General features: G+C 42.3%; 3 protein-coding genes across 3 annotated transcripts in view; 1 reads left to right on the forward strand and 2 right to left on the reverse strand.

Moving 5' to 3' along the window:
• Positions 1–15436: 15436 nt before the first annotated feature.
• Positions 15437–44850, reverse strand: EPDR1 (ependymin related 1). The gene is made up of 3 exons (XM_059819025.1): positions 44558–44850; positions 18589–18797; positions 15437–15698 (listed from the first exon to the last, which is right to left on the reverse strand). Exons 1-3 carry the CDS (start codon positions 44848–44850, stop codon positions 15508–15510), a joined length of 693 nt encoding a protein of 230 aa, XP_059675008.1. The 3' UTR covers positions 15437–15507.
• A 1798-nt stretch (positions 44851–46648) lies between these two features.
• SFRP4 (secreted frizzled related protein 4) lies at positions 46649–56078 on the forward strand. Its single transcript, XM_059818949.1, has 6 exons — positions 46649–47090; positions 47259–47339; positions 47430–47495; positions 50191–50389; positions 53628–53691; positions 55890–56078. Exons 1-6 carry the CDS (start codon positions 46649–46651, stop codon positions 56076–56078), a joined length of 1041 nt encoding a protein of 346 aa, XP_059674932.1.
• Positions 56079–63928: 7850 nt separating this feature from the next.
• NME8 (NME/NM23 family member 8) overlaps positions 63929–71893 on the reverse strand; it is a 17122-nt gene continuing 9157 nt past the window's right edge. The window contains exons 9-15 of the mRNA XM_009816693.2: positions 70597–70754; positions 69076–69254; positions 67828–67972; positions 67007–67114; positions 65910–66061; positions 64737–64881; positions 63929–64151 (exon numbers count right to left, since the gene is read on the reverse strand). Coding sequence (XP_009814995.2) covers positions 63929–64151; positions 64737–64881; positions 65910–66061; positions 67007–67114; positions 67828–67972; positions 69076–69254; positions 70597–70754 — 1110 coding nt within the window. The remainder of the gene's footprint in view (positions 64152–64736; positions 64882–65909; positions 66062–67006; positions 67115–67827; positions 67973–69075; positions 69255–70596; positions 70755–71893) is intronic.

Raw genomic sequence — 71893 nt, forward strand, 5'->3', positions numbered from 1 at the left:
GAGATGCCGTGTTTAACTTAGGAAGACCCCTACCAGGGCAGTGGGAGTTCAAATGAAAAGCTTTCTGTAATAAATATATTTTAAGGGTGTATACAGTGATACAGAGCATCACATTCACTGATGTCTCTGCCAGGATTTGCTACAAAAGAACATCAAAATAGAAACTAGTTTCATGAGCAGATGTCATCCTTTTTTAGTGTTAGACTGAAACAAAGCTTTATAGGAAAAGGAAAGTAGAGGAATAAGATTGGAAAAACTTAATATAATGATCATAGCAGTGGTGGAAACTTCCAAACATGGTATTAAAACCATTGCATGTAAGATGAATGGTCTTCCTAACAATAGTTCCAATGTAAATAACTACAGTAATAATGATTAGTGCTTTCATAGTTGTCAATTATGTATGTTATCCTTGTATTGTACATACATGTTTAACATGCACCTGTAATATAATAATACCCTGTTAGGAGTGAGGGGTGAGGTGTTCTCAACTGCCATCTGAAAAGGGGTCAAGCATTTTAGTACCATAAAAGGAATGTTTACAGTACGCTTGTGTTTTACAATAGCCAAAAAAATGGAAGCAGTGGGATGGAGTAACTGGAAAAACAAAGTGGTATGACAGAGCTTGGAGCAAAGGCCAGCCATAGGCTGGGTAGAGAAGTAAGGACTTTTGACAGGAAAGTATAAGCTTAAACTTCAATGGGTGGCAGCTGAGCTCTGCAGCTACTGCCGATAACTTGAAATAAAATACTTGGAACTGTAGAGCCAACACGGCTGTGCTCTTCTGGGAACTGCATAAATTTAGGACACCAGTTTTTCTTCTTAGAGTTTTCCAGTCTTCCAGAAAGATATTTCACAAGGGAAAATCAAAAACTGCAATGAACTATGAACAAATAAGGAGTACAGATCATTGCCATATTGGACCTGGAACCAAAGATATTTGATAGACTCTTTCATGATGTTCCTTCATGACCATCTGCAGATTACAGAGCACTTGAGGCTCCTGCTACTGAGCATTGAATTTTCAAGCTTGAATTGTCTGCTGGGATGTCTGCTTTCCTGTCATACTTGCCAGGAAAACACGTGGCTGAAAGTCTGATCTGAAGCTGAATACTTTATTTCTGTTATCTGATGCTACATAATGGGTGAGACTAACTTCTCACTGTCTGTCAATGAAATAAAAAAATGGACTCCCTGGATTAATCTTCCAAGATATGTCTGGTACGAGGAACATTTGAAAGTCCAACTAAATTGTCCTTGGCTCCATACTTGGATAAACTCACAGAATGTTTAGGCTTTTATTTTTCTAAAAAAATTAGATAATAAAGCAGTCCAGGTGCTCTTCACAGAAGGCTGTATTACAAGTATATTACCATTACAACCAATGAACAAGAGCTATATTCTTGAAGGTGTCCTCAAACTCCCTTTTTGTAGCCTGGTTAGCCAATTATGCTACTGCAGCAAGCACAGTGATGGAACCAGGTGTTTTTATGCAATAGAGGTCCCTGCTGACTGGAAGATAGCCAACGTTATTCCAATTTACAAGGCGGCCATGAGAGAAGACCCAGGAGACTACAGACCTGTTAGTCCAACCTCAGTACTTGGAAAAATTATGGAGAACATCACACTGCGTGCTATTGAAAGGCATGTAAAGGACAACGCAATCATCAGGCACTGTCAACATGGGTTCACACAGGGAAGGTTCTATTTAACTAATTTGATATCCTTCTATGGTAAGGTCACCTGCCCAGTGGGTGAAGGGAAGGCAGTGGATGTAGTTTTTCTGGATTTTAGTAAGGCTTTCGATACTGTCCTTCACAGGGTCCTTCTGGACAAGTAGTCCAACTGTGAGATGAACAGGTACATGGCATGCTGGGTGAAGAACTGGCTGGATGACAAAGCTCAAAGGGTTGTAGCGAATGGGGCTACATCTGACTGGTGACCAGTCACCAGCGGTGTTCCTCAGGGCTCAATTCTACGGCCAGTTCCGTTCAATGACTTTATCAATTATCTGGATGCAGGAGTTGAATTCACCCTTATTAAGTTTGCTGATGATACTGGCATGACATCTTTCAAGTGCTGAATTCTGCATCTGGGATGGATTAACGCCAGGCACAAGTCTAAATGGAGAGAAGAGTGGCTGGAGAGCAGCCCTGCAGAAAGGGCTCTGGGGGTGCTGTTGGCAGGAGGCTCAAGAGGAGTCAGCAGTGTGCCCTGGCAGCCGAGAGGGCAAACCGCATCCTGGGTGCATCAAACACAGCATGACCAGTCAGTCAAAAGAGGTAATTATCCTCCTGTATTTAAAGTTGGTGTGCCCTCACCTTGAGTATCATATGCAGTTCTGGGCCCCACAATTTAAAAAGGATGTTATATTAAAGTCCTTGATTGTGTCCAGAGGAGGGCACCAAAGCTGGTGAAGGGGCTTGAAGATGTGGCCTCTGAGGAGTAGCTTCAGGATACAGGGTTTGCCTAGTTTGTAAAGGAGGCTGAGGGGCGACCTCACTGCTCTCTGCAGCTTCCTGAGGAGGGGACGTGGAGAGGGAGGTGCTGAGCTCTTCTCCCTGGGACCCAGTGCCAGGACTTGGGGAATGGCTCAAAGCTGTGTTCGTCAGGGGAGGTTCGGACTTGACATGAGGAAACATTTCTTTACCAAGAGGTTGGTCAAACCCTGGAACAGGCTTCCTGGAGAGGTGCCCCATGCCTGTCAGTGTTTAAGAGGCATTTATTTGGACAGTGCTCTTAACACCATGCTTTAGCTTTTGGTCAGCCCTGAACTGGTCAGGCAGTTGGACTAGATGATCATTGTGGGTCCCTTCCAGCTGAGCTATTCTATTCTATTCTATTCTATTCTATTCTATTCTATTCTATTCTATTCTATTCTATTCTATTCTATTCTATTCTCCTGCACTCATGCTGAATCGAATAACGATGAGACTGTTATTTCCCTGAAATGCCAGGGTTTTTCAGCTCCAAAAACACTTTCAAGGACACATACCACAAAGGTTTCAAGTGGTAACAGGATTTTATTTTATTTTTCTGACTCTGTTTCAGGGCAGATGTTCACAAGCATTAAGTATAGCCAGGAGCAGGCTGATGCAATCCTCAGTTTAGCTTGAAAAAACATCACTTGAAGTCTGGCAAAGGAAAGTCAGGGAGGTACAGAAAGTCGCAAATCCCCTACATCTTGTGGAGAGCCGTGTGCTATTGAGACTGCATGGGGAACACCGATTTCTGGCTCACTCGCATGTCTCTTGTGACAAGGAGATAATGGCACAGTTAGCATCCAGCACGGTTGCTAAGAACTCCACCTCTCCAGGCAAGTTTGCCCATGGAGTTTCTTGCAATACCATGAATTGTGGGCTGCTTCCCTTCCTGGTGAACATCCTTCAGCCAGGCACTGCAGACAATGAATGTGCCGGTCTGTAAACATCATTCCTTCATAGGACACATGACCACACATCCTTCCTGAAGCCTGCCATATAGAATAACCCAAGCAACGAGACTGCCTGGAGCTGAAAGAAGGGGTGCCAGCTGAACCCAGCCTCCTTCAAATCAGAGGCAGACACTGGGTCAACCCACAGGTGATACAACAATCCTGGAAATATGTAACTGATACTGAAAAAACAAAAATGAACTAGAAAATAGTAACTTTTGCCAGAAGTAGGAAAGCAGATAACTGACTGATGCACAATGAGGGCTCTTTCTAGGGCAAACACAAAAGATTTAAGAATGTGATTTTCCCTCTTTTTTTGGTAATGAATTTTTTTCACATGAATTTATATTTTGGCAATGAAAAAAAAAGCAAATCCGAAATAGTCTCACACCTAGTTTAGAATTATTTTTTCTCTTTTATTACTTTTTTTTTTTCTTTGAGGCGAAAGGACTATAACCAATGTCCTATATCACTTAGGATGGAAAAACTCAAATAATATGGCAGCATGAATACAAGCCAAGCAGTCAGAGTTTCCTGGAGAGTGAGAATGAGGATCAGTACCAATCACACATAAAAGAGGAGGTGGTGTGTGGTATTGTCAGAAGTATGACGCGTATCAATGAGAAGCATACTTTTTGCCTTCCAAAACTTGCTCTGCTGTTCTTCTTGGCCAGCGATGCATGAAAAGCGCGCTCGTGCCTGCGTGGTGCTTGTGTTGCACACAGGGAGGGCTGAGAAGTAGCAGCTCCTGATGGTGCAGTGAGCCTGGAGCCCTTCCAAGCACAGGCTGGTTTGCACAGGCAAGAACCCCTGGGGCAATGGAGTGGAGCCAGAAGGGCCCAGAGGAGCCCTGACAAGGGGCTGTGCTCAATGCCACAGAGGACAAGAAGCAACCCCCGGGGTCACCCTGGGGGGCCCTCCCTGGGAGTCGAGAAAGCTTCTTCCCCCCGGCTGCGGGGCACCAGGGCCACCTTTGTGGAGCATGAGCAAAATGGCTAGGGGCTGTGCTTGATGCAGCAGAGGAAGGCAAAAAACCCTCGGGGACACTTGTTAGCCCACTGTGGGGGAAAAAAAGCCTTCCTCCCCGCAGCTGCAGGGCATGAGAGGCCGTCTTCATGGTGCATGAGCAGCAGGCAGTGACCTTGCCAAAATGGACCAGAGGAGCCCTGACAAGTGATTGATCGTGCTCAGTGCTGCAGAGGAAGGCAAAAAACCCCCGGGGACCAGTGCCAATCTGCCCCCGGGGAAAATTCCTTCCTGACCCCAGCACTGGCAATCGGCTATTCCCTGAGCATGTGAGCAAGACCTGCCTCCTCGTCCCACGGGCTGGTCAGCCTCCCAGGAGATGCCCGAGCCCTATTCTCCTCCCTCAACATGGACCCACCTCAGGGGCTTATGAGAATGGCCGAATGCCCCTGGCCTGATCAACCTTGGGGGCAAGAATCCTTTCTGCTACTGGGAGGACACCAGTGGGTGCTCCAAAGCACTGGGACCCCTTGCAACATCTCTGCATCCCACTTCTTACGGCTGCTGCCCCTGGCTCTGCAGGGGATGAGGATGGCGAGCTCTGCAGTGCTCCTCAAGAAGGCATTCCCTTGGTCTTGCCACTGCTATCCAGCTGGAAAGGATTTCCATCCATCAGATGGGCTTTGAAGGTGGCCCTGCATGGGCCCCCCTGTGCTGCAGCCCCTCCTGATGGAGCCCTGTCCACCGCAGCCCTGCCTGCTGCCCCACCACCCAGCATCCTTCATAGGAAGGCCTTTGGGGTGCTGGCCCTGAGGCAGTCCCTGTGCCCAGGGGGCTGTCCCTGCCCTTGGTGGCCATGCACTGGGCACAGCTGCTGAGCATCCCCGACGCCTCCTCTGCCACTCGGCTCCCAAGGACAAACCTCGTGCTGTCACTGTTCTCTCAGGCCATGGCAGAAACCAACCCTGCAGCCCAGGGACCACCCCCGTTAGCCGTCCCCTCTCTGTGCCAGAGCTAACCTCCATGAGGCCACGCAGCGAGGAGGACCAGGGACACAAAGCCTTTTCCGGGGGGAATAACAGGGGATGGTTTTGTCAGCTGCAGCCTGGAGGAAAGCTGAAGTGTAACCAGAGCCATAGGTTGGGAGGGATGGTGCCAACAGACTGCCATGGAAAGAACACAGGCTTTGAAAAACCAGTGAGCGGAGGTGACACTGGTGTGCTGGAAAGGCTGGTCATTGTCAGAGCTAGAACATCTGGATCCGTGCCCAAAGGACAGCCGACCCTTCCAAAAGGCAAAAATAGCCCACTGCTGCTATCGCCGTCACATCCCCTTTTCCCCCTGAAACCAAGCTGCCCAATTGGCCGTGTTTATACGGGATATAAAACGTGTTTCAGCCATGGGGTAAAACTTCCACAGCTCATCTGAGACTTTCACCTTTGTGAGAGTTATTTCTCTGTCTCGGTTTGTGGGAAGGTGTTCAGATCTTACCTAAAACCCTGGCAAATGTCTTTTTCCTTTAGGATTTAGTATTTTGAGTACTGAAAGAATAAGGAAGGTACTGTTCTTGTCACTTTGAATGTTTGCGCGTGAACTCACATGTACATTCAGGTAACAAAGGGTATTTATACCCTATACATTTATTTGGTGGTGGTGATGCCAGAGGTGGAAGAAAGGGGTTTGGTTCCCTCTGCGTGAACTTTGCAGCGACGTAGGGAGCATGCATGATATCCTCACCATTCCTTACCCATGCACCAAGCGACATGTGCTGCTACACTGTTGTTTATGGTGAGGTTGTCTGCTTGGAAAGAAGTCCTGAATTCCCTTTTGTTCTTTACCATATTTTTCCCTTGCACTTCAGTAGCTCATTTTCTCCTTTGGCCTTCATCCATGCTATCTTTCTTGAAAGCGATGGCAGCACTCTCAGCCTTTGTCTTGCTCCTTGTAGTCAATAGTCTTCTGTAGGTCCTCTGTGCTCCTAATCAACTGCTTAGTCTTTGCCTGCCTTCATCCCAGACAGGATTTATCTTTCTTGAACCTGAGCGATAAGAAACGTCCGTGGTGAGCGCTCACCAGGGCTTTGGACAATGCTTGCCTTTCCAATGGAAATACATTGCCCGACACACAAGAATGCATTTGCCTGTGTCACATTCGTGGCTCATGGTCACCCTGTGACCTACTCCTGCCTCCAGGAACATTTGCCTACTGTGATGTTTCTGGACTGCAGTAGAAACTCATGGCGCTCCACCTGACATTGTGTTACCTATTTCTACCCTGCAGTTCTTCACGCAGGGTTCGTTGATGTAGGGGATATCTCTTCTGTCAGAGCTTCAGCTGGTAGGGACTGTGGGGTCCATAGAACTATACTGTGAGATACAGCTTTTTCTGGCTCATGGATACCATGAAATCCCAAATATGATGTGGACAAGAAAACCTACACTTCTTGAACGATGGCTTTCTGCAATCTAAATTCAAAAGACCTGATCATGACCTTCACTGTTTCATATGTTTGCCTCTGAGAGCAGAAGATAACCACGTCTGGCATTAACTGAGCTTCCAGTTTGGAAGTTTCATTGCAGAAGGTGCCAAATCAGCCCAGACTCTGGAAAAGCTACAAGAGGTGAAACGCTGGTGGGCCAACATGATGCAGTTCGTGGCACTGCTGTCTGTGGGGACAAGCTTTACCCTCCAGGAGTGTGACTAAAGGTTGCTGATGACTTTTTAAATGATATCTGCAGGCATTTAGTGAAGAGGAAGGTTGTTGCTGGTAATGCTGAGATGGGTAAGGAGGTGGCTGGCCAGGTGGCATCTGACAGTAACAGGCAACTGCCTCTCTTAAAGGAGTCCCTACATGCCTGTAAGGTAGCTGTAAAGAAGGACTGAAGGTTTTGCTTTTTGTACACCCACCTGAAACCACCTGAGAATGTCAGTGTGATGAAATTACTGATGAGGTTATTCAGATAGAAAGGAACTTCTTTTTTTTTTTTCTAATTAATGAAAGAAACTATGGAAAACAATCTTCGAGCACACACACTTTGTGATTCATCAGTTTGCAGAACTGGTGCCGTGAGTGCAGAAATCTGCCAGGCTATGTCTATTCAGTTAAAGAATCTCCACATTTTGGTGCAAGCTCAGTGTGACGAGACCGGCCCTCGCATGTGTCCAAACGTGGATCTGATGGACCAGCAGGCAGCGCGAGGCCAGAGACGAGTTCCCGTGCCAGGGAGTGTCCCCCGTCCAGAGGACTTTGCAGCAGAAGACAGTCTGTCAGTAGCAAAGATTTTGGACTACATGGAATTTTTAAGCTAAACCCGATGTTTTGAGTTATGCTTGAAAACGAGCTGGTAGCCAGTGCCTTTCAAGACCATGCTTTCCTCTTTGCAAAGGGCCCCACAAGGCAAACGAATGCTGCGCTGGCACATCCTGAAACAATGAGCTCTAGCTGTACTAATTGCATTCCTGTACTGTGCTTTATCTAGCAACAATCCAGACTGGAAGTAACAAATTCCTAGATAATTGCACTGACTGCGACATCAAAAAAAAAAAAAAAAAAAAAATCATGTCTTTTAGCTAACGTAGATGGAAATTTTTTTTGGAAGGGCGGGTGTTATTTGGCTTTTTGCTTTCTTTAACAATTTCTTGGCTTTTCTTTTTTAACTCTGACCATTGATGGCCTGATCCTGGGTTTATATCTCATCCCAAATGTTTTCCTATGAACGCCTGTTTCACAGCGGGGCACTTCACCGTGAGGGTTTTCAGTACAGAGCGAGTGCTGTTTACAGCACTCGAGTGCAACGGTTCTGCTCACACCCTCGGGTTCAGGTGGCCCAAAGTTCATTGTAGCGCTTGAGACACCTGACCAAACACATGCCACATATGTCTTCCTCCTCCAAAGCCCTTTGACAGCCATGTTTCAGGCAGCTGCTGTAGAAATAAAGGAAGAAGCTTTAAAGATGTGTTGTGCTTGGCCACCCTTGCCTGGTGCTTTTGGCTGGCTGGGGCACGACTCGCCGTGGAGGCAATACCCAACATTTCCTTCTGCTCTTAAAAAAGATCCTCCAGAGAGGGAGATTTCATTAGCGAGCAACGCGTCTGACCTCATGCGAGTGTTGCTTTAACATGGACAATATTAGCCCCAACCTTTGAAGTGCAATAGCACTTTGCTTCCTCTGGCTTAGTTATTGCGGTTGCCCGTTTCGCAGGTCCAGCTCGGGTGGCTCATGCGATGGGAAGGGCAGCAGGTGCACGGGAATATGTCCTGCCTTCCTTTGTTCTGGACTTCTCCCGCTGATCAGTTCTCCTAATGTTTCCCACAGGGACCATCTGTCCTTTTCATCCACATCTGTAGGAGTGAGACTGTTGGACCAAAGAATCCTAAGGGCAATATCATTCTGGCAGCATGAGCTAGCACAGGGTGGAAATTAAATGGAAGGGAGCTAGGCGTTTTCAATGTCCAAATTCAGCAGCTCAGTTAAGAAAACTTTTCTTGGAGAGGAAAGAACAGGGTCATAAGCGCTGACTGTTGATTTCCACTGGCTAGAGATGGTTTCACGCTCAGTCTGTCCACTTCAGCGGGAGGTGCAAATGTTTGGTACTTCCTTGAAGCGAGCCTGAAAGGTCCAACTCACCCAAAGCCTCCTTCCCAAGGAGGAGATGGGTGCCCACCCAAAGCCCCTTTCCCTCTGTGGGGCACCCAAAAGCCTTGAGCTGGTCTTCGGGGGACCTTTGGGTGCTTAGTGAGCAGTGTGGGTGCAAGCAAACCCCACGGGTACTCTGTCAGGCTGGTCAGGTCTTTCAGGGGTTTGTATTGCCTGAAAAAAAATGCTGATGTTCAGGATTTGAATTTGGTCCCCCACGTCTTTTCCCATAACACAGACTGAAGAAGGGCAGACAAAGATGGTTCTGTGTCATCTTCCTTTTTTTTTTTGCCTTTTTTTTTTTTTGCCTTTTTTTTTTTTAGGCAAGAGCCCCTCTTCAAACCCACAACAGAAGCAGCATCTTTCAAAGCTGAATGCCAGTTGAGAGTATTTATTCAGAGTTCAGTCCTTCTGACAAGTTGCATTATTTATTTACTTTAAAGTAGAAGTTATAAGGCTGAAAAACTTCAGCTTAAAGCTATAGGTTGCTTTATAGATATAGCTTTTGTTTCACTACAAGTCTTTGGAACTTTCTACATACCATTTCTTTAATTCAGAAGTCAACATTTTGTGCTGATAACTCAGTTTTACATCATTTCTGTAGAAGCGTGCTGGGAGAAAACATCTCTTTTTCTGTCCCTTTATGAAGCAACTGCTCAAGAGTGAGCTATGGTCACACATACAGGTGTTAGTACAAGATATTACTTTAATAAAGTAAACGCAATGCGGGCTGCCCAGCACAGCTCCTGATTTTCCTTTGGAGAGGTGTGGGGAATTTCTCAGAGTGAAGCTTCTACGGCCTTTCCAGCACCCCCTCCCCAGAGGTTTAACACTGTTGTGGTACGTGGCAGTCGCTTGGGCCACCAGTGACAGGACCTCTGCTGTCACTCCTCATTACTTTCAGAATTTCCACCACCTGTGCTCTTACTAGTGCCAGCTGCTGCCAGCACCAAGAATGTCTATCGCTATACAAGTCGCAGAGCATGAGATACTGCAGCAATAAACAAGGGCTGCTACCTGGCACCAGGAGAGTGGTAAAAAACCCCAAGCTCAGCATCCCTGTAACAAATCACCCCATCAAATTATCAGAAGCAGCTCTCGTATAAAGAAGAAAGGAACCAGCTGAAGCAACCGCATTGAAAACGAATATTGAAACAGCACAGCAGTGGGAAGAGAGGAAGGGATTTTCCCACACCTTTGTGAGCCCCTCAGGAAAAGTGAAGACCCGCCGCCAGCCCTGTGCTTGGGGACAGTGAGGTACCTGCTAGACCCTTGCTTGTCCCGGGGAGCGGAGGATGGAGGGGGGACAGTGGGGACAGGCTGAGCACTGTCCGGCCGCCTTGGGGGCTGTCACAGACCGCTGGGTGGGGGCAGATGGCACCGGCAGCAGCAGGGGCGATGGGAGCAGGCACGCTTTCTCCACCGAAAACAAAACTGAGCCCCTGGCCTGGCCTGAAGGATAATTTTAGTGCAGAGGGTGAAACCCAACCCTCTCCTTCAGTGTGACAGGGGCTGGCAACTCAGCTGCTGCTGTGTCAGGAATGTCAAAGCTGTTTGTCAGTGCTGGGCAAGTGCGGGAAAAACCCAGGTGAGGAGCGGGGCGAGCCCAGCAGGCTTTCCTTTCCTCTCCTCTCCTCTCCTTTTGCTCATGAGCCCCTTTACCTGGCATCGCCGAAGCCTGAGCCGAGCCCAATTAATGGTGACGGCCGAGTGCTGAGCGCATGAGCAAGAACCCATGCACTGAGTGAGCATGCAGGGGTGCAAAGGGTAAGCCCACACGTATAACACACACGCACAACACACACGCACAATTTTATTACACGTTGTAAGGCAGAGGCTGGGGACGCTGTGACATTTGTGCTACTGAAGCAATGCCTCCAGGCCTCTGCGGGCCCCGCTGGCTGAGAGGATGGTGTTGGCCCAGAGCTGTCACAGCCGGGAAGACAAGAGCAGGTGAAAAGCAGAATTATTGTTCCCACTTTGCAGAGTGGGAAAGGAAGGAGCCTGAAGCGGGTTCCTATGGACGGAGTGGTGAGAAGAGTGATTCTTCTGTCCTGCGACGTGCTCAGTGTCTGCTGAGAGGCAGCAGGCAGCACCCCCCTGAGAGGCACCCACAGCCCTACAGCGAATCGGGCAGGTCACCGGCCACTCACTCATGCCTGCAAAATGTGCACTGCTGGGTTATCTGTCCCTACTTCAAACAAAATATCATACTGTAACTCTGTGTATCATTTCATTCAGTATGCGGTTTCAGACTCTGTGCTGAAACAGCCACATCAAACCTCATGGATCTTTACCATTGAGCATGTTAAGCCAGTATGCACTCAAAGTAATGTTTGGAAATTTACCCTAGCAGCTTCATAGGAGCATCTCATCGTTCTTATCCTACATATCTGTTGCTGTTTTCTGGGACTACTCATTGGACATAAGCTTTTCTCCCTCTCCCCTTACAAAGCAGTAAATGCTCAGAAGTGTTTAAAGAGCCTTCCAAGCTCACCTCATTTGTGCCTATGCCTAAGTGCAGATGTGAAGATTCAATCTACATGTGCCCAAGTCCATGCCGTACACGCATCCCCCTGGAAAGGTACCTGAGGGAGCCCTCGGGATCATTACAGTCAGGGACCTCTATCTTTTTGTATAGATACTCTCTTGAAACCTGTATTCCCCACGCCTAGGGAGCAGGCAACCAGCTGATGGTTTCATGACATGCCTTTCTGTCACGTGGGAACATCCTGCAGCTTGCCTCCAGCGCCAGTTTGCGGCCGAGGATGCAGCGGATGCAGCATCCGCACCAAGACCTCTCATCGATTGGGATTTCGGGGCACTGGCAATTGCACCTGAGCCAATGCTGCTCTCACCGTTGGTCACCTACATGTAGTTTAGCATATGTTATTCACATTTGGTTATGGCTGGCACTGCTCTTGCACTTGTGGTAAAGACTGCCAGCAAAATTAAAAAGGTCAGGTCCAGATCAGATCCATCAGGTATTTAGGTACTGAACTCCTACTGAAATAAATGGAAGTGAGGGTTGTAACCGCCGTTTTGGGAGTGGACTCCACTGACATTGGGAAGTAAAGCGTGGTGGGAAAAGAGATGGAAGGTTGCAAGGAGTGTGAGCACTAGAATGAAATTAACTTCAAGCTGGAAAACACACTAATTTCATTAGAGTGTCCCAAAATAAGAATATCTTATTGATTCTTGATTCAGAGATTTCTTGACTAAAATTCACTTTGACTATGGTTTATTGTATTTCTTCCTACATTCTTCGTGAAAGTTGGCACGCCCTGGTAAATGGCAGCACTTCCATGGTGTGCAGCACGGCTTCAGGCAGCGAAATCTGGCCCTAATACTAGAGTTAAGCAAACTGTTAAAATAGGAACTGAACCAAATGCCCAGATCTCCTCCCCAAACTCAAACTAAACCTCTTTTGAGGTTCAGGAATGTTTGGTTAACTTTAAAGAAAACAATGTTGTGTTTCTACACATCCTGCTTTCAGCGAAGCCTCCGAGCAGAAATACAAAAATATGGCAGGCAGATCTATGTTTGCACTGTTTCTGGCCCAGCTGAAACCAGGAAGCACTGGAAATCTCACAAAAACAGCTTTGTCTCGCAGGATATCCAGCTCCCAGGTTCTGTCACTGTTACCCAGTAGAATACAATATGTAGCTCATGTACATACTGATTTATTATTAATTTTCCACCCAGATAATTGTGATAAATTCCCCAGACTATCAGACATCTGAAAGCCCTATTTTTACTTTACTGTGGCAGCACACTATACGGCTACTTTAAAGTCCTTTTATGCTCATTCTTATTGAATCATTGACATAGTCACATAAAGACAAAACGTCTCTTGTGGTACATAACAAACCGCAGCAAATGATAACAAAGATAACAAACCAGGCATATGCATTTTGTGCTTCGTATTTGCTTTGTGGCTAATTTAAAATACGTAATGCAAAAATTTGTTGTTTGATATCTCTTTGACAACTCTCTTTATTGAATTTGCAGAGCATAAGTACGAAGACAACAACGTTATTTTAGACGTACATATTTAGCCACATAAAATTGCCCCGTATGTCACAGCAACATTTTTAAAGCACTTCTGTGTACCAGACTTTTGCAAATTCATCTTTAAAGGAACATTCAATGTTATTGCTAGAAATGATATCACTGTCAGCAAAACATAATACAAACGCCCTGATTACTCAGCTATCTGCTCTACCACAACAAAGTCATCCCAAACGATACAGTACCACAGCTTCATGTCTGCTAGCCAGATTTATTATATTTTCCAGATTCTAACAAGACACAGATATTAAGAAATGCATGTTAATCATTGCCCTAATGAGAACAATACGCAGTTAGCATTTAGGTTGTCACAAAAAATACAGAAGGCGAGTACAGACTAAATGCACTCTAAATTCAAGGAAACCCAATCCTTCTTTCCACTAGCATGTTTCAGTGAAATGGTCACGTCCGAGAGAAAATTTTTAATGAACTACCTAAATTTTAGCAGGTCTGTGTATATGCTTTCATTAGGCACGAGACAAAGTAAAATGCCATTCTGACCACAACTGTGAAAGCAAAATAACCACTGTACCACTTGCTTACGTACAAAAAGCTATGAGCATACAAAGCACTAAAAGCCTGCCCAGCATCTCTCCTCCAGAAATGGTGCAAGCTTTCAGTTTTCTGTCAGATATGGCACTACTGGCCAGTAAAGTATGTATCTTACTTATGCAGGACTTCCTATCATTGTCAAATTGGATCATTTATCTTCACTGAAAGTTGTCCTGAAAAAGAAATCTGTTTGTGGGGGAAGAGTCCAGCAGCCACTGAGGACACGACAGAACTTGATAACTCTGCCCAAAACCACACCAAACTTCCCTGTGTTGCACTGTTTTCAGGCAGACAACTTCTGGAGCAAACTACTACCCAAGACGTGTAAAAGGACAAGAATCTCGCTTTTAACATATTTGCAAATAATAAATAAACATATTTGCAAATAATAAATAAAATGCATGCCTAGACTTACAGAATAAACCAATTCATTTCATTTGGTAAAAGTGCAAAACCCATCACCATTCCACACTTCTGAGGGCCTGAAGGTCCATGAAGATTTGGTTTGAATTTTCTAAAGCAAAATATGTGCACTTCTCATGCTTGTTTTGGTTAGTTGCTTATTTTCCTTAAGGAAACTTTCACTCTGCCCACCAGAAAAGGATGTGGAGATGATAAGGTTTGAAATGCTGGCTGAACAGCAAATATGGCAGGCATCAGTGGAGTGGGGGCAAAAGAAAGCAAGATTGTCATTTCTGCTTAGATTGCAGTGCCTTGCAGTCACACCAGTCAGAAGACATCTAAAACCTCTCCCTCTCCCTCCCATTCCTCCTCCCACCTCCCCGCACCGGTCACACAGCTCTGTCTTTCACTCTGTCCAGATCGCCAGGCGCTGCATAAACGCTGATTTAGCCTTTACTAATTATGCACTAAGAACAGCTTTTTTTCACTTCTACCTGGAATTATAAAGGTGTTTTCATATTCTTTGAGTAAGGAAAGACTTTTGAAAATAGTTGCAAAATATTAAAGCCATTTAGAGTGCAGTACCTCTTAATCTCTTTGCATAGGTTAAAACTAGTATTGCCTTGAGAAGTGGGTGCTAAAGTAAAACATGATTGAAAAATATCTCATCGCACCCTATTGGAACACTTAAAAGTGTAGTAAATGCAAGAAAACTTCAGCTTATTGTTTTGGGGATGTCCCTCTCCCTCCTTCCCTTCCTTTCACATCATTCTCTCAAGAAACAGAAAAGTGTTGTTTGCATGTCAGCTAGCACTACATGAATAGAGCTACTCCAGTTTCTTTTCAGAAGGAAAAAAGTCAGCTTAAACATTAAACTACCAGCTTCCTGTAGGGCAGAAAAAAAACCCCAACAAACAAGACCAAGAGAGTGAGTTTCTATACTTTTGATGTACATTGATGTACATTTTGATGTACACTGATGTGAAATGAGGTATTTTTCAGTTACGGATGAGGTCTTAACCAGGACATATCTCCCCTTCCCTCAAGCCCCCAGAAGTAACAACAACAACAAAATCGAGCTTTTCCTTCTTGATGTTGCTATTATTGCAGTCTGCTTATGCTTTGTCTTTTTGAAAAAATAAATAATGAAACCTTTGCAAAAGGAAAATCAGCCACAGCTTAAATAAATCGTATCTATAAATATTATCTTAGTGGTAACTATGTAATACTGCAAGCGCATCACTGCACAGATTAATGTGATGAAAGAGATCTTTTGTGTTACATATTTTACTCAGTTAAATGTTTATGTTCTCTTTCAAGTGAAAACTTACAATTCCCAAAAGAGCAACAATAAGCTTGAAAAATCAGGTTAGACGTCAGCAGCTGACTATTAATAACCATCCTCTTGGCTAATATTTGTTTGCCCGGGGCAGTCAGTGTCCATAATCAGCATTCATCTTTCATCTTCCTCGGCTGGGCTGTCTGGCAGGTGCTGGGTGGGGTAAACACCGAGGGGTCAGCAATGCCCAGCTGTAGATCAAAAAAGCGAGTGGAGGTTGTCACGCTGTAGTTCTTCGTATAGGTTTCCTGTACTGGGTAACAGTCTTTGACTGTGTAAACGCCGACCCAGGATTCCACTGTAACCAAGCAGAAATGTGAATACTTTAAATGACAAGAATGAATGAATGTGTCACGATGATGTCAGTCAAAAAAATGGACATTCCTCAAGCAAAGCCTATAGGATGGAACTGCCCGTAGTTCTGTCCGTATGCATGGCAACACCAAGAAAGGCAACAAAACTGGTGTAATTTGGACACCACAATGATCTTAAACCTGAACATGTTGGCGTCAAGTACATTTCAAATCACGATACCGTCACGGCATCGGTATATCACCTTTCAGGTATACCTCTACTGAAGGACCGTCACTTCTGCTTAGTCCCAGATTTAGCTGTGTTCTGCACAAGTCTGATTTCTCTCATCTCTCATGCCACTTCCATGTCAGCACTTACTCACTTCACCAATAAAGCAATGAAATGCTCTGTTTTCCCAGAAGGCAAATTTTGGTGCCATCACCTTGGGTAGCACGGGGACATTTCACCTTACCCTCTGTTCTTGACAAGTTGAAAGGTGTGATTACTGAAAACCTGTGGTCCACTTCACAGTGTTGGCCCTCAACACAGCCTCCGACACTCTAAAACACTTAGTCCCCCTAACGATGTGGGACATCTGATTCCTTCCCATGCACACCAAGTTCTGCACTCACCTACCCAAGGAAGCACTTGTCCTCTGCTGTGGTGGGGACTCCTCTGCACCAGAACTGAGAGCCATAGCATCTGGCTTTCACAGCTTTTGGTCGTCTATAATCTTAACCCGTCATTCTTATGCTAATGATACTCACCACATCTTTAATCCAAGTAAACTCGACCTTGCTTCCTCTTTTTCCATCTTACTGTCTCAAGCACAGCGGGTTCGTCTCATTAGGAGAGGAACATTCCCAAATACAACTCCAGTGCTTCCATCTCTTCTTTTAACTCATTCCTTCTGTTTACCATCATGTATTCATATCATGTTAATTTTTTAAATTCCTATTCCTCTCAGACATTTCTACCGGTTCATTAATTATTTCAAGACTACACTCGGTGCTGATCTCCTCCACGTATGTGATATAGCAAATCTGTCCCTTTTTTAACTTCATTTTAATTCCATGACGTCCTTATCTCAGAGGTGTTCCCTCACTCTCTTTCCCCCTTGTCCTCTGCCATCACCTCTACTTTCACCACTATGCTATTTCTGTGGTGGTTTCCTTTGAATATCCTTAACTTTTAAATCTCTTTCATTAACCCCATGCACCTCTTCTCTGAACTTTCTTTACCCCTTCCATCGTACACCACTTCATCCAGTTGTTTTATGTATTTCAGATCTCTTGATAGCAGAAACTCGTGAAGTTAAAATACAAAATTACCTACTGCAATCAAAAATCAGTGCCTCTGAGGGATGCCTGTAACAAATTTTTCAAGTCCTAAGGAGGCTTACTCTCTCTCACTCAGCGGCAATCAAACATACTTATTTTCTGTCCTTACAGTATTGTGTCATATGCTGTACCACAACCACATTATCAGAAATAGATAAGCTGTGACACAAAACATACATATAGTATCTAAAGAAAGGTTGGCAAGCTGAGCAATATTTGAACATACCTCTCCAGGGCATCCTAATACACCAAAAACATTCTGACCTCAATGAGTTTGGTTCTGAGTATCCAGAAATGGAGGTTTCTTTTCCTCAACAAGTCTTCTATCAGAATTTTGAATAGAAAATTAAGGTAAAATATGGTGCTACCAAGGTAGCCTATATCTCCACTGAAACCTTTATAATTTTAACAGAAATACAATGTCTAGAATCCAACCCAATATTATCCGAAAGGTGGATGGGTAAACAACTTTTAAGACATTATTTTTATGAATGATCATACAGAAAAGCACTGCAGATACAAAAAACTACAGGATAAAAATCACACATCGTTAACTGAATGTATCTGGATATTAAGTTCCATAAAAGTTACAAAAATACCGGATCTGAAAAACAAAATTCTTGGACTAAGTGATAATTTGCCTCTTGTGGAATACCAGAGGGTATATCGACCTAGTTACAGAGGTCTAATGATCTTATCCTTCATTTTCTACTTCATTCTTTCTACTTTATTCAAGAAAGAAATATTTTCCCCTGGCTAAATCTTCAGGTTCATAACCAGCCTATATATTAGGTGTATTGTACTGTAAGTATTGCACTAGCGGAATAGTGCCATAAATTTCACTGGGGTTTTAAAATTATTTTTATAGTTGTCTGGGTCATCAGTAAACCAAAGATGAAATTGAAGCCGATGTGCTAATAAATTGCTATGCATCCAAAGCCTAACATACTGTACCTTGGAAAATTCATCCTACTTTCTTTTATGATGCAGGTGTTCAGCTGCCAAGTGCAGAACTAAGCCTTGTCAGCAGGCGTTTCTTACTAGTGTACTGGATAACAAAACTTAGGTGCATGTTAATGATGTCCATTGCTGCAGAACCATGTATCGGATGTATTCTATTATAACATTCGATAGTAGTGTATAGACACACGCTGACACCTGCTTTGTTTCTTTTATGCCTTTTAGCAGAAATATGATACACGCAAGTTTGAATATGCCCCTAATTATATTGCCATTCCTCTCTAGATAAATTTTGGATACAGGCTGCTGGATTCAGATGCAAAATGATGCTGTTCCATGCCAAAATCTGCATGATACAGACTAAAATGCAATCAAGTCCCTTGGACATATTTGATCCTGCTGAGATATGAAACATTTTCTTAATAAAATGCATTGATAATAAAATGATATGCTGTGCATGGGGTATACTTATAATTTCTTCCAGCAAACTTCATAGAAATATGGAAGGCTGGGGTGAAACATGAACAATTTTATTTTTCCCTGGGTAGCAGAGACAATGATTATTATGAAGATGAAACAAAAGCATGCACATACATTTCCTGGCTGGTTTTCTGTCAGACCATTCCTGTACCATAATTTCATCTCCAGGTCCCCCGATGTAGTACTGATCTTCATAAGTTGAATTGGCAGGAATATCATATGGATCCCATGGCTCTGTCAGAGCAATCTTCGAGCAAAGCTTTGTAACTTGTTCGATCTGAAACATCACTGCATCTTTATAGAGCAATATATACTCAAAGAATCTGAAACATTAAAAAAAAACCCAGTTAATATATGTAGTCTTCTTCTACACTAAACAAGGAGCATTGCTGATATGTAAGCTTGCCTTCGACTTCTCATTATAAGACCATTTTCACTTGCATTAAACTTTGCCAAACTTTGAGAAAGGCTAACCAGTTGGGCCGAAATTTCCCATGCTGAAAGTTTGTCTCAGCTGACTCTTTCCAAAATAAATAAATCAGGCTGAACTGGTTCAGCCATTTCTGAGAACAACAGAACAACTTTTCTGAGAACAACTGAGAGAAAAACATGTTATTATTCCTAGTTTTGTTTTGTTTTTTTTTAATAACTGTTTCATTAAAAAGCTCTAGTGCCTCCACGTTTTGGAGAAAGGACTTGAAATTTGGCAGGGGGAAAGTTTTTATTAAAAGTTGCCCAGATTTGGCTAAGTTATAAGCCTTTGAAAAAAATCTGCTTGCATAGGCTGGATAGATTCAATTCCCCATGAATGTGGTAGAGCCTTTCTCTGTGCTGGTTAGATGTGGTATCTGCTATCCTCACAGATGCTCCTCCACGGCAACCCAGGTAGCTTCGTGGGACGCGTCAGTGAACGGGGAAGTATATGGTCCCAAGTGCAGAACTGAGAGGCTCTTCCTCCTAATGGCAAAGTTTCTCCCTGGAAGCCACCAAACTCAAGGAAGTAGTGAAAGGAGAAAGCAGAGGAGCAAAATAGTAAGGCAGAGATAAGGAGAGGTGTGGAGATCAATCAGCTTGAGAGGCCAGAAGGTGAGGTCAACAAAATGGAGAGTTAATAAGGATTTAAAAACAACCTTCTACAGAGTATGAAGTGACCAAGCCCTGCTCTGAGGAGAGATGATAAACCTCTTCATGGACATTTTCATCTAGTTACTAGTTATAGTAGTTGGCTCTACCATAAACACTGTGACTTTGCTTCCATACCTATAAAAAGTAGGCGGTATGTTCCTTACCTTATAACTGGGGACAGAAACAGAGAGAAACTGAAATCAAAATTATCAGCAGTAGCAGCTGATTTTGAATACGCAACCAGAAGCACCAGAGGCCTAACTTCTCCAGGGTACTTAGCATTATCAATCAGATGATGAGTATAAAGCACAACTCAAAGCAACCTCATGCGTGCTCTGCACCTTTTGCAATGGAGAGCCAGGAGTCACTCTCTAAACCCCCCAAAACTGTGCACTCATTATTAGAGGCTTCCTGTGAATACCTCAGATCAAGTATTTAGCTAAAGTCTACTGGTATGCAGTGACTCTAAAGAAAAGGAAGGGATGGTATTAATTCCCTCAAACAGCTTCATCTTGCTCATGTGTAATAGTGTCTCTTTCCATCTGTCCTTCCTTGCTTCATTCATGATGCTGCCTCCATTTCCTGAAAAAAAAAAAAAAAAGGCTTGGGTGTCCTTTGCACAGTGGCATCTTCCACTTCACAACCCTGACGCTAGCACCTAACAGTATTCATCCTGTGCCGTCAACAAGATGGGAAGCTGGTGGAAAACAGTGCGCAATCCATGTAATTGAAGAGATGATGCAGAAAAGCAAGAGGGGATCGTCACTGCGATATTTCCCAACTCCTGCATTTTTCTCTTTGCAGTCTTCACATTCTTTTGGGGAGGATGTAAAGTTTACATAAAATAGAGCTGACAACAAAACAATTTACAGTTTTAATTGTTGCACTATACAATTACATCAGACAGGAATTGCTTCACCCACCACTGACACAGAGACATCTAAAGGTTGCACTATGAGAAGTGTCTAACCGTGGTTAAAAGCATCTGAGCAACATTCCCATCGTTTCTTGAGAGGATCATTTATCCAGCACATGTGGAAATGTAGGCAGGCTAAATGGCATTAGCCAAACTGAACGGTGACGAAGAATGTAAAAGGGGACAAGGAGGCTGACACGAGGTAAGCTGGGTCATACCTCTCACGCACAACCTTGCACAACGTGGGGGGCAGTGCACCCCACTTGCCATGAGGAAGTCAGTCACCAGGAACTTCTCACACATTAACAAGACTCACAAGGAAAGGCTGACAAGCTGAAAGATTATATACTAGCTTCCCCGTGATAAATCATTCTCCTGCCCGTATCTTAAAATATTCCTGATTCTGTGATGACTCGTAGCAACGTAAACTCGCCTGCCTTTTTCTTAGTCAAAGGCAATGTCTCCACAGTCACGATATGCTACTGAAGAATTCAGTATATATAAACTGGTTCCTTATGTAAACCCAAGCCTGTGACCACATAAGGACATACGTAACTTTTATATCACGCTCTGTCCGGAGAACATACTCACAAGAACACTAAAATACACTTATTTATGTGTTTGCAGTCAGGCTCTAATGATGCAACTACTGTTCAGCTGGCTGCCCAGCAGCTCCCAATGCAAGTGGGATGGGGAACGCCTTACAAATAATTCTATCAATGTGTTTGAGATATGTGAGTGATGATATGGCCATTTTGTGAAAGAACAAAAAAGCAATATATTAGCAAAGCACTACAGATACTGGGAATAAAATTTAAACAATTACATTTCTTTTTTATTTTAAATCCTTACTTAAAACTTACTTCACACAGAAATTTTATTCCCGTTTTTAACAATAATTTTCTCATGTTTTCTTTTTCCTTATATGTTTCTTTAGAAATGATTTCATGGAATAAATATCTTTTGTTCTAAATTTTGTAACCTGTGAATTGATATAATTGCATGAGGGACATGTGCCACCCTTAGTCAAGTGAAACAGTAGTTCAAACTTCCGTCTGACAAATGCATGTATTTAACTTTCAGCACATGGATAGCCACTGTGACTTCAACAGATGGGCTGAATACTTGCAGAAGGAGGGCCACAACCCAAAAAAGCCTACTTTCTTGACTTTGCCATCTTCCATGCAGGCAGCGAGATGTGCATTATGAAATAACAATGAAAAGAAGAATTAGAAAAATCCAAACAAATCAAACTCACCACCAAGCATCTCTCTAGCACCCATTCTGCAGAGCAAGAGGCTCCACCACCTACATTTTTGGTTCTGGGAGAGGCAGAGCGAACATATGTGGAACAGACACCACTCGTACGATTTGATGTGCTGCTGGGTTGAACTCAGCAGCTACGGTGGCACGCACACAAGATGAGAACTGCAGAGACCGTGGCTCTACTCACTGTGCATGGCAGCGCTGAGTAAGCAGCGAACATGATTTACGCTGTCATTATTCAACCCGGATGTACCTCACATCCAAGTTTTAAAGAGAATTGCTCCTGTGTGTGTCCTGGAAATAGCAAGCACAGAAACCTAAGTTTACACAGGATCTGAGTTGAACTGCTCATGAAAGGTGAATGGTTAAGTTGTTGTTTTATAAAAAGAACTATTTACCAGCCAAAATTAATATCAAAATGTGCGTGAATATAAAAATTACAATCTAGCATATTTTAAAGCAAAATATTTAAAAATAATTTCCTCTTTTTTTTTTTTTTTTTTTTTTTTTTTACTGGCCAAGTCTCAAGTATACTGCCTTTATTTGTTTTAGGTGCCTGAGATTTCATTGGCTGCTTGAGGGGTCCTGAAAATAGGTCTTGGCAAAGAAACAGAAGAGGAAATTATTTTTAATTAGTTTGTTTTTTCAGAAAAAGTAACATATTTGCAGCCTGTGCCCACCTCTAATATTATTTTTATAATAATTTCATTCCTTAAACTGTAACTTCAAGAAAGCCCCAACCTGTTCACTGGGCACCTTCAAACAGATTTAGAGAAGTTACTTGGCCAAGTTACCTTATTTGCCTGACTGAGATAATTTCCCTTCCTTTCCTATCCTATGCCACCCTACCCTGTCCTATGTCTCACACCCTTTGCTCACTATGGCCTTAATGGGACTCTCTCATGGTCCTTAATACTCCCTTTGCCTGTGCCTGAAAATGGATAAATTCCAGCACATAAAGACACACACATGTTTTTTGCTCCTATGCTTTAAAGAATTTCTTAACACTGGACCATATCCTGCGCAAAAAATTCCATTGATTTTGCTGCAAGTAATCATGTCAGACAGGCGGGATACACGTTGTGTTCAGTTCTCTCTTCTCCCAACCTAAGGGAAGTATTTTTCCAAACAAGAGACTGTCTGAATTCAATGCAAGGGCAGAATACTGTGCCCACACAATCACAAGGCGAAGCACTTGCGTTGAGGACGTGATGTGAGGAGCGGGTGTGCATTCAAATATCGTCCTACCTTAGAGATTCCTCCTGAAATCTGGGGAGATAGTTAGAGGTGCCTGCCAGGAGACAGCCCAGGTAACACAGAGACACACTCTTGGACCCTCATAAATGACTGAAACCAATGAACTTACCTAATGACTTGTCTTTAGAATGGATTATTGTTCTGCATGTTATGAATGCAATTCAAAACAATGAATGATTTTTTAGTATTTGTCAGAAAAAAAGTCATTAGGCTTGAGACCATGCTACCAGCTCTGTTTCAGGTACTCAGTCTGCACCGTGTCCTGCTGAAAAGTGCCCTGTGCTGGGGTCCTTCCCAGCTGTCAGTCCTGAAGCGTGCTAGCCTGCCCGTCACCTAACACATCTGCGTGACTCCCAGGGTTTACTTCTGCACTTCCGAAGGCTTCCTCGCAAGTGTCAAACCTAGAGGGAAGGAGCTGCTTGCTGTCCAGTTGCCTTTGTAGTGACTCAGAGGAGCAGAGGTGCCGGCAGTGGCATGCCAAGACCTGCGTGATGTATCGAAGCACATCAGACAAGGTCATTTGCTAGAGAGAAGCAAAATAACGGTCTGAGGCTGACACTGGGTAAAAGGAATTCCTTGTGTGCAAAATCTGGCTCTGCATGATTTTGTTCTGTGGCTTTGGATAAGTAACTTACAGCACCAGAGCCTTAAAATGCCTTTCTTGTTATTTATTTTTTGATTGCCGTAGCACTGAAGAGACACTAATCAGGGATCAAGAACCAGTTGTGTGAGGCATTGTATTAACAGAAAACAAAACCACAATTCCTGCCCCAAAAAACAACGAAAAGATGGTTCTTGTAAAACAGACTTTCCTTTCCTGCAAAGACATATGGGGTTTCATGCATCCAGGGCTTTAACCTGTTGATTCAGTTTTCCCAGCTGCAGCTATCGCATCCTTAAAACCCCCATTCACGTTAGCCAGGCCTTATATTACCTATTATAAAGCAATTGAAAAATGAAAGCAAAATTTTATGTATGATTTGTATCAGAGATATTGTATTACTCAGCAGGGAACAGTATTTGATAATTAAGATATCAAGTTGAGGCCGCTGCAATTATTCCAAAGCTAACTTTGCTTTCTCTTTTGAGATTAACTGAAAGCTCGAAGCATCTGTCTGCCTTTGTGGTATTACTTAGGTCTTTGCTGGTTCTGTTTGCAAAAAGCCATTTTTAAACGCTGTGAAAGAAGTCAGAAACACTTCTAACTAGGAGAAATTTCACTAAAAATATTCAAAACAAATTCTCTGTTCTGGTGTGCACGGACAGGTACATCCAAATATGCAATTCTTGAGTTATCTTGTATCCTCTTGATAGCACACCACACAAAATTTTCATAAAAATACCACTATTTTTTACACAATTCTTACTGAAGAAAGATGTACTGGGAGAATGGGAACCTTTACTAGAAGGATGACTGCAAAACCTCATCTTCTCAGCTTTTCAGATTAAGAACATTTTCAAGGGAGCAAAGCTGCCGAGCAGACACACAGACAGTTGATAAACACTCATCAGGTCAAGAACATTCATCTGCTTTTGGAAAGCTCTGGCGAGCTCATTTCAAAACTGAGAAGCATTCGTTTTTCAGTATATTTCTGGGAAGCCCTTTCCTCTTTCCCATGAAGTTTTCGGTAATTTCAGACTTATGTTTTTCTTCTGGTGTATCAGACCTCAACAACAACAGTCATTTACCATATTTGATCTCACATGTTTGGCAGTGGTGCTGGGCTATGGTATATTGTACAAATACAGTATTGTGCAAATACATGTGACAGCAAATGTAATCTGATATTGTGTAAAAGCAGTATTTTTTAGTCTGACTTAAATCACTCACAGATCGTAAAGGCCTTTTCTTATTTTCAAGGCAACCAAGCCCCCTTGTATCAGGTATCTAATTAGCAAAGTATACAAGGAACTTTGACAGCACTACCGGTTTCTGAAGCAGCAAGAATTAGACAGTTTAAGTCCTGTTAATTATGAAGTTTGTGTAGAAAGAAAACCTTAAATAAAGGAATCGAAAGCTGGAAAGTCAAAGCTACACCAGCTAAAGGATGACATATTTTTGTGACTTTAATTATGAAACTCAATAAAAAAATTATGCAATGTCTTATTCTTTTAATTGTTTACCCATTAATTAGATTATCTACTTTGGCAAATACGAAGGGAAATTAAGTTCTTCAGCAAGAACACTGTTTCCCTTGCTGTCCCTTTTTGGCTATTTGACACTCCATAATAAGCAGTCTGATCCACCAAGTTGCACCCCTGAGAACAACGCATCCTAATTGAAATTGGGATTCAGGAAAACAATAAAGCATTGTGTTTAAGGGAGTTGTGTTTTGCAAGGGGCTAAAAGATGCACTGCCCTTAATTGAGAGCATCTGTGTGTTTCCCTAAGTAATGGTATATTTGTGAATTGGAGTCCTTGGTAGACAAGGGCGTAGCTCAAAAGGAAGGGAATGGAAGATGTAGCCAGAATACCATAACGCTTCCTATGCATCAATGGAACCACCTCCCAGGGAATATGGTATATACTGGTTGTATTGGGTTTGCGTGGCAAGGTTTTGGTAGTGGGGGGGCTACAGGGGTGGTTTCTCTGAGATGGTGCTAGAAGCTTCCCCTATGTCCAATAGAGCCAATGCCAGTCGGCTCCAAGACAGACCCGCCGCTGGCCAAGGTCGAGCCCATCAGTGATGGTGGCAGTGCCTCTGGGATAACAGATTTAAGAAAGGGGAAAAACAACTGTGCAACAGCAGCTGGAGAAGAGAGGAGTAAGAATATGTGAGAGAAACAGCTCTGGTGGGCACCTGGCATCCAGCCAGGGTCAACCCACCACACCAGTAGAGCCACATGATATCAAAATATACCTGAGGTCAGAGATCATTTTCCTGTTCTGGGTTTTTAAAAAAGTCTAGTACCATGAGGTCTTGCTGCCCTAAGTAGGTTAATAATAATAAAGGTCACTGGAAAATGCCAGCAGGGCTCAGAAGAGACCAAAAAGAATGAGGAAGGCCAGGATTTGCCTCTCAATATATACTAAAGACTTTAGGAAGGACAGAACAATAAGGAGGGAAATGACAGAGGTACATTATCATTTATTTATTACATTTCTCCTCCTCCTTCTGTTATATACAGAAGGGTAGTAAATAACTCAATTGAAAGAGTGGATGCTCAACACTGAGATGTGGAAATGTTCTTCTATGCATGCAATTACATTAAGGCACTCTATGAGCTTGGAAAAATGTAAGAAAAAGGAAGCAGAAATTTCAGATGTAGACAGCACCAGAAAAATCATGGTTACAATGATGGAGAGTATCTCCAGAAAGAAAAAAACAAACCAAACCAAAACAAAAAAGAAGACATACCTGTGTTCCTGTTTTTCATTTTACTTCTAATTGTCAGATTTATCTGGAGTTTTCACCCCTTTCTCTGAATCAGGCTCAGAGACAGGATATTAAATTGGATCTTAGCTCTGCCTCAATACGATAATATCTGTTTCACACATCAGAAAGACATAGCAGAATGAGGTCCCTAATCACAAATGACTAAACTTAAACAATCTCCCTTTTCCAGGCACTTACTTTGGAATAAAAGAATAATAAAAAATAAACACCAATTTTTCAGTTAGGATTGGGCACTGCAGCTGCTTACACATCTTAACTTCTGTGTATTAACAGAGAAGGATCTTCAGATAGCATGAACAGGGACTACATGAAATTCAGGAGAGCTATATTGCTCTTTATTGAGATTGTAAATCCCATCACGCATATACTTGGCCAGTTAGTTGCTTTTCAGTATGCATTCCTGTACAAAAAATAATCACAAAGAAGTCTGAGGAAGAGATTGCCCTTTGGAACAGATGGGGAGTAGGTCCCTATTCTGATAGCGCAAACTTTTCTGTCACGGTGGAATATTCCCTGGAAAAATTTGTGAGGTTATGCGCTTGTACCAGATTACTGCCCCAAGACGTAATGATTTCCACCTTCCATCTGCAATGATTTCCTTAAGAGGGATGATTCAGGTCTTTCAGATATCTGTCCAATGTAAAAAATAAAAAACATGAGGTCTATTTTCAAGGGAGTTTGGAAATCAGGCCAGCTAGGGTAATCAGACAACGCAGTTTGAAAGCTAAGTACACTTTAACTTTCTAACATCTTTATCCAAAGATCTGAGTATAGCTTATTTTTAAATAAACTTTGTGAAAGATGGAGATTCACTTCACTGGAAATAAATGCAACCTGAAGTCCTGGCACTGCACTTCATTGTCCCTCCCCACCTCCCATGTAAAAATAACTTCTTCATTTCACCCAGGCGTCTTTGTGCAGGTCTTTTTCTTCTTCCTTCAGCAGCTATCAATCAACAGTAATATTGTTTGCTGAGTGCGTAAATTGGTGACTGGATTCAAATACAAAGAGCTGGTGAGTTAAAAGTGCAGGTGGACCTGACTGAAAGTGTGCAAAATAAAAGAATTATGGGAAAGAAGGGAAAGTATGTGTGAGAGAGAAAACGTATCGTTAGAGACAAGTGTTAATTGCTCCGTGGTTATAAAGCAAATGGCATTTTGAACACATATCCATTGAGAAGTGGTACAGTACACAGTAATGATTTAGAAAGACAAGTTTACAGCTCTGGGTCAATTAGGGAGGTCATTCATTCTGTTCTGCTTAGCCCTCATAGGTCAGAGTGGTAATGCTGCTCCTGGTTTTGGATGCCACCCTTAAGGGAACAGATAAACAGACTGGATATAGTTTAGAGAACAGCAAGAATGGTGTGATGTTTAAGAAACAGGACCTATGAAGAAACTGGGCATGTTTATTCTACAAAAGGACGACTGCGGTAGGACACATGATAAGCTATCCAGTATATAAAAAGCTAAAAAAAGAATACCAGTTGTTCTTCATGTTACCTGAAGGTAGCATTGGAAGAAAACAGCATCACTTTCAGCAAGGAGAGTTTAAGTGAGATCCTCTGAGAACATCTGTATGTGTAAGTGCTACAGGTTTCCATGGAATCTTCTTAAGCTCCAGCTTTTACAAGAACTGGTAAGAAAACCAAGGGTCAGAGACATCCCAAATACAGCTTTGCTTCTCCGGGATGGAGGAACAGGTTATATGGCAGCTCAGAGACCTTCCCAGCGTTACACGTAGGTGATTAGAGCATATCAATGGCTGTTCATCTCTTCTGGTAATAGACAAGCTTAATCAATTAGTCCTGACATGATCAGTTCCATGACTTGGATCCTTGACACTGCTACCTGCCCAAAGGTGCTGAACAACCTTTGGGGATCGCTCTCTGAGACCTCTCAAAAGCAATGGTGGCAACCGTGCATCCTCTCCGAGGAGTCTCGGCAGTGGGCTGAGCCTCCACCTTATTTCACAGGGGGAGCCTGGGGATTTGAGGGATGGTGCCATCTCCTGCACACTGATGATCCTCAGCTCTGTTCGCTGTTACAGTTAACCCTAATTGCACCATCACATTGTTTTCAGTGCCTGAATGAGTTAAAGACAAATACTGTCTAAAATAAGGACTGGGGGGAGAGGATTCAAATGATACATGCTCAGTATTCCAAGAGAATAATTAAAAGGTCGAATTATCTGTTAAAATTGCTCTTCACAAAACTGGCTTGATTGAGTTATTGTGCTTTTTCTTATTACAACTGTCCAGTAACCCACAACTTCTCTGCCTTTTGTAGGGGACTCTCAGCAGTCACCACATATATACTGCTTGTAGGAATCCTCCGTATGCAATATCCACGATGCATCACAAGAAACTGGCAGACCTCAGTATGTTTTTTAAAATCAGATGGACTGCAAATAGATAAATAATTAATAGATGAATATGAATTTCAAAACCTTTCTCTTCAAATTGAGTACTTGCTGTAGGGTACACATCAGTGTATTTGCTGCAGAACCACTTCACAGATTATCTGTTAGTCCATCACAGAAACAACAGTTGCTGAAGACATTGCAATCAGCTAAAGTAAGCATGGCTAAGAATACATTTCTATTTTTAACAACGTTTATAGCCATTTTAATTGTATTAAAAACCTGACACATTTATTTTTCATTCAAGGACAGTTCTAAGAAGCAGTAGCAAGGAGGGCAAGACCTGTAAATAATATTGGTATAAATATACTGCACTGGCACAGCTGAAAGTTTTCCATTACTCAGGAAAAGGTCACTAGACCTATTGAACATGTTTAGACTACCCATGCTGCTTAAAACATGACAGAAATAGCTTTACCATTTAGCATCTGACACAAATACAAACTGAAGTCTTTAGCAAACAGGTATGCCTACCTAATTTTGGGGTGTTTTCCTGACACAGAGCCCAGTGTCATACATACACTGCCAGGGAGCCACAGTTTTCTTTGAGCTTTTCTTAATTAATATGAATTCAGAACTTTGGTACATGCCAAAATTATTTTACTTTACTATTCCTATAACCTTAACAAATATGAAAATAACTCTTGTTTTTAAAGTACAAATTACTTTATAATTATTTAAAATTTACACAGTGTCTCATATCTGTATATTGTAGTTTTTTGCTGTTTCTACTGGCATTATTTTATACATTTAATGGGCAAGATTTTCCAAACTGACCAGTGATTTTGAACAGCTTCCTATTTTGGATGTTCAACATGAAGATACTTGAAAAGGGCAAATTTTCAGAGGGACAGTATTCGGTATTTTCTACAATTCAGTGTGTCAGAGTAACCACTGCAAAATTGAGGTGCCCAACATTACTAGACACCTTTTTTTCTATTCAAAGACTGCATAAGAAACGCCTGAATTCTCTCCCCAGAGAAGTACATCAGCAGAAATCACTTTTCTGCCCATCAGATTTTCCCTCCCATCTCTCATGTTTCCCCTGGCTGTCAAGAGACAACTGTGCTTTCCACATCGTAACTGCAGATCCTCATGTAACTGCTGCTGTTTACAATTTCCATCTCAGCTATGTAATTAGAGATAAATCTGGCTGTATAACTCCTTCTCCAAAATTATACATTAACCTGACCCAAAGCCCTGTGAAAGCAGCCAGAAAAGTTTCATTGATTTTTACAGATGTTAGATCAGGTGTTTATTAGCCGTTCCATTTAGAAGAAAAAAGAAGCTGAAAAATGTTTAAAACTTAACACAACTATCAACTTATCTCAAATGGGCAATCTGAGGAGATGCTGGAAGGCAAAAATAACATGTTTTATGCACTCTCAACTCCCCAAAATGTATTTCCGTAAGTTTAAGCTGACTTTTAATATTCTGGCTTTCATGATATTTCTTGTTCTCTTCTTTATAGTGTTCTAGACTTTGGTTTTAGGCAAAGTAAGTAATATCTTTATATGCTTAACTACAAACACTTAAATTATTTGAAACATCTTTTTGTCATAAGAACCCCTCTTTGGGGCCTTCTTGCTGTAGTCATTTGCTACAGTTAACTTCACAAAAATCCTATGACTCTGAGAGTATGGAAACTCAGAAAAATGAATTCGCTATGGGGAATCTTTGCAGCATTTTCATTTATCCATTTGTTCCCTGCTCTGCTGTATTTCTTGGAGTTCTTGCTCTCCCAGGTTATCTGCATTGCGTTAACCCTGTAGTTGGAGTCATTCAGGGAATAGGAAACTGGTTTCTGAGGGAGCTGGTAGGGAGCAAAAATCACTCTGGCAAAGATGGTGATTTGGTTGCTGCTCACCTCTTCTCACAAAAAGTCTCTGTGTGGAGGTATCCTAAAGCCTTGAGCAAGTCCTAAGAGAAGACCTGTGTGATACATCACTTTTCTCCCCCTGGAAATCCTCCCTATCCTTAAAGCTTTATAGGGCAGCAAGCAAAGGCTATTTTCTATCACCCCTGTTACAACAGCACGGTCCACCTCCACCAGCAAACTGCTTATTAACACGGCCATGCTTTGGGCAGGAGGCTCTCTGGTCAGAGACACGCTGCTGTGCTCCTGCAGGTCCCCTTCCCAGCCCTCTACACAGCAAGTGTATCTCAGAGACATAGTAGCTGGAGGCTGCTGTGATCAGTTCTCACAAAGCTTAACTTCTACATATGCTCCTTCAGTATAAACAGTTTGGGCTAATGCTTTAAGCAGATTTTCGTCTTTATACTTGATGCTTGTTCACACACTATACTAATTTCCTAGCAAACGTCATGCGCATATTGTGATGATGAGGTGTTTGCCCTCTTTGCAATATTTTAAGTGCCATTTTCAAAAATACAAAAATGACCTGTGGGTTTTTACTGCCTGAAACTGCATTCAAATATTTGGGGGCAATGAGTTATGAAGATGAGACTGATTATAAATGGGTGTATAGCAACTGCAATCAGCAGACAATTAATTAGGCCAACCTGGAAGAAAATACTGGACATCTAAAGAACAATTCCATGGTTAAAAAAAAATAATCCAAAGGACATTGAACACATTGAACAATGTTTATAGTTACTATTGCTACAGTCTATAAGCATCTCAGTTACAATACATATCCTGCAGAGACATAACACAAGCTTTGCAAGTGAATTTTTCCATTCTTTCAGAAGAAGGAAATCCAGACCAAACTGTGTTTCAGACATATGACAGAATTCCAAAGCTCAGTAAGAGACGTCACACTTGACCCACCATGGATCCCTTTACCGGGCAGCAACTAAGCAGTTGTGGTACCTACATTTGGCAGTCCCTCAAACAGCAGCTCGTGCCTCCACGCCAGCCTGTACGTCACTTTGACCTGGTTTGACTATATTAGCATAACCAACGTGACGGCGATGAGTACACTGAACGTATCTGAATTACACCAAATTCTGCCTCCATCTCTGATGGCCAACTGTTTTCTACTTCAGAAGACTAGATTACTTACATTAAGGATTTAGGAACTTAAAATAACCTGCCTATGAGGTATATATGTTGTGACATCACCTATTCTTAAAGATGATGTAACTAACCAACAATTAAGATAAATATCAGTAAACAAAGAATACATAGAAATGTATTGAGAATCAATATCTACATGCTTAGATTTGGTTTTGGAGACAGGCAGCCCAGAAGATCAGTTAAAAAAATAGCAAGTCTTTCATCTTCTGCTATGTTGAGGCAGTTAGATGGTCACTTACATTTTCACTCTTCAGTAACAAGGGGATAAACAAAATGCAAGGGGTGTCTCCACTCTCACATCCTTATCCCCTTTTACTCTCCCTAATTCTTTTTCCCCTCTATAAAAAAGTACAGGAGACGTCACACCTTCACACTTTATCAAGCACATGAACCAAATTTGTCCCTTTCATTCTCTTCTGGGACAGGGAGGGTAACAAACTAGTCTGACTTTGCAAATAAATGTGTGTTTTTGTGCACAGGTATTTAAAATGACACAAGGAGGTGTCCCAGTCCCCAGATGCCACCACAGATAAGGAAAAAGAAATGTGTTTCTTCTACAGAAGACGTAGGCCAACAAATCTGGATCTAATTAAATAGTGATACATTAATTTGGGAACTAATTGTAGTAAGAATTCCTCATCCTGTATGGAACTCTGCTTTCCAAATAATAAACATCCTCTGAGAATTACCATAACTACATAGCATGAGTAAACTTTCCAGTGCTGGCTGCCTAAAAGTATGGCAGAATCATAAGTTTCCTGGCAAGAAAAGTATCTGAATATGATAAAACCACAGTTGCAAATGGTATTAGGAGATACTGAAAGAATGAAAAATGAGATCTTTGCTGCATTCACCGCAACTCTGTGCCCCCTATGAGTGTTTAAAAGCCTTTAGCACTGTCATGCACAAAAATGCCCTTGGAAAACTTTGGGGAAAATCTGGCCATTCCCCCTCAGAACCATTAATTTCTGAAACAACAGGTATCCATACAAACAGCAGGTTTCCATGCAGACAGACTACTTAAGGAGAAATTCCCAGCTGTTCGGGAGCTAAACACTATACAGGTCTCACACCAGCTTTCCTGTGTAGGGTTTCACCAAAATAAATGGTAAATGCCAAGCACACCACATTTTTAGAAACCCTCTTATCTACTGAGCCATCTGGTTTTCGGATGAAGCAGCAACCTCACCGTGAATTCCCACAAAGAACTGACAGCAGGACAGCAGATAAGCCTTGCTAAGTATGAAAGTACCAGAACTGACAGAGAAACAGATGGGCAACATCAGAGACTGAAACCTCAGTGGAAAGTCTTGTAAGCAGTTGTCTTCATTGCTATCTTACACCATTTTTTCTCTGCAGCTGGTCCCAAGCCTCTGGGACTGGAGCAGAAGAAAGGCAGAGGGTTTTCTTCTTTATCCTGCTGATAAGTGGTACCATTCTGTGGAGGTGTTTTGCAGGGCTTTTTTTTAACTCACCCCATTAAAGTCTTAAGAAAAAGTAAGTTAGTTCTTTAAAAAAAAAAAAAAATCTACTAGAAAACAGTTTGTTCCCAATAGACAACCTGGGATATTAGTTACAGATGTTATAAAACTTTTCCTGCTTTACTGCTAACTCTAGTAAAGCAGTTGACAGTGTGTTTTGAACATACACTCAAAAATATGAAATAATATTTGGCAATAGCTATAAAGGAGCAGATTCTGAAGAGCACGTTTCTGCGCAAGAAGTCAATCAACAAGGGTCAGTGAAGCAGTTTTTGGAATGAATTACTTGTGAACGATTCAACTGACCAAAAGGTAAATATGCAGAGCATTATTACAATGTTATTTTTTAAATGGAATAAGGAAACAAGGTTCATCATAAGTAACCTTAATATGGGATGTTGCAATACATGTGGTAATTTTGGTCTTCTGCATTGTTTTTCTATCATCAGTCACAATATCACATTTCATTATGAACTGTCCTCAGGATAAATAATACATGTAGAAAAAAAATAAGATATCCAATAAGTATGCAATATTACTTTCCATTTGAGAAGGGCAAATGAGTTTAATGAGGTTAAGGATAAGCAACTTCTTGGATATTTCATATTAAAAGACAATTTCAACTGCAATGAAGAGATAGCTATTGTTTATAATTTAGGGAGGAGCTAGAGCAAAACAGTTGCAGCCTTGTAAAATCCAAAAGAAGGCAGCAATCGAGATTTTTACTATTCTTCCAGAATTCTAGAAACCTTAGGTGCTTTTGTACCTGTAGCTTTTAGATGGCTCTTTGGGGACATGTGGGTTGAATCAGACAGTTATGCAGTTCTACATGTACTTCTATTAAGTTTTGAAACATGTTCTTTTTTTATTTATAAAAATTGCAGACAGAGCTCCAGATTTAGAATTATTTGGTATCTATCAATGATATCTGATAACCCAAATCTTCTTAACTGCCAAAATCTTACAGGATTCTTTTTTTTCAGACAGGAAATTAATAATGTCCCAAGATCACTCAACCCTGCGTTGTTTTATATGCAAAAGAAATAAGCTATAGACATGCAGTGTGACATCCGCACATATTACTGGTGACTTTTCCATTACTCTTCTGATATAGCAATGCATACTACTGACCCTGATCCACAGGGGTGATTGACTGGGGTCATTTCCAATCTATGCATCCAGTTGCTTCTGCCTCTTCCACATGGACACAGGGGGAGCAACACAGGGGGGATCCAAGTGCCAGACAATTATTAAAGCAACAAGGAGCTATTCAGAGGGGAAAGGCAGAAGGCTGGATGGAAGTTCCCTCTAGGCTGGATTTGGCCCACAAAATACAGTCCGGATGATGCCAGAATGAAAGGGTAAATTTCATAAGGAATGAAAGTGATAAAATAGGCTTTCATGGAATGAATAGCTAAGTAGCTCCTGAGACATATGAAATCTTAGTAGCCAAAGACTGAAAAATTGTAATAATGACAGTGTGAGCACTGTACAAGAAGAAAGTGCCTGCCAAATTCATGTTCTGATGCCATAAATTCTGAAAATCATGAAAATACAAAAACAAAATCTGAAAAAGTAAAAATATGGTCATTGCTAAGTTATGGGAACAGCCCTGCTGACTATAGGAATGTTGCTAATGAAATTCTGAGAGCAAAAGCAAGAACTGTGAAAATTACTCCTACCTTATTCACTTTTTGCAGTACAAGGGAAGCGTGTTTTAATAATCAAGTGGGACATAAAGCCAAATGTGTGCGCATAACCTTCAAAAGAATGGTTAAACTGATTCTCAAATAAATCTTTGTCAAGGATCTATATTTATAAATGATTTCAGATGAAAACAAGTGATTCTTTCTTACTACCACCTGTCATAAATCAGGTTTTGGACAAGGACAGTTATGCTGCTGTTGGAAACCCCTGATTTACTTCTGGGTATGGAAGTATAAAAGGTACCAACTCTGGAAATTAATACACTACTGAAAACAAGGACTGTCTTGCATGTTGAGCCTTCTGTGCTTTCATGCATGGGAACAAACTCTTGGCAGAAAATCCTGTCCTTGACCTGTGACTCTCAGGCATCAGAGAGTGACCATGATACAGGCAAAAAGACGTCCTGCGGAGCCTCGGGAGGACACACAGTTTCCCTGTGGAATCTAAGATTTCTTGTCAACGTACATGCATCTCCCCCAGGGCCATAAAAGTGAGGCAGTAAACAAAAACAGCTGAAAGAAACAGGTCTGCTTGGCAGAGATGAGGAAAAGTTTCACTGGCCAGTGCTACCTTCAGGTTATGCAACGCAATGCCGGGCATAATGCTCCTTATTCTAGGAGAGCCAAAATATTGCACAAGGTGGCCCTGTTCCACCCAGACATCACCCCCTCCCCAGCACGCTAGACACTATACCATGCCTTAAAAACACTTTGGAGGAAAATAATTTCCCCTTTGAGTTAAGAAGAGCAACAGGTAAAAATACTTTGAGAGAGAGAACTCGACAACTTGCAGAGCATGCAATTCCATGCAAATCTACAAGGAAGGCCAAGCTGAAGGTCATCTGAAGATAGCGAAGAAGTTGACCAACATGAGGGTCAGGAGTTGGATTGCTGCTGCTGCAGCTACACAGATCCACAGCCTAAACATCAGCGGCCAGACGGCCACAAGTCCATTTCTCCAGAAAGCAGTCCTAGCGCGACAGGCATGGGAAAAGACTCCCTCCTCCAGTTCTTGCACAGATCTGATGCCTAAAAACCCGGCTTGAGAAGAAAACCTTGTCCTATTTTCTACTATGTTCATCCCTGAATTGTCAACAGACCATCTCTAAAACTGCATCAGTTTCTAATCTCACACATTTATTTACACGCCTCTTATTCCTACTCTTACCTCTTCCCGACACCTGGTCACTGTGGCAAGCATTCTTCTTTCCCAAAGCTCCTTTGAATTTAACCTTCTCCCATGGTAGGTGACTGATAAGTGTATTTATGCTTTTTCTGAATAACTCAGTATTATTTGCTATGCTGCTGTCCTTTCCTGGATTGAAGCATCTAATCATGTCAAGTTTAGCCATCAGCTTGTAGCAAAATGGAGAGGGTGGAAGTGTATTTGAGCCCTGCCTTCCAATCTTGCATCAGCTAATGAGCTGGCATGCAGATAAAGGCATAAATTAGTACCATTTCACTGACTTCACTTGCCTATGAAAATTTAATCCAGTTGAAAACTTGTCCCATGCAGTTAATAAATAGACAAGCTTGTTGATATGCAAAACAAATCAGTTCTCTAGCTGGAGAAGAAAAATTTCAGAGCAGAATGACCTCTGACAGGAAAAAGCACAAGAACAGCATCCTCTGAACTACAAAATAATAAACTTATACTTAAATCCCCTTGTCACATGAACAAATCAATAGCGATACTAAACAACCAACAGCGATAGCACGAAAATTAAGTACACTAGTGAAAAAATGGACTGCAAAATGAAACGCAGGGAAGGTTAAAAAAAAAAAACAACTTCTGTTCTTATAATTGAAACATCCTGCCTCCTTCCCTGAGCACTTCCTCTCCTCTAACTGGCAATTGCCTACCAAAATTCATCCTTGGAAGTGCTGGCAGAGACAGGGTGTGGACTGGATTCAGAGACACAGGTTTTATCGCCACATCTTCCAATTCCACTCAGATGACACAATATTGAAAGCTGTCCACCACACTTATACCATTGCTGTCATCAATAAGGCTAGAGGCTGAATGACAGCTTCATTTTTGGCAGTGTGGACCAACCTCAGGAACTGAGGCCGAGTTTGAATTGGAAATGGAAAAATGTATTTCTTGTATGTACCTCCCACATATGTTACAAATGTGCATCTAACGTAAAGTCCTGGGATGAGATTCTTGTGCCATAGGCAAAATTCTCATCCACTTTACTAAGTTTACAGCCCTGAGTTACAAAAGTAAGCAAAAAACAAGGGAAAAATAATTTTGCCCGCTAACTCAAACTCTTCAGCTTTTCAGTGTGCTCTCAACTGCAATATATGCAGCTGTCACATTCAAAACCTTTCTCTTCCTGGCATATCAAGGAAAGTACAGTTCAACTGCATATGGAAGATAAACAGTGGGACTGAAAAATTCAGTGTGTCCCCTGATCTTATAGCTCTCTCTAAATTCCAGGATGCAGTAGTACCTCCTAAATCCTGCTCCTAGGAACGTGCCGCAGCTGCTCCCCAGCTGTTGGGACAATACCAGAGCGTATTCCATCACCTGGTAATGAGGGGAGCCCCGGCACACACCCACCACTCAGCCCAGGGACAGCTACAGCCACAACAGGGAACTGATGGATACATGTCATTGGGAAGAGACCATGCCCTAAACCACCCTATCATGTCATGCACTGTAATTGTGATGAACCAAACCGGGATGGGAAGACATTGAGAGTCTACAGATAGGAAAGATTATAGAGAGTTATAGTGCATATACTAACTGCACGAACGGACAAATTTCTGGAGGCATTTCTGAAGGCAGTCCAGTAAATGCTCTCTTGAACACCTAAAACCGTTTTAAATTACTGCCCTTTTACGTTAAGGAGACCTGTATCCTTAACTTAAACAGATTACAATTGAAGGACTAACACATCAACTGGTAAAGTGTCCTTTGGATGCTTTTATCCCTTGGATTTCTCTGAAAGCAATGTACAGCAGTGCAAGATCAGCCCTAAATTAGAAGATTACGGTTTATCCTTTCAGAGGAGATACTTTTTCAGACAAATGGCATTTGGTCCTGTGAGAATAGGTGTGATGTTGCCATTTGTGCCATATGAATTACATCAGGCCTCAAATTGAATGGAGCCCAAATTAAGATCATGAATATAAAGATTTCTTTCATCGTGTTTGTTTAGCTGTGCAGTCACGTCACCATTGACTGTCTGCGTGCTGTCTGTGAGCACAGAACAAATTATGAACTTGAATCTCTCTCTCTATTCATCTCTACTCTAAGTCTCTACCGAAGAAAAAAATAATTTTAAAAGTCCCTGAACAAAAATGACAGTGATTTATCTTGTGAAAACACTGGTCCTCTGGTCTGAGTTACAGAAATGTAGACATACTATATCTTCAATGCAAACCTGGTTTTGCTTGTAAGTTTTTACTATAATGTCCAATAGTACAAAATGAGCCATTAAGTTTCCATGCAAACACATGTTATCCCAAAGAGTTCAAACAGACAAGGAAGACACAGTAAGTGGGAGGAAGTATTCCCCTAACTTTAAAGGGTTCAGACAGATAGAAGGCTTAAGCCAATATTCACTAGTATCAACAGCAATATGATGCCAGTGGCTATCACTTAACAATGTTTTATAGAAAAACAAAACTTCTTGATGAGGATCTCTATTTTTTTAAGAACATCCAGTCAACAATATTTATAACCGTTGTGATAGTAACAACCCCACTGAATGTCGAACAGCAGTTTCTAAACACACTGACCAGCACTGTGGCAAATTAATTTGGGGTCACTGGACACTGCTTATCTATATTTTCTTTCCAGCTTTAAAGGGTTTTGTGGATCCTGCTCTTTCCAACTTAAGAGCCAATTTATTCTTTGCAGTTTGGGTGGGTGCGTATGAAACGGCTCCAGAGTACTCAGCATAAACAAGGGTTTTGAGAACGCTACACTAAATAGAATACGGCATCTCAAAGCAATGGATCTGCTTTGTTCACACTCAGTTATCTTTTTTTTTTAATTTTTTTACCCCACAACTCTGACAAAGATGCTGCTGTCCAAGGAAGTTATCATCAAAAGCATAAAACACAAGACAGCAAAAGCACTGGTAAGCCAACACTTCCCAGCTTCCTCTGATAGAGTCCACTTGCTTGTCAGTGCTGCAGCTCGATGGCTGAAGACTTCCAACCGCCTCCCCGAGACATGTTTTCATCTCTTCCCACCCAGGCCACCTGTAACAGTGAAGGCAATTAGTTTCACTGCCTCCCTGAACTGTATAGCCTGGCCGACCTCCAACAAGATCAAGAACTTGGAAAGGGAAATGGCTGTTGCCTTTTGTAGGCAGAAACAAACAAAATGAACAGTCTGGGCGAGACGAGATGCTCCTCCACGCAGCCCTTGCGGACCACTGCTCCCTCCTTGCTCAGTGCTCTTCTCCAAGGAACCGACTGTCTTGGCAGGGAGCATCACTGAGGGACTCAGTAAACTGACTCGTAAATCGGCTTATGATGGGAATGCAAAAGTGGAGGCTTGTACAGCCAGTCCTCCGTATCCCAACGGCACACAACTCTCACTAGAACAACTGCTGCATGCTTCAGGCTATTGCCTAGCATCTGACTGCCAGCCTGCAGCCATCGCAGCAGCTTTCCAGTGCCGCCTTCTCCAAACTCAGAGTCGTTACCAGCAGCAGGCACCTGAAAGAACTTGGCACCTATGGGAGGAAAGCAAATGCAGGAGGTTTGAGTACCTTCCCTTACTTCTTGTTCTCAAAATTGACTTATATACACAGCAGCTTATGAAGCATTTTAGATCCCAAGAACTTGCATTAGATTTAGAGAAACTGCTGAAAATTCAATTCTATGTTTCACTGCAAATTAAGGGTCTCAGAAGTCTGCACACTCTACATAATCTTAAAAAATGGGGCTTGGGTTCCCAAGTAACTTGGCCAGTTCTGAAAATTTTACCCATGACCGTTGTTCATTCCCCTAAATGTTAAGCTGCAGAAACCACTCCCAAAACCAAGTCTGGGAAACAAATTTGCAGTCGCTCAGGGTAGCTCAATACTTAGCTTGTTGAGTCACCATAATGACCACAGAACGGACGGATTATATGATTTTAATAGGTCAGACACCGCTGTTTTTTCCTTTACAATCACACATCCTAAAACAACTAAGAAGTAGTTGAGATAAGTCAGACACGCGTGCCCACACTCTGTTTATTTTGAAAAGTCATCACCTCTTCTCCAGATGAATGCTGTTATATTTGCACCTGACCATACGCTGTTTGTCTTCAGTCAAGGACAGGGATTGACACATGCATGCAAACAGCCTGCCGGAATAACAGACGTGTTTCTCTAAACGCAGCTTTGTTGCTCCTCTATTGTACTAGCAGTTTTTGTTGCCAAGTGAAGGAGTTAATCCTGCCCATAACTGTGTCTGTCTTTTGCAAATACAACTGAAACTAAAGAAATTACCAACATGCAGTTCTGTTTTCAAATAAACACTGATATTATTTCTCCAGGTTGTTTTTCTGCTCTGCAGTTATGGTTGTTAAGACAATAACCCTAGCAGTCTCAAATACATAGGCATCCCAATGTGCCGCACACTGTACAATGGCCCATGGAAGTTACTGTTAAAATACACTTATAGAAGAGAGAAATGAATTTTCTTCCTCCTACTGACTTTCCTGACCACACAGAAATTTTTTTCTCCCCACCACTGCATTTCTCATAGGACAAACTGTTACTGAGCCTCCCCTGAAAATCACTCTGTGAAAAATAGTATGGAAGGTAAGGGTGAAACTATGAATATGGCATGTGATACGTAACACCCCAGCCCTTAAACACCACCTGTGTGATTTCTGCTCTGCTCCCAACTTCATGCTTCATAACTGAGCACTAATGCCCACTGAGTGGCTTCAGCAGTGCCAGGCAGCACATTTCTTTCTCTTCTTCTCCAAGAAAATGAAAGGTGATGCAGGGCACGTGAAGTTCTGAAACTGGCCACAATGCAGTCAGTGGGATTTTTGGTTTAGACCTCTGCAGTGCCAGGATTTCTCACTGGTTTGCAATGATGTCATATTCAAATCCGAACCAGTGGACATTACCTTAAAATGAAACACTTTTGCCCCAACAGCAAAACCTGTTTGGATGGCTGTTACCTATTTTGTAAAGTGTCCTGAGATGGTGGCCAACAGAGGGTTGAATAGGAGCAACGAATGATTAATATACAGAGGGCATAAGAGGAAGTAACTTCATGTAGTAGGCAATAAAGCATTAAAAAACATGTTCTGTGTTTAGCAAGTAACGTGACACAGCTCTCCCTTAAGAGCTCTAGGGAACTGTTTCAAGTGCTCTCCTTTCACATCATACAAAAACCCTACTGGCATAACCTCTTCCAAATGGGAAATGGCACAATCTACTCAATAAAAACCTCTGTTTGTCTTCTTTTCTCTTCTCCTGGTTATCAGCTGAGCGCTACACAAAACAAAAAGAGAAGACTCTCCCTGCCCTCTTTGACTATCCCCAAAATTTTGATCCTGAAGGGGAAAGAAGCAGCGGGACAAGGCACACTGGAGAAAACATAAGGGGAATAGAGAGACACAGAGTGTAGCTAAGGCTGGGGCTGTAAAAGAAGCAAAAAAGCAAGTTTAGTAATGAATCCAGCTGGAATAGGTTCTCCCCTAAAAAGCTGAGCCTAGGATCACCATTAGTAGTTTTTACGCTCTAAGCTGGAGTGCAGGCAGTCAACAATACGGCCCAGAGAAACACACACCCGACAAGCTGGCTGAAACAACCATCCCTGGAGGTGTTCGAGGAAGGTGTGGACGAGGCATTGCGGGACATGGTTTAATGGGCACGGTGGTGTTGGTTGATGGTTGGACGTGATGATCTTACAGGTCTTTTCCAACCTTAGTGATTCTGTGATTCTGTGATTAGTGAGCGAAGAAGCGATGTTAACGAAGCAGCGATGGGCTATTGACCTTACGGTTACTTTTCAGGAGTTTACTTAGAACACTGGGTTGATGTAGGTATGAAAATGCCACATAGCAAATTACATGAATTTGAAACATATACCTACAATAAAAACTGAAAGTTTCAGGTTTTCCTGTGGTTATGAGCCTGCAAGCCATTCCACACAGGCAGATCTTTGTGTCCCTGATTAACCTCTGTCAACTAACTTAAACAGGGCTGTGTCTGATTAAGGTCCACATTTGCAAGCTTCAGAAAACACTTTGTATAAAAATTTGGTCTTTGGCCAACCCTGATTGCTGCATGTAAGTTACATCTGATAGGAGCAAAATGTGTCCGTTTGTGAGAATTTAGACTGAAATTTCCTTAGAGACCAGGACAGCACTATTTTCCTTGTTGCTTTTGTAGTCACTGCCTTGGCGTAATTACCCTTTTCTTGCTAACGTCAAAACAGAGTGGGGGAGAGGTTATTTTTCAAACGGCAGGATAAATCCCCTCGCTTCTAACTTCTGAAGGCTTCAGTTTATGACTCACTGTGTCCACAGTGAAATGAAGTTGTGATCACAACTCCAGACCTGATCCAACACACATTGAAATCAATGGGAGTCTTTCCGTTGACTTCAATGGAAGCTGGGTCACGCCCTTAGCAGACACTAGCTGTGCACATAACAAAACCACCCTCCAGTTTTGGATGGCAGAAAATATGGTCAGCCTGGGAACAGCAGGAATCCCTGAGGTCAGAGATTGTCTACAACAAAAAACTAATACAGGAAAAGCCAACAAGAGAGATGCTTCAAGTGCACCTGTCTGCACTCTGACTCTTTCTAGCACTATCAGCCCAGACAAAACTGCGTCCAGAGCAAATATTTATCAAAAATGTAAAAAGAGCAGATCTTGGCAAAAGCCACAATCTGTCCCAGAGTGGAAAACAGAATAATTATTCAACCTTAAAATAAAGTTTTCAAATAAAATGAACATAAGCTTCAAGAAATGAGCTCAGTATAACTTAGAAGCTAGAAGAGGCTTGCATCAGACTTTGTAGTGTGGTTTTGTGCTTGTCAAACATGAAGGTCAACCTAGGACTTCTAGAAGAAGGAGAGTACGAGCACAGCCAGTGCCAGACTCCATGGTGTATGTTAGCAGGCCACCAACAGACAACTAACTATATGTTGCCTTTAACATTCCTCATACGGCTCCTATATGAAAATGGTAATAAAGAAAAAAGCTGACAATGAGGGAAAGCTAAGCTTGAAAATGAAACTCATAAAACAGTTTTAAGAGTCTTTTGGGACTGTCAGAGGAAGGTCCGAGGAAAAGCATACACTTTGGAAAGATTAAAACAATGACTATGTGATGTTGGTAAGAAATTGATCATTGTCAGGAGAATGAGCCAGGAGCAAAAAGGAATATTGATCTCAACAGCAGAAACCATTTAGTTTGGATGATACAGCATTTCTAGGCTGGTCTTCACCTTGGCTTACACATCCCCAGGATGGATGCACTATTATTTGAACAATTTTTAGGTGGGAGCGTGGAGGTACAGGCAGACTGGCTACCCTCACACTGGCTAGTAGGTCTTGACACGGTATCTGAGAGTTACTGATGGTCGGTACCCAGAAATGTCTCATTCAGGAAGGCTCTCTGGGCTGACCATTTCTTCCACCCAGCCTGTCAGGCCCTGAGCTTGGCAGGTTCAGGAGAAAAAAGAGGCCCTTCTTCGGCCAGCTTTTTTCTACACTTACTTTTCAGCAAATCAAGAAATGCACAATGATGCAGGGATTTTGTCGGGTTAGTTATGGGCTTAATGGACACATACTGTATAAATTAAGAACAGGGAGGTCCTCCAGGGCTGGGCAGCCTGTGCAATGTGAATGAGTACCCCGTACCATAGGTAACAGATGCGTCCTGACACCCTGCACTGACTTAGCACTTGCAGGAACCGAGAACAAGCAGAGAACTTGTAAACGTGACTCAAACTCGTTAGCAAATTACGGGGCTAGAACCGCCCCCCGCGACATTATTCCCATGTTTGAGTGTAATCGCTTCATTATACCTCATTAAACCCGTTACACCTCACATTTTGGGCTGTGTTTTTGGACTCGCTTCCCATTCCGTTAAAAAACCAGAACAGCTGGGAGAGAGGAGTCCCTCCGAAGGTAAAAAGCTGACACTGTTGATCATAAATCTCTCGCTCTGTATGTACGTACGGATACAAGCCATGTCGGTGGCAGGTTTTCTATCTCCGCTTATTCCCAGCAGCTGCCCCCCCGCAGCCGTGCCCCCCGGCCCCGCCGAAGGCGCTCCGCCGCTGCCGCCCCCCCGCTCCCCCATCTCACGCAGGGGAGGTGCCGCCCCGCAACGCGGGGGGCCGAGGGACAACCCCCCCCCCCCCCGCCCCGCGCATCGCCCCACACCCCCCGGGAGGCGCCTCCGGGCTCTGCGCCGAACACCGCCGCCCCGCCCGGCCCGGCCCGGCCCGGCCCGGCCCCGCCGCGGGGTCCCGCCGCGGACACCTACTTCTTGCAGGGGATGAGCGCCTTCCTCTCCTCCAGGATGCGGAGGCGCTGGTTGGGGCCGTCGTAGGAGAGGGCGGCCCGCGTGTTGCGGCCCGTGCCGTGCTCGTAGAACACGGTGCGCCCTTCCCACTGCCGCGGCGCCTGGCACGGCTCGGCCCCGGCCCCGGCCCCCGCCGCCGCCCCGCCGCCCCGCAGCAGGAGGCCGCCCAGCAGCAGCAGCCGCAGCAGCAGCCGCAGCAGCCCCGGCCCCAGCGGCGGCCGCCGCAGCCGCAGCCCGCCCGCCGCCCGCGCCATGCTCCGCGCCCCGCTCCGCGCACGGCCGCCCCGCACGGCGCGCAGGCGGGCGGGCGGGCGGGCAGGCCTGCGCCGGAGGGGCGGGGGCGGCCCGCCTCCAAACCCGCATCACCCCAGCGGGGAGAGGCGGCTTCTGCCCCAGCTGCTGCATCCAAGCGGGGTGGGGGAGCGGGAGGCAGTGGGGCGGCAGGGACCCTCGCCCCCCCCCCCCCCCCGCCCCACTCCGGGAGGGTGTGCTTGCCCTGGCCGTACCCACCGGTGCGCGAGGGGTGATGCCGGAGGGGCACCTGCAAGGCCCGAGCCTTGGGGTACGTCTGGGCACTCTGCGTGGGCTTTGGGAGCGAGGGGGTGCACGAACAGGAGGGACCCGCTGGGTGACGCTGCTTTCATGTTGCTCTCGAGGGAGGAATCTCAGTGGGTCCCCACGGACAGTGTCACCAAGCACACGCATCCCTTCCTCTCCCACCGCCCTCTCAGGTTTCTCCACTGTTGCTCCCTGCCCGCTCTAGCTGAGCTTTCCTCGCACGCAAGGGGAGGGGGAAGCCTGTGCCCCGCAGGTACTCCGGCTCTGCAGCACCCAGGCCTGAGCTCTGCCGGGTCTGCAAGTGGAATCATCGGCGGCACCACCGGGGGCAGGCCCGGGAGCTGCAAACTGAGCCACGCGGGGCTTTCCCAGGCCACTGCCACAACCTGGCGTTGAGTTAATCTTGTTTGCTCAGCGGCTCCCTCAAAGGCTGGGGTGCGGCATTTGCCCACGGTGGAGGGAGAGCCCATAGGTCTTTTCCGTGCACAGGGACTGCACGGGGGAGCAGAGGTGGGGTGGGAGGCACCCCCTTGCTCCCGCGTGGCCATGCTGCTCCGCTGCATCAGGGGCGTGCAGCCGTGGAACACCAAGGAAAGAAAAATAAAAAACAGCTTGGGAAAAACCTGAAGTCCCTTCTCCCTCCCATTTGCAGATGCGACTGTGCGGGGACAGAGGCGGGGGGGAGAGCTGACTGCCCGCAGAGCAGCCCCGCACCGGCCCCGCGCTGCCCCGGCCCCGCCGCCCGCTCCCGGCTCCGGTCGGTCCCCGCCGCTTCCCCCGTCCCGAGCAAAGCGGGCAAAGAGCAACTTCCCCGCCTGCCTGCCCGTCCGCCCCACGCGTTTCCCCGTCCGTGCCGAGCTCACGGAGGTAACTCTGCAACCCCCGGGAGGCGACGGGAAGGGCCGCCGGAGCTCCCACAAGCGCGCAAAAAGTTTCTGCTCCCCATCCCTTGGGAAGGTGCAGCGTGAAGTTCAGCCCCGCAGGAGCGGGGTCCCGGCGGCGGCTCCCGCGTCCCTCCCGCCTCCTCCTCCGCTCTCCCCGCGTCGGAGCGCGGCAGACGCGTGTGGTTCGGGTTTGCTTTTCTCCCCCGCCCCGCTCCGCTTCCACCTGAAGGAGTTTATGACACAGATGAAAACTGAAACGGAGCTGGAGCCGCGGACGAGAGACGCAGTGATGTCGCCGGGGGATTAAACGGGGTGGAGGTGATGTCACCGTGCCCGCACGGCAAAACACACACACGCGCGCGCGCGCGCACACCCCCCCCCCCCCCCCCCCCGGAGGAGCGGTGCTGCCAAGGCAGCGCGATCGGCCCCACGTCACTCGTGCCACCGGTATAAGTGCGGTCCAGCGATGTCCATGGCTGTCGGCGCGGCGGCTCCCGCGACTTGACTGCAGCCGGGCGCCGGGAGGCAGCGCCGCTCCGCGCCCTTCGGCCGCCGCGACCCGCGGGCCGGCGGCGGGCGGCGGCGGAGGAGGAGGAGGAGGAGGAGGAGGATGCTGCGCGCCTTGGTGGCGGTGTCCCTGTGGCTGCGGGTGAGCCCGCGGGCGCAGGGCGCGCCGTGCGAGGCGGTGCGCATCCCCATGTGCCGCTCCATGCCCTGGAACATCACCCGCATGCCCAACCACCTCCACCACAGCACCCAGGAAAACGCCGTCCTCGCCATCGAGCAGTACGAGGAGCTGGTGGGCACCGGCTGCAGCCCGGTCCTCCCCTTCTTCCTCTGCGCCATGTACGCCCCCATCTGCACCCTGGAGTTCCTCTACGACCCCATCAAGCCGTGCCGCTCCGTCTGCCAGCGCGCCCGCGACGGCTGCGAGCCCATCATGCGCCGCTACAACCACAGCTGGCCCGAGAGCCTCGCCTGCGACGACCTCCCCGTCTACGACCGCGGCGTCTGCATCTCCCCCGAGGCCATCGTCACCGACCTGCCGGAGGGTGAGCGCCCCGGGGGCGGCGGGCGGCCGGCCGGCCGGGGGCGGCGGTAGGGCGGACCCCCTCTACCCTCGCGGGGCGCCCCGGGCGGGGGGCGGCGGGACCCCCACGCCCCTGCCCCGGGAGCCTCTCCCCGACAGCTCTCCTTCCCCGCCGCGCCTCTGTTTGCAGATGTGAAGTGGACGGACTTCACGCAGGGCGTGCTGGTGCCGGAGAGACCCCCGGAGCCCGACTGCAGGAGCCGCGGACAGGGTGAGCCTCGGGCGCCCCCCCACCGCCCCCTCCCCGGAGCCAGGCCCCCTCTGACACCCCTCAACCGTTTCCCCTTCTCTTCCCTTGAAGAGCGATGCAGGTGCAAAAAGACAAAGCCTACGTTGTCGACCTACCTGGCCAAGAACTACAGCTACAGTAAGTGCATGGGGGAAAACGCTTCGCTTTGCCCGTCCCACTCCCCTCTGCACCCCTCCGTGAGTTAGGCAGCCCCGGGTGGGTGCTGCACCCACACCAGGCCCCATCCAGCAAGTGCGGTGTGAGGACACCACTCCACTGCAGCCTTTCCAAGTGGGTTTTTGCCGGAGGACACCTAGCCGTCCTCTTCCGAAACCCTCCACTCGCATGCAGCTGGTGCAGGCAGTAGTAGTCATTGCGCAGATGATGGTGTGTTTCTGGCAAAAGCAGTGAAATGTCGGTAATGTGCACTGGCATCAACAGGTCGCTCTAAGAAAGGGTGCTTGCTACTGTAAAGGTCACTCTAGTAAGTGCAGTTACGTCTAATGTGAGCATGACCGTGTGCTGCTTGGCCAGCTCCTGTTTTCGTCCAGCAGGCGGAATAAACAGAGATTTATCACCTAAATAAAACTTGCAAATGCGAACGAAGCTGAAGCAAGGTAAAAAGTTGTTGCTTACAAATGTGTATACTCTTTCACTTACTAGCCAGAGTTTCATCTGGTGTGGAATTGTCACAGATTATTTGAATTCAGTGGCAATTTGCACCAGCCAGACGAGGAGTTGGCCGATAGTTTTATGATATGTTGCAGGACATATTGGCAATACAAGTACGTATTCATCCCTCTTCCCTCCTGGCTCTCCCTGCTCCAGTTTTCTGATGCTGGGAGTCAGGAAGAAGTCTAACTAAGATTATATAAATAACAGATTAAATATCTGTAATGTCAATAGAAAACCCCTAACTATGAATTTAAGATCCAGTAACTATGAATGTAACATGCAGTATCATCGTCTTTTTGTACTTTATGGTCTTTTTCTCAGATAAAAGTTGTTTCTTCAAGGGATGTATTCAGTTCTTACGCAACAGGGTTATTATTTCCAGTCAATCCCTATTTGTCTGATATCAAATGAAAGCAACTTTGTAGTTATTTGCTTCTTTGTTAGTACAGGGAAAAAAAATCCAACCCCCAGTTTGGTGAGAATAATCAAGCTGAACTTCTAACTTAGGTGGTTGTACACTTTTTTTTGTCATGGCATTTTGGTGCATTTATGTCATATATTCTTTTTACACAATTCCTTAATCCATCTTGGTACAACATAGTGATATGTTCAGGTGGGACAATGAACTTCCACAGTTGTCTGAAATACATGAAAAAGCAGTCATATAAAGTGGCTATTCTGAAATGAAATACAGGTGTTAGCCATACAAATTCTGATTCCAGTGACTTCAGTGGGAGTGTTGCTTGAATAAAAACTGTGGGTTGGGGTCCAAAATGAAATTCCATTGAATTTGTGAAATCAAGATTTTGGTTTTGAGAGGTAGATTTTTATTCAGTCTCCTCTGAAATAATTAGACATGTTTGTGTGGGAAATGAATTGGGAGACAAGACAAGGCAGAACAAATTGCAAATAAAATAAAAATTTTTCTGAAATCCTTTAAAGTAACATTTACAGCCAAATTGTATTTCTAGCTGGTCAAAACTTGGTTTCAATCAGACTTGAAAACAGATTGTGAGTCTCTGAAACTGAAATCCCTCATGTGTTTTGTGGCTGTTACACATGTTCTGATAAAGCTAGCACGTAAAACCCCAGACCACATTAAAATTTCTGGTCTCCTGTTTTCTACATGTGAAGTTTATTCCAAAGAGTTGTAGGTCCGTTTGAAGGCTTTTGACCTGGTGGCTGCCAGGGACAGTGTCGCTGCAGGCTGACCGCCCTGTGGTACATACACTGCTCATGCTTCTTTCACGGAAGAATTTTGTTACAGTTTGGTAATTGGACCCTTCCTGTTTTGACATTTCCTAGACACAAAGTCCTTTGCGTAAAAATTGTGCTTCCTTTCTCCGATTTGGTACTTCTCACGAGAGAGAGTGGGTGAACTGATGCAGCGGTGGGTACTGCCAGGGTTCGCAGGTGCAAAGTTAGCCAGGGATCATCCTCAGAGCAATCGACAGACTTTCACCTTCTTGCATCCATGCAGACATGCAGTTTTCCTCAATAAAAGGTAAAAACATGAATGTTTGGGTAGTCAGAGTCAGAAGAACCCTTTTCAGAGTCTATTTTATATGAGGATCTTACTACCGATGCATAATCCAAAGGCAAAAGATGAAAAAAAGTGTAAACCGGGTAAATCACGAAAATCCTAAACCTCTTAGTTTTTGACTACTTGTTCCAAACCTTCCCTTCTTTCTCATATTTAAGAGAAGACTTTAGTTCCTGGATGCAACCTACAGGGAAATGATTTTATTATTGAAAAGACTGGATTCATGCTAACTGTCTGTGAGGTAAATTATTCATTACTTAATTGGAAATAGCCAGATGTGGCTATAGAACGGGTGCGATTTATGCGAGGGGTTGTTCAAATCTGAGTCAAAGGAGCTGTTTGTGTGTGCGATTCCAGGCAAGATCGCTTGGCCTGATCTGGCAAAGATTTAAGCGCATGTTTAGTTTCACAGTTGTCAACAGTCCTACTGAAAACCAAATTGGGATCAGGCCTCTGTTATTCTAAGCCACTGTATGTGCCCACACATGAAGAAGTAGTTCTAGTTTCACAGCCGAAACAACAGCTTTCAATTTAGTATGTTTTATTTAATTTTGAGATGTGTTTAAATTTCTAGGACCGTGTGTTGTTCTCATGCCTCTATTTTTCTAATTGCAGTCATTCACGCTAAAGTAAAAAGCATAGAAAGAGGGAGCTGCAACGAGATAACCACGGTGGTTGAAGTCAAAGACATACTCAAGTCTTCGACGCCAATTCCTCTGTCTCAAGTGCCTCTTCTTACAAATTCCTCCTGCCAGTGTCCACCTCTTCAACCGAAGCAGGATCTTCTCATCATGTGCTATGAATGGCGCTCAAGGTGAGCCCTGGCGATGTGGTGGAGAAAAGCGTTATAGCTAGCTGTGACAGACGGGAAGGAGGACCAGCAAAGCTCCTTTCCTCATCATGAACATGTTTTGCCGACAGTTTTTCTTAGGATAACTCACACATACAGCTGCATGTTTCAATTACCTTCGCAATTAACTTTTTCCACTTAATCAGCCTCAGCTCTGAGACGCAATGCGGTGTTCACAAAACCTGGCTCGCACGTGGACAGTAAATCCTGGTGGTGTTAGGCACTGACAGCATATTGCCTAATGCATTGTGCAGCAGTTCAGGCATCTCCAGCTGTTTGGGAGTGTTTTTCCAGGACTGTTTTCCATAGGTATGAGCTGCTTTGTATGCTACAAGCCCGATGGTGGCTGTGGATGGTGGTCCATGTTGGCAGGACCATGGGGAAGGCATAGCTCTGTCTCACTGACCCCAGGGTTGGGGACAGGAGATGATGCACATCTCCCGTCTGCAGAGCTGCTGGAGAGAGAGCCAGGCCCTCTCCGACGGCCTATGCACACTTCGGACCAAAGCCATCAGCAAGATGTTTCTGATCCCACAGCTGTACCGGGACCAGCCAAAGCTGCAGCCATTAGAGCTCTGGCTCCCGGATGGCAGATGAAAAGTAAATACTCTCAGAGCAGCTTGCCAGTCCTGCTGTATGATTAAAAGACAAAACAAAACTAACTTTACCAGACCTTTCATCTGGCAGTCAGCCTAGCCCCAGGCGTGGAAGGAAATCCAGCATGCTGGTCTGGAGGGGAGGGAGTGATGAATCACAGCTCCCTTTTCTCTCTGGGTCCCCGGGGCAGAAGGGGACATCCCGTCCCCTTTAGCACCCCAAGCGTGCCTGTAGCAACAGGGGCCAGCAGACCAGGTTGTGGCATGGTAGGTATGTGTGGCTCTGTGCTGTGGGTCAGAGGTAAGGCTGTTCGTAAAATGTGCAGGCTGGTTTTGCGTACAGTGATGTGACTGTTAATTGAATTGTTAATTGACATGTGCACTTGTAAGAACCATAGCACAGCTACGTGCGGAACTTGATGGGCCATATCCATATTTTCAATGAGTTTTGTGGTGGTATTTGAAGTGTGTTCTATAGGTGTTTCTGAAAGTTGCCATCTGATACCTTACTACCTTAACTTGTTTTTGTGAGCTAACAGGCACAGTGTTTTACTATTACACAGCATGTTGCCCCTCCAGGTCTGGAAGTATTTCACAAAGATTAACTTAGAGCCCTCTGCTTGTGTTAGCCATTTTAGGAGTACATACTCTGAGTCACGCAGAAGGACCATGACCAAGATTGCGATCGAGGAGCTCTGAGCTGCAGAGCTTTGTTGGAGAGGACCCTCAGGAGGCTGTCAGGGAGAGGAGATTTCAAAAGTGAAAGATCACAATCAGCTTCTCCATTACTATGGAAAAACACACCATTCACTAAATATTTTGTGATGGTTTTTAAAGGTCACTGAGGTTTTTAATTTCATATAGTGTACTAAAATGGATTTGAAAAAGAAACATCAACTATTATATGTGTTTCCTGTTGAACTCAGTGGCATGCGAACAGAAGGTTTTGAGTTACAGTAGCTTTTTAAAATGCCAGAAGCAATACGGGTGGAAGCTGTAGCTTCTCTGAAGTCAACGGCAAAACACCCATTGCCCGTCAACAGGGCTAGGGTCTCACTCAATAATTTGACCTGAACGAAAGCTGTTCTCAGACGTACACTGTGTTACGGTGTCGTTCATCATGATGTGGCCTTAGTGTCAATCCTATATGTTAATTCTCTAATCTTTCCTCAGAAAGAAAAGGAGATATGTATCATGTTGGTCTTGATTCTCCAGGGCTTGCACTCACTGTAGTACTTTCATGTTTGGGCAAAGTGGATGCACAGTGGCTAACAGCTACGAGCGGCAGCATTTTGTACTCTTTTTGAACTGGTATGAGCAGCAACGCTGTTCATGGAAACTGGAGAGTCAGGCCCTGCTATGCTGTGTAAGCCTCACCCACCAGCAAAGTGCTGTATGGAATTATGTGAATAATGGTATTTTGATGTCTTCGGCCAATGCTGATGTTTAAATAAAGCATTCCAGAATTGGGGAAATGTCATTAGGGCATATTAAGGCCCAGCATCTCAAAAAAAAAAAAAAAAAAAAAAGAAAAGAAAAAAAAGGAAAATAAGGGAAAAAAAAGTTTAAATAGTTAAATAGTTAGCAGTAGAGGATATAACAAAAATTCCAGCATCCCTGTGCTATAAAGTAATGATTTCTAGGGTGGGACTTAGAAGCTGTGACATCAGACTGCTTTAGAATAAACTATTTTAGAAGCTGCTTAAGGCATATACATTAAAGAGTTACACTTTTGTTTTGTTCACTTCATAACGCCTAGGCTCAGTATTTTCATAGAGGCGCCAGCCAGATTTCACTGGTAGGCAAATATCACTGCCCATACATATTCTGAATATACTTTAAAGCACTCATTAAGTAGTTACATGTAGGAAATACATAATACTGTCCTAAGGTATTTATAGGTAACAATGGAGACAATTGTCGTAAGTGGTCAAATAACGTGTTACCGTCAGCTGAGCTTTACTAACTGGTGCATGTAACACCTAGCTTTTTTTTTCTATTCAGAAGTAAAATACATTTATGTATTTTATTTATGTATCTTATTTATGTATTTTATACATTATTATATACATATATATACGCCACAATTGTATACAAAATACAATTTAAACTGCTCTTCTGCACACGCACACACACATACAAACACAAACATATAGTGGGCGTAAGTAAAAATATATGTGATAAAGACATTTAAACAGTTTTGTGGGATGTTACCCAACCGATCACTTTTTGTTAACAGTGATCAAGGCAGGACAATTTTCCCCTGCAGAATAGCTGCAGGTGAGAACAAAGGGCTCTAAATGTTTTCTCAATACTGTCCATGTGCTGCAGTTTTGGCTGTAAAATCTCATTTCTTTTGAAAATTTTTTTTCCTGTTTTTACAGAGTTTAGAATAGAATTTCAGAAGGATCCATATAAGCATTTAGAAATCCATTAGAAAGCATTTAGGGATGGAGAAAAATATTTTTCTGCTTATTGTCCCATACACAGAAGCTGTCAGTACCAGTACCTGCTGGTTCATTTCAGCCTCAGTTGGTATCTGGAATAACATCTCAGGAATCAAAATTAGAAATATCTATAACTTGTATTTATTTCTTAATTTTCAGGTTGATGCTGCTTGATGGATGTCTAGTTGAAAAATGGAAGGATCAACTAAACAAAAGATTTAAGGTAAACACCACCAAAGAAAAGAATCCTGATGTTCTTGATAAAATGTTAAACAACTTTGTTCTACTTCAGCATTGAATAACTTGCTTGACTTTCAGATATCCATAACACCTGTGGGTATTATTATTTTCACGTCAGCGTTTTCATACCTCATAATTACATACAAGTGTAAGTGAAAATTTGAAAACCTTAGTCTTGCATTTTAGGGTCTCTAAAATCTTATTTCTATTTTATCTGCAAACTGTCCCTAAATAGGATGGTTGGATGATCTTTGTGTGAACTCTGGCTTATTACAATAATGACTCTAGGAATTTCTTTCACATCACTGCTATGGCAAGTAACTGTCAGATAGGTGATATGCAGATGAGTATATAGTCCGCATTAGCTAAGAAAGGAAGTTAAAATCCACTGCACTGGATAAATGGGCTTTGCTGCATTAAAGCTTGCAGGCTGGAGACACAGGCTTCTCACCAGTTACTTTCCACTAAAGACCTACTGGAGGTATTGGGCATCCCCTCACTGGTTTCAGGGAACGTTGGAAGGACAAGTCTATAGTATAGAGACCTGGGAGACAGGAGCAGGAGATGCCCTTGCTTTTTGGGGCTTTAGGATAGCACCTGCTATCACTCCCTGCGGGTAAACTCCTCTTTATAATGGAAAGAAAGGGTGGATCAAGACAATGTCTGACTCTTCCTCACACTTTTAGAGATGGAAGAAAGTTATTTCTGGAATTCAGAAAAGGTTTCAGAGCATTAAGAACATACATGTATATTTATTTTAATTATGAACTGCTGGCAATTGGTAGAGAGGAGGAAAAAAGATGCATGTATCCGTAAATAGCAGCTTTTAGATTACAGACCAGCTTCTTGCAGGAAATCAAATTTGATGCTTTTATCATTCCCTTTTCTCCTCACTTACTTATGTAAAACCTATGTATGAAAAAGAAAACATGCTTTAAATCTTTAAAAAATAAATACATTGCAATTGCAGATGATACCACGTGGGATTTAGGAGAATACTGACATATGACTTGGACTCTTGAAATCCTTTAGCTGTCAACTTAATGGCTTGTTACTGGCACACAGTGTGTTTTAGTGGCCTCCTCACACTGTTTTGTCATTTCTAACTGTGTCTTGAAACCTGTTTGGACATTCATTTCCAGACTGTCAAATAGATGCATGACTGCCAAACAAAATACTTCTCAAAGCATGTGTCATTCCCCCTGATATTAATAATTTCATAAAATAAATCCCCATTTAAACATGTTTGGGTGGGACACACCTAAATGACTGCTGATAGTTTTTGTTTTATAAAGATGCGTATAATGACCTTGACTACACAAAGATAGCCAGTATGCAGCTAGGTATCACAGCGTCTTCATTTTAATGCCCATCATTCATCTCTGAAGACTTCCATCCAACTTTTTTCTTGAGTTACCACTCAAAATGAATGTTTTGAGCTGTCTGTGGACCACAGAAGACAGCTGTTAACATAACCACAACATGGCGGGTCTCTTCTCTAGTCAGGACAAGGGTCCGAGTTGCATCAGGGTCAGTGCAGAGATACTAAATTGGAAAGCTGGAGAGCACTTCTCTTGCTCTGATCACTGGGCAAAGCCCCTGCCTTTGGGAGTTTCAGAAGAGGAAGTTCATTAACAGAGGGGAGAGGTGAAACCCTGTCCAGGTTCTACTATCTACCTAGCTTTCCTTAAAGTAAGTATTTCTGTTCCTAGAGGCGAAAGACTGCAGTCTCTGCTGCAGCGTTGTGGATCTCTCCATATTTTGGACTGCCTAACAACTTAACCTCACTATAAAAACCTGTTTTCTAACCACTGCACTTTTGGGTTTGGAAATCCATCAGCTATTCTCTTTGGTCGGCTCTTTGATCTAACTGCTTTTCAAAATTTCTCAGGGATGCTGCTGAATAAAGCTACAGGTGCATTATCACAACCATCCCACTGCAACTCTGAACACTGTGATTTCAGTGGTCATCTCCATTGTCTGCCCATAGCATAAGCTCTTTCATGCCCAGTCCTCTCCACCCCAGGGAAAAGCAGAACCAGAAAGTAAATACCACCTTCCCTTGTGGCTGTGTGTTTAAATATATATTGTGAAAGGATAGTCAGGATAGCTTTGATAAAGACATAATTATTTATGATTATGTCCTTCCCTAACTCAGCCTCTTTTTCTGCATTTCCACAGAGGTGGGAACAGAGACTGCAAGAACAAAAGCTGCGAACGGCCCGTAGTAAGAACCAGAATGCAGGACGCAGTGGTCGAAGTGGAGCCCCAAAGCCATCAACCAAGAACACCAACCCGCTGGTCAGTGGCCCCAAAAAGGCCATTAAAATAAGAAATGGCCAGAAAGAAATCAACCCTAAAAAAGTGTGAGTGTGAAATTTCCAAAAGGAAAGACTTCTCCTGCACAATGAGGGTCACAATCTGGCTTGGTCGGCATGTTTTATTAATCCAGAACTCGTCGACTTAAAAACTCACGGCAGTTTCTACGTAGACATTTTTGCTGCACTTTATTTTTAAAGGTTTGCTTTTCCTTTCAAGCCACTGCAAGCCGTAGAGTGTAGGTTTGCACTAATACGTGGTAGGCATATTCAAGCTGACTGAACTTTATCTTAGGGCTCTGATTTGCGAGTCTAGATAGATCTAGCCTTGGCTGCCAGAGGTTTTAACTCCTTATGCCGGTTGCCTGCCCTGCTTCCCTGGAGAGGTTGGAGAGCTGCATGGGGCATCTCTTCTCTCCTCAGAAAGTGCACCAGTTTAGTAGTTGGCGAGTTAGTCAGTGAGTTAGTCAGTGAGTTAGTCTGGTGAGCGGAGAACCGTGGCAGCTGAGGAGCAGCAGAGGGATGGTAACCTCTGGCAGACATCTGGGGCAGCCACCACTGCAGCCGCTGGAGCTGATTCTATCTGCTATTTGGAATCACAGCCCTTGTTCAGAGCATTCAGAAGCATAGTTTACCAATAAGCATCTGGGTATGCATTATGTGATTATTTTTATGTGTGTGCCAGAAATATGCTTACAGTGTTAGTATTTGATCTGGTGGGTTTGTGTAGCAAAAATGCATTGAAAGCAGACATTTAATTTTTTTATTGTACTTCAGGCTGGCTTCTGTTGTTATAATTTCAAATATATTTAAGCATCTAATTGAAAAATCAGTATTTTTTAAAAGGACAGATTGAAGTGAAGCAGATCTGTAGAATTCTTAAAAGTAACACGTTTTCTGTAATATAGCTTTGTTATGAAAACTGGAATAGAAGCATTATTCTAAACATAACTGACAGCTACTGTACAGTATTAAAGAGAAGATAGAGCTTCATGTGGCTCAGCGTTCATTTGGAATATTTTTTACCATTTGACACCATATTTCTAAATCTTTCTCTGATACCAAATAAATAAACAAACAAACAAATAAATAAATATGGCTTGTCCATATTCCTGAACTTCTCAAAACAACTGGCTATTTGCAGTTTTGCTGATCAGAAGGTAACATTTATCCCGCAAAGGGTCACAGGCAAAGCAGATGCTTTTATTTATGTACTAAGTTTTACTGACAACGTTTGTCATGTGAGGTGTTACAACAGCAAAGGTGATAGATTAAATCTACTTGGTGTAACTCCAAGTTGGCATTTATGCTATTCCTGCCCAAGCTCTACCTGGATAAGGCAGTATGGCTAGCACAGTCTGATTTCTGTTAACACATAAGAAGATCACCTGCATTAACATTGCAAGAGCTCGTGATAGACCACTTAAAGACCTTCAGGAATTCCTGCAGCAAAACAAATGACTAGACTTGGCAATTCTGGTATCTATAAAACAAAATCAGCATTTCTAAAACAGAGAGAGTCTATGTCAGAAAAAAAAAAGAGTTCTGTGTACGTTAACATAAAGAGTTACAACTGGTCGTATCAGTATATTGATCTATGTTACTACAAGAATTCCAATGACATTTGCATGCATGAAATTTAAGGCAGAATATGCTGAAGTGATTTTGGTAGCAGCAGTAATGTATTTGGTAATACGCTAACTCAAGCTGAAGACACAGATGCCAAATCTGAATGCTTAAAACAAAGGGACAGAGGTGTTACAGAAAAATTGAATAATAGCGTATAGGGTAGTTCAGGGGGAAACAAACCAACCCTGCATAATCATTGGCTGAGTTTTGAGCAGTTGGCTAAAATATGCAAAGGTCAGCATTTGAATGTAGCCCTTCCTGCTAATTCTGGGCAGATGCAGAACTTTATCGCCATGGTACATCTGCAGAATTAGATCCAAAATTCAATCCAGGTGCCAGGAATGCTGAGCATATATTGCATCTATTGACTTTAGTGGGAATTATGTGTATTTGACATGTCTAAAAAAACAGACCACAAACTTAGGTGCCTAAATACAGACTATAGGTGAAATCTTAATCCTGTACAATGAAATGGAAAAACTGAAACAGAAATCAAAGGAGGCAGAATTTCACGGCAGGTGACTAAATGAGGTGAGTTTGAAAATGCTGACTTAAGCAAGCATGATCTAAAAGATCAGTATGATTGGAAAGCTTCTAAAATAGTTTTATCTACTGTGTAGCAGGAATTCTTAAGCTTTGATTACCTATTGATACCGATTTAAAGTACCCCAATAAATATGTATAAGGTATTAAAAATGAACGACAGTCCTATCAATGTGATGTTGAAATAACAAATATCGAAGTTGTGATATTTCACTTTAACAAGTTTTATTGTGGACATCGTCAAGTGTGGTGTTTGTTGAATGAAACCTTTGGAACAGCTAGCTAGACTTCATAGCAACATTACATATTATTTTAAAACTGTTAAAATCAAACTTTTTTCATTTTTTGATATTGGAGAAAAAAATGTAAAAATTATTTTCTACAGAGAATTGTCACCATTCCTTCTGTAAGTTACCGTCATTGGACTGAGGATTCCAGCATGTTGGAATAAACTTTGATGTACCAAGCCCGGTGTTTCCAAACTCCTTGACATTTTTATGTATGCTTTATGCTGACCAACTTTCATTCTGATATGGTAAAAATACTCAAGAAGGAAAGGCAATACAACAAAAAGCAGGGGATATCATAATACAAAGAACAGATGTGCAGATGGGGGAATGAATGACTAAGGTTTCCCTTACTGTTCCCTTTTGTTTTCCCAAATCCATTTTTTTCTACTTCTTAAGAAGACATGGGTCAACCCAATTCATCACTAATATAATTCAATCCATTTTGAAAATCCCTTATAATTATTAACTCACTGTGACATCAAATGCTGGCTGAATGCAGACGCAGAACATACCCGCCCTCCAGCCCCCTGCCCTTCCCTTGCAAAGGTGCAGAACAGATGTTGGAGGAGCGAGGGCTGTTCGAGCAGGCAGATGTATCCTCCCACATCCCCACGTGGCCCGCTCACCACTTCTGCTCCCCGGCATGTGGCAAAAAGTCGGACTCACCTCTCCTCATCCACATCCATGGCCAGGTGTAGTCACTACCATGCCAGTGCACTCCAGCACCGGAGTCGTGAAACCTCAGTTTATCAGAATGAGCAAATAGTCCCCTGATGGACCAAAGTAATTACTGTGCCTATTTACCACTGAAAAAGTTAACAGGCTAAAACTTGAAGTGTCAAGTGTTTCTCTCAGTGTTACAGCTGAGGGGCTTGGCATTTTTTTCATACAAAATAAAAATTGCCTGGAACACCGAACAGATGTTTCTAGTGCATTTCTTACTACCTCCCCCACAGATGTACCCGGTTTAGTAAGAAGTGCCGTTGAATATTTTCACTGAATGTTCTAACCTCAATTCCAAAAGAATGAAACCTGAAAAAATATTTACTCTAATTGTGAATAATTGGCACTGTTTTAGACGCTCACTGTAAATGCAAATCAGAACTCTTTTATGAACCACATTTAAAAAAAAGTCATAAACCCCCCTCCAGCAGGACCTGAATGACCCGGTCACTTTAATTCAAGTCAGTGTTGCAGCTTTGTTACTTTTGTCCAGTCATTGCATATAACTGAGCAATACTTCCTGTACAAATAAAAAGAAGATTTTCCAGTCCAAAATACTCAAACAGCTCTTAAATTATTTTATCCAGCATTGTAGCTCAGATTCCAAATGAATGAAACCTGAAAAAATATTTACTCCAATGATGCACAACCGACACACACTTTTTGGTTGCGCTTACTAGTTGAATGTAAATGCACATCTGAAAATGTTTCCTCAACCAGATTTTTCTGGTAAACCACATCAGCTCCAATTAATTTTGTAAATAAATATAAAACCATCAGTGTGGGTCAAGAAAGATTCAAAATTATGTTTCCATTTATGGTAAAACCCAGTAACTTGCAAGGGACTACTAATAAGTATTTAATTTCTATAGAGGTGCATTACTTCTAATTAGATATAGTCAAGGCTCTATATTTAATTTCAACTGCTGACACTATATTTCTTGTAACATCTCCGAAATTGAACACCAGCCTTATTGGAAGGTGAAACAGGATTTCAAACTTGCTTCTTAGAGACGCAGTAAATTCAGGGTGTTCCAGGTAATCTATTAATATCAGACTGGCTCCTGTTGTTGTTGCCAAAAGGCTTGTGGATAAACCAGGATGGCAATAAGCATAAAGGAAAGCATCTGGAAGGGAGGACACACTCCTTTTCTCTAGATGAGAATACTAAGATTAAACTCCAAAAGTACCTTAAATATGTCAGGCGGTCTATGTTACTGATAGAAGGTTAATGGATGCATCAGAGTGATCAAGAGATGCCCCAACCAGACCAACACCTTAAGTATTTTGATTCGTCTGGTTACAGTATGATGAAAACTTTAGTTTATAGATCCTCAGAGCACATCAGTATTTATCCTCTGAACAAGGTAATCAGAATGCTAATCATTTGCTCACAAAGAACTCTGGATAAAGTGAATAGATACTTGTGAGGTCTGACCTGCCAGTGTAGCTCATTCAGCAGTCAGAGCAAAGGAAGAACAGTGCAGCAGTTCACAACCACAAGCTGATTGACTCCATCTTCTTGGCGGGGAAAAAAGCTTTTTCCCCCACTTCTCTTATTTTATTATGCAGTAATTCAGTACAAATACTGACTATAATCAGACATACTAATTCTTCTTAAACAGTATTTGGAGATTTAGAACCAGCTTGTTTACCATTCTAAACTGAAACAGATCTTTAATATAGTCTTAGTGTCAGATTATGATTTCATTAAAGTTCCTAAACAAGGAAATATGTGGTCTGTTGTACAAATAAACACGTCCTGTGGTTCCATTTCTCTTCTGCTGGGACAAAAATCAGAAGAATAATTATGTTATCTTTTGTTAGTGTTGGAATAATTTTCAGCACATCTCTGTACCACCTAATTCTACACCGAACCATGAGATATTTTCTAAATAAACTGTCCTGAAGGTCGCATTCTCTTTTGGTCTGGCATTTAGATATGAGATAAAAGGACAGAGTCAGTTTTTCTGTAAGATTTGTAGGCAGAGGAGCTGTGTAAATTTAATTGCAAGACGATTTTCATCTGCGAGACTCAATGGAGTTTATGTTGGAACACGTTCCTCCTGACTCTATAAATGCCAATGTTTGCTGATCCCTTCACTAGTGCTCAAACTCTTAAACATTATATCCATGTCTATGTCACAGTAATATAAAATTCGAAGAGTGGATGGCAGTCTAAATTATGAGTACAATACCTAAGTCTTGAGTTAAACCTTTAAAGAGACAAAGAAATCTGTTAAAATATTAACAGTATTTCAATTGTCATGCTTTTGAATACACAATGTTTTGATAATTCTATACAAGTCTGTAACTCAAAGATACACAACCTTCATGAATTTGAATTTCTCCATCAGCTGACTGAAACAGTTATTTTTATTGTTGTGAAATGTATCTCTTAAATTCCTCCTTTCCAAAGCTGCTAAAAGACATTAAGATCAAGAACACATTTAGGAGAAGCAAATAAGCATTAATAAATTAAATGGTCCCACATTTCAATTTGGGTGTGCATACTTATGCAATGGGAAAAAAAACCCTGTCATAGATCCATGCATAATATTTCAATGTAATCTCTGAATCATTTTAACCAAGTGCTTATGATCCCCCAAGCAGGGGTCATAAGTGACACACATGAATTTATGAACCCAAATAAATGCAGTCCTTCAACAGCTAGCAGTTAAACCAAACAGAAAAAAATGCGATATTGCTTGAGAGTGATGTAATGGAGGATGAAGACCAATGGTTAAACAAGCAATAACCCAGTATATAAAATCATATCATGCTTAAACAGGCAGGGCTTGTGTCCCCCTACAGCTAACTGAAATTTCTAAGATCAGTGCAACAAGTAATTCACAGTATTCAAAACCTGTGTGCGATACCTGTCGAACATTTACTATTTGGTTGTGAACTTCCATCAGAAGATTAATAAATTCTTAAGACATAAACATATTTTGCTGTTTCAGCATTTCTGTTCCTGTCAAAAAATAATCCCATCTAAACCTTCAACATTGTATTTGCCCCTTTGGTAGAGAAGCCATTAACTCTGGCAAGGATCTTGGGAAATGAACTGAACTGATGTATCTGAAATTGCCCTACTCAGGCCTTTGCTGAGACTGCTTCTTGGTGTAAAGTGCAATGTGCCAGCACCCAAAAGACACAGAGTGCTGAAATAATGCCAGGAAGAACAGTTTTAATGGGTTTTTGAAGGAAAAACACAAGCCAAAAAACATACAGCAATTCTGAAGTGTGTTTCTCAGAACTCACTCAGAACGAGGCGACATAAAAATTCTGCACTAATCACAACTTCCTACAGGCTAGCTAGCCTCAAGTCGAGTTTATGGCAGTAAAGCAGCTGAAGGTGAAAATGGGCCACGAGGAGAATGCTCAGTCCAACTTCTGCTGGAGGAATGTCTATAATAACAAATACCCCATCACAACAGAAATATTTGTCAGGAAGATCTTTAAAACAACTAGTTGCATTAAATACAATAGGAACAATAAAGAAAGTATGAGAAAGACTTCATTCTTTCTGGACTTCACATTTATAATCAATGCTGTAAGTAGATTGCTTTAATTGAATGCCATTCTTTAGTATCGCAACATTCAATAGACTTGGACAGCAGAAGTGGGAATATATCAGCTGCAGAAGAATATTTGTGTTCTTCGTGAAGGCCAGCCAAGTTAGACTGAGACAGGATACAAGTTCATTAGTTTGGCAAGGAGGCATATGTCAAGAATAGCTGTTGTGTAAGAGCTGACTTTATATTTTACTTTATCTAATATATTTGAATTGAGTAAATGGACTGGAAAAGACCTTCTAGTTTATTATCCCACCTGTGACAGTAATTGTTAGAAGATGTTTAGGGAAAGGAAAGGATAAATAAACAATGCAAATATTTTTCAGGGCTCTGAGGGAACCAATAGGCTTTAATAGCCCCGACCATTCTCACCTGGGATGCACACCATTGGCCCAGGAGCCCCATTTAATCTCATACTTGGGCTTAATCCTTGCCTGAGCTGTGTTGCAGAGTACTTGTCTCTGGCCCTCTTGCCTGTTGTTCCTGACTGGACCCTTGAATGGGTCCTGGACCTGGTTCATTACTTGTTTTGTCTGGGATTGTTGATGGATGTGGCTACCCAGTTCTGCTTGGATGCTGTGGGGCTGCACCGCACCGGTGAGGGCACAGCCTGTGCTGCGGTCATGCTTGGCTCCTGGCTCCTTCTCCTTTGTGGAGCATTCCCACACTTGCTGCTGCTCCCTGCCAATGTTGTAGCAGTGCCTCTGCTACCTTTCAACACTTCTCCTTTGTAGGCTGCCTGAAATGGAGGACTTGATCCACATCACAGTGGATGTGTCATTAGTAGTGGTTTAATTACCTTCCTTGACCCTGTTTTTTTAAGGTAGTTATATACAAAACACCTTAGACTCCTGGAACTATTGGAAAAGCATAAATCTGTTAAAGTGATAAAAGAAAACCTATCTACTAAGCATACATAAAGAAATCATTAGTAACATCAAACTTCTAGGAGGTATTACTTGTTACATTGATATGCTTTGCAATGTGGCAAAGCTGATAACAAAAAAATGGCTGATAAAAAAATAGATGGAGTGTGAAGGAAAATATGCACAAATATATAGCCTTAAATATAGGTGGTTGGGTAGACAAATGCATTGAAGGACATGAATGTTCATTTTCAGAGATTGCATCTTAATTCTTCAATCTATATCAATCTCTCCAAACACGCACTCAATGCTTTTCAGTGCATGTTCTCTATTGGATGATCCATGAACAGCATTAGACAAAATATCTTGTGCAAACTGAGCTCGAATGGATTCAGGTGAGGTCTCTTTTGCCACCTCTGGATCGGTTGGACCCATTAGTTGCCTCCACTCTTCCACAGCATTTTCCTTTGTTAAGATCATTATCACCGATGGGCCCCTGTAAAATCAATATAAGGAAGCTCTTACACTATTTTCAGGTGCAGACTTAACTTTGGCTTCAGAGGTACCATGAAGGGTTATGGTAAGCATTACACTATCTGAATTTTATTAAACTGTTTAAATTTTAAAATTTGTTTCTGAGTGTTTTGTTTAAGACAATATCCTGTATTTGAAAGCCAAAAAGATTATGATGATCAGCTATTTGGATTTTGACATTTTATGCTAAAAAGATTCTCACCCAATAATTTCTGAAGCAAGACGATACATACTGTTTAATCAACAGCTATACTAACAATATTATGAGGAAGATATTTGTCCTACATGGGAAGAACAATGATTCCATCAGAAATTAGTTATTTTTTTGAGAAAAAAAAATCCAAAATAATAGTTACTCTCCATAAGTTTGGAAAGAATTCTAAATCTTCCTTTTAAAGGAAGAGCAGTCCATGCTAGAAGCCAATAAACTTGCCAGAAAGAGTGACAGAATGTAAAATCCTAACCCATTTTGGGTGTAGCATGTTTTATTGGCACTGTAAATTCAAAGTCTGATGTATACTTCAGTATTGTATAACAAGACACTTACTCAGTCATACATGTCACTAACTGTTCAAAAAAGGGTTTTCCTTTGTGATCCTTATAGAACTGTGTAGCCATTTCACGAGTTAAAGCTTCTTCTTTAATCTTTGAGATGGCAAATCCAGCATCTTTAACTTTTTGCATAATGTCATCTAGGAGAATAACAAGCAAACTCATTCTTGATAGAAATAGTTAAGATGCAAAAAATATTACAAGTTTAGATGCAAAAAACCACCCAAACTTTAAAAGTTTCAGAAAATATTAGATGCTTTTTTTTAAAAAAAAAATCACCAATACCTATTAAAATTCTACTTCCAGTATCAAACAATCATGGACAATATGACAAACACTTCAACAGTCCTCTAAAAAAAACATTGTCATTGCACTAATCCATCTCTATGCAGGTGACAAACTCAGACTGTTATAAACTATACGAGCAGCATTCACTGCTGTTTCTCACATTGGACAGCACAGGGACTACAGTTGTAATGCTACATCACACACCAGCTGGCCTGCTAAGATCCATCTGGATTGTTACAAGAGGCAAAGAAGGACTCACAAAAGCCAGTGATGAATTAACATTAGAAAGACTACTGAAATTTGTTAGGGCAGAAAAGAATGCCAAGAAGAGGCTCTGGATAGAAGGTTTAAAAAAAACAATGGCAGCAAAAATCTTTAAGGTAAGATTCCAAATTGTACATAGTGTACTTTTTACTTTGACCTTTCCTCCTCGTTCCCTTGGTCTAATAACGAGTTACACCAAGGATGGGAATGCATCGAATTGAGCAATGACCCCTTTTGAGTCAGTAGAGATACCTGTCTGAAATAAGTAACATGAATTCGGAAAGCCTCCCTCTCCTTTGAATTAGAAGGATGCTAGATGGCTAGTTTGCATAAATGCCTGGCTTTTAAACTGTTTAATTTAGCCAAGAACTTTCTTACTTCAGTTCACCACTATTCTTGTGAAGAAAGAGCTACAGGCAGCTTAAGCAAAGGAAATGTGACATTTGAGACCTCAATACAAATTATGCAAGCCCTGTAAAAGCATTTCTCTTCACAGAAAAAGCATTTCAGAGAATAAAAAGAATGCATATCTGATGTAATTTACTGCAGTGTACATTGCTAATATTTTGTAGCAATTACATCTGTAGACATAGGCCATACTTTCTAGATCACTTACCTTTATGCTTCTTAGCCGCAGCAGGTTTGATTAATGCCAGTGTGTGCTCCTGAGGGAAGAAGAACTGTAGTTCCTTCTGAGCATCATCAGGTGTAGAACTACCATGCAGCTGATCAATAGGTATGTTGCTGACCGCATACTTTGCACGTAAACTAAGAGTCATTAAAAGAGTAAGTTACTCAAAGGAATAGCCATTTTGAGCTTCAACTATGACTAGCCTTAACCCAGTGAATATAAATGAATGCTGATCTGGTGACTTAAGTGTTTGATGGTCTTTCTGTAGGAGTAAGAAGCCTTCATTGTCTACAGAAAGAACAATCAACCTTTTAGTTAACCACCTGAAATATGAACACCTTCCTTCCTAATTGTCATCTTGTTATATTCCAAGATAATAACAGCTCTTTCTTAATGAAACACAATAGGTAAGATGATACCACAGCAGTTTCTTAAAACAATAAAATAAACAGGTAAAACTAAGATGTTAATTTATAAAATGTGTAGAAGAAACTTAGTCACAATTAAAATATGCTACTGATAGTAAGTTTTCATAAAGCTGAGAAAATAAGCATCTGTTCTAAAAAATAATGGTGCTATTTCAAGCAAAAAATTCAATAAACATGTGATGTTACCAATATTTTTTGCATGTAGAAAATTAATAGTAGTACTACTGTAGGCCGCAAAGCCTAAAAATTGCCATCCAAGGTCCCAAAGATGCAACTTAATAGCCAAGTAACCTGCTCATACGACCGTCAGAGCAGGATTATAAAAAGATTATTACAGGTGGATTCCTCTTATGGTATGTGCTTGTAGCAGTCAAGAATTTTTCTTTGACTAAAGAGATCTTCATTTGCTTCAGTACCCTTTTTTAAACTCAGTTTTCATTATGTTTAGTATCCATTATTTCTCAGAAAATGCTATAGTCACTATGTGTAATACAACACTTCTTCCAAGAAAACCTTAACAAACTGCAGAAATATATATCAGTTTCCAGATGATGGCACTATAGTTACACCAGTTGGAATGTGGTATTCATTGGCATGAGGAATGGGAAAGTAAATTGGAAGCTGTGAATGATAGTTTACTATTGCAAATATTACCTGTTCGGCTTTTCCTTCTTAGCCTCTTCAACAGCCTTTGGGCCTAACAAATCTCTCCAGTGTGCTATAGCATTTTCTCGTGTTAGGGCAAGTACAAGAGTTGGACCACTGTAAAATGGGAAAACTGGCATTAAAAGCATCAAATATTAAACTCTCTGTAATTTGTAAAAGGAATTTGATTATATATAGTTCAGGACAGGAAAATGAGACCTCGTATTGGGGGATTTAAAAACGCATCTCCATTTAAACAGTTACAGTCTGATAAAATCTTATAGGGCTTAAATGTAAATTTAAATTTCAAAGTTACTGAATGTTAATACGACAGCAAGAATGTTGTAGAATTGGGCTATGTCTTTATTATTAGACATAAAAATGCTGATCAGCTCCTAAGTTTTTGTATTTGTCCCAGACATGTCCCAACTTCATATGAAGGCAATATCCAAACACGATTTATTTTTCCTCCCCAAGGAATCCAGCACACAGCCTGGATGAAGAATTCAGAACTCTCCTACAGACAGCCTAAATGCAGCCTTCCAGAGCAGAGCTCAACTGTTTTCACCCAAATCAGTGGAACTGGCCACTGACTTCAACATCCTACATACAGAGATATGGAGTAGCTAGTAATTTTTAAAAACCTGATTTATTTATCTACTATACTTGGGAATTTTCTCATTTTCTGTAGTTGTCTGGTCCTGTTTCTGAGTTTTACTAAACTCTCAGATACATGAGTATCATGTAGCCATCTATTATTCAGGATAATTATTCATTGTGAAATTTTCTTATTTATAGATCCACATACTCATTTTTTTCATTCAACGTACCTAGTCATTTGCTCTAGAAGGACTGGGAAGTAGTCTTGATTTTCATGCTCTTTGTAAAATTCACGTGTTTGTTCTTCAGATAGGATTATTTCTTTCTGCATTGCTATTTTGAAGCCATCATCTTTTATTCTTTGCATGATAGAATCTGCTTAAAATATTGAAATAATGCTAAATTGCCATCCATTCATTAATTTGCACACTTGTGAAGAAATGACATGGACTTTCCAATTATAATGTTGAATTTTTACAGGTGAATTAATTTCTTAACTGAAGAACAGAAAACTAATTTAAAGTAACTGCTAGAGGTCTTCAGTAGTTGCCTGGACATTCAGAAAGCTGATGCTCACCTTCTTAAGGCTTTCTCTCACTTCAGAAACCTCAGTAGGAATTCCTGACTGAGAAATATGATGTGTGTTACTATCACCAAAAGAAGGTCTAAGGAGGTGAATATTCATTTGACTAAGTCTTATAAGACCACATGCATAAGTAAGCAGTGTTTGGTACAAGTCAAAATGACTCTATAATTGCCTATATATGGACTGCAAAACTTCTGCTCTAAGCAACATACTAGATAACAATCAAAAAAATAAATACACAAGGAGAGGCCAAAATTGCAGTCTTTCAGATCTCTGTGTATAGGTTATTTCCAGTATAGAGATTACCAAGTTAGAAATAAAGATGTCATCTAGAATCTAGGAAAAAATAAAAATATATGCCTGAGAAGAAAAGTAAACTTGTTTGGATGGAGCTTCATGCTAATAGGGTAGATTTTCTGATTTAATCCATAAAAACATTCTCTGTATAGACCTATCTTTGTGCATCACTGCCTTATGCAGCATAGAACATCCTGGGTCAGGTCTTTTTCACCTTGCCATCGATCTACCTTTGACCTGCCATTCAAGGATAGTATCAGCTGCTTTATTATGGTAGTAAGTATGTTCCCCTGCACTATACCTTGAAATTGCTAGCTTCTCTGAGAGGAATTCTAGAAACATTCCATCCAAATATACAATCTAAAGACATTCTTGAAAAATCAGGCAAAGGAACAAAATAGCATTGACATTTACATTCTCAATATATCAAAAACATTAACCATGTCACTTTTTTCATGACAAAGATTACTGTCAGCTTAATGCTGGGGAGACAATATAACATAAGAACATTTCATTAGTGGACTTAGAATTTTATAGTTGAAAATATGAGACTTTTTATATGCCCTAGGTGGAAAATGTAGTTATTAACACTTACGCCGTCTTTCCTTTAAGAGAGAAGGTCTAATTAAGGCCAAAGTCTTTTCAACTTTTTGGTCTGTCTTCTTTTTATCAAAATTTGGGAAAAAGAAGGCAAGTTGCCTGCTGGCATCTTCTACACTGTCTTGCACATCACATATATTTAATATACTCTCAGTTTCCACAGTTCTTTCCAACCTAACGAGACACAAAATAATACAGTATTTAAGTCACTGCATGCTTTGTGTTAACAGTTGACTTCTTGAAAATGTACTTTCTGTAAGTTTAGCGAAACATAAGAATAGAATGCCAAACTAAGTTTTTATTAAATTCAGATTCATGACTGAAGTAATGTTTCTGAGAAGAGAATTATTAATCTACTCAAAAAGTGCCTTGTCATGTGCTATGAAAGAGAAATCTCAGCCATGCAGCTTTTCTAATTCCCCTCTAGCTTATTCAAAATAGGCTCTATGTTTCACTAGACAGAATTACCACTGACAAGTGTACAGTGTATAATGAATGATCAATAAAAGGACTGTGCTTAATTCATGTACAGCATGACCATAAAAACGATAGCACTACAGGATTGTCTTTAATAGAGATACTTCTCATTGTTACTTGCCTGTATTTCTAAGGTTTATTCAGCTATATAAACACGTCACTCTTGTGACTTACAAAAAATGCAATATTCCCCAGTTGCACTAAATTAATGCAGAAAGGGATACAGCATGAACAAAAATATCAATTATTATGACAAGTTCTTTTTTGGAACAAAATATTTAAATTCATGTTGCTTTAAGTAAATCTCATGTCTAAGTATAAAACTTGATCCAATATTTGAATTTTTGTGAACGCTTTCTTTATTGTCTGATGCTGTGTATACAACTATCATCCTCTTTACAATTTTCTACAAATATTTGGCATAGGAGAAAATCAGACATTTCAAGATACCATGGTTGTGAACAGCTAATCCTTACAATGTTTTTATGCATCTTGGGGGGGGGGGGGGGGGGACGGGGGGGGACAAAACCCCAAACCCTCTCACTTGTTTGCTGGCTTTTACAGAGTGGTCCCAGAGAGCACAGCATGTTTCAGTTATCCCCTAGTCTCCCTTGGGCCACATCTACAACTTCCCAGTATGCACAGGAGTAAATATGGACAAGAGTGCAACCCTCAGTGGGCAATGCCGGCAGTCACTTTGTCTGGGTGAACTAGTATGAAGCGGAATGGCATGAAGTACATCACCTTGGAAGCATAGCACTGTTCCCATCGGCCTGACAACCCATTCAAGGCTAGTTCAGGCATGGCAAGAGATCAGTGCCCTTTGCTTGTTGTCTTTACCTAGGAAGCAAGGAGTTTCTATGTTCCCACAGGAACTGTGATTGCATCTCTAGTGATGGTCTTGTGAAAGCCCAGGTGAAGAACTCTGCCTGTTCCCTGGACCCTGTGCACACACATCTCTGCAAGAATGTACCTTGGTTCATGGTCTGCTCAGGATGCTGTAACTGAATCACATAGACACATTTTCACTGTTAATTACCTGTCTGGCTTCCCAGCCTCAGGCTCATCAGGCACAGTCTCACTTGATTTACGTAGTTCTTTCCAGTGAGGAATAGCATCAGTTGCTTCCTTTTTAGTGATTACCAAAACATGGCATGGTCCACTCATCATGAATTGAACAAAATCATCAAAATCAGGCTAAAAAACATAATTTTTTCCCTATGAATTGCAGGAACTCTGAGTTTATCATCAGAAATGAGATGACCATCCTTTCCAAAGCAACTCATAATTCCTGTTCTAAAATGGCATTCACATACATTACTCAAAACCCTGTCAAATTGTTTGGGAAGTTTTTTAATCAATCATTTGAGACAACAACACTATAAAATTAATTGAGGTAAATGAAGTCATAAAATTACATTAAGCAAGTACCACATGTTCTTCCAGATTAAAATGCAAATGACAAGAGTGAAGAAAATGATCTAGAAACATGATGTGTTCAAATGCTATGTTTGCAGTAGCATATATAGTGTGACATAACAAACTGCAATACAGTTCCAGGCATAATTTTTGAAACTAAAAATCATGTAGCTGGCTGCAAATATAGAACACTGAGCTATTTGCAAGACATTTGTAAGCTTTTCCTTCATTCTCTTTGCTATGTTCTTTTCACTCCTTCAGTTTCAACCTTCAATCCTATAAATGTACATTTTCATCAGAAAATAACTTTTGAAACTGTTGTGAGTTTTTAATCTTTTTTTCCTTGTTTGTCAGCTTTTTCTCCAATATTGTGAATTTCCTCAAAAATCTTCTCTCCTTCTAAACATTTGACTAAATCTTTTCTTTACCAGTCACACTCATGTGATTGTGCATGATACATTTTTCCTTTAATAATACAAGGATGAAATATTCACATGTGCTTTCAATTCATTGCTTTTCTCTTTCAATTATCTTCATATCTATGCATAAACTTAACCTTTTTCACAAGATGAACAAACTCAAAAGAGACAGAATGAATGCAAATACAAAAACATTTAGTACAATGCATAAAGGGAGTATCTATATTATTGTGGCTTCAAAAGTACACTTGGTCACGTTAAAAGAAATAGATATGGCTATTAGAATTGGCTCTTCTGGATCAGCCAGCTTCATCATTAAAAAGAAAAAAATTCTGCTTCCAGTTATATCTGAAGGTCTATTACCTTGAGTCTCTCTGTTATAATAGGCAGCCTCTGGACCTTCACCAAGCTTGCAGAGTATTAAATCAGGAATAATTTTGCCCACTGAACACAAATCTGTATTCCATATGGTCACTTTAACATATTATTTTTCAGCTT

Source organism: Gavia stellata, chromosome 6 (assembly GCF_030936135.1).
Source record: "Gavia stellata isolate bGavSte3 chromosome 6, bGavSte3.hap2, whole genome shotgun sequence".
NCBI classification, from domain to species: domain Eukaryota; kingdom Metazoa; phylum Chordata; class Aves; order Gaviiformes; family Gaviidae; genus Gavia; species Gavia stellata.

What these genes read in the sequence shown, in the direction of transcription:
- EPDR1 (XM_059819025.1), bottom strand. Translation starts at nt 44,850, where the DNA reads ATGGCGCGGGCGGCGGGCGGGCTGCGGCTGCGGCGGCCGCCGCTGGGG. An exon ending in GCGCTCATCCCCTGCAAGAA is followed by an intron (nt 18,798 to 44,557) that starts GTAGGTGTCCGC and finishes TTAATGTTTCAG; the next exon opens with ATTCTTTGAGTATATATTGC. An exon ending in CAGAAAACCAGCCAGGAAAT is followed by an intron (nt 15,699 to 18,588) that starts GTATGTGCATGC and finishes GCTTGGTTACAG; the next exon opens with TGGAATCCTGGGTCGGCGTT.
- SFRP4 (XM_059818949.1), top strand. Translation starts at nt 46,649, where the DNA reads ATGCTGCGCGCCTTGGTGGCGGTGTCCCTGTGGCTGCGGGTGAGCCCG. An exon ending in CTGCAGGAGCCGCGGACAGG is followed by an intron (nt 47,340 to 47,429) that starts GTGAGCCTCGGG and finishes CTTCCCTTGAAG; the next exon opens with AGCGATGCAGGTGCAAAAAG. An exon ending in AACTAAACAAAAGATTTAAG is followed by an intron (nt 53,692 to 55,889) that starts GTAAACACCACC and finishes GCATTTCCACAG; the next exon opens with AGGTGGGAACAGAGACTGCA.